This window comes from Microtus oregoni, unplaced genomic scaffold (genome assembly GCF_018167655.1).
Source record: "Microtus oregoni isolate MIOR12 unplaced genomic scaffold, Mior012 000070F_ref0000104, whole genome shotgun sequence".
NCBI lineage: Eukaryota > Metazoa > Chordata > Mammalia > Rodentia > Cricetidae > Microtus > Microtus oregoni.
The window spans coordinates 6,921,779-6,993,867 of record NW_024543977.1 but is presented as its reverse complement, the minus strand read 5'-3'; the positions used below and the strand labels follow the sequence as shown (position 1 = coordinate 6,993,867).

The window sequence follows — 72,089 nt, the reverse complement described above, 5'->3', positions numbered from 1 at the left end:
GAGACCACTTCCTAAATATAACTGCAGTAGCACAGACACTGAAAGAAATAATAAGTGGGACCTCCTGAAACTGAAAAGCTTCTGTAAAGCAAAGGACATGGTCAACAAGACAAAATGACAGCTTACAGAATGGGAAAAGATCTTCACTAACCCCACATCAGACAGAGGTCTGATCTCCAAAATATACAAAGAACTCAAGAAATTGGACACCAAAAAGAATCACATAATCCTCTTAAAAAAAAATAGAGTACAGACCAAAACAGAGAACTCTCAACAGAGGAATCTAAATGGCTGAAAGACACTTAAGGTAATGTTCAACATCCTTAGTCATCAGAGAAATGCAAATCAAAATAACTCTGAGATTTCATCTTATACCTGTAAGAATGGCCAAAATCAAAACACTGATGACAACTTATGCTGGAGAGGTTGTGGGGAAAAGGGAACACTCCTGCATTGCTGGTGGGAATGCAATCTGGTACAACCCCTTTGGATGTCAATGTGGTGATTCCTCAGAAAATTAGGAAACAACCTTCCTCAAGACCCAGTAATACCACTTTTGGGTATACACCCAAAGGATGCTCAATTGTGCCACAAGGACATGTGCTCAGCTATGTTCATAGCAGCTTTGTTTGTCATAGCCAGAACCTGGAGATGACCTAAATGCCCCTCCACCAAAGAATGGATAAGGAAAATGTGGTACATTTACACAATTGAATACTATACAGCAGAAAAAATAATGGCAGCTTTAATTTTGCAGGAAAATGGATGAAACTAGAAAACATTATTTTGAGTGAGGTAACTTAAATACAGAAAGACAATTATCACATGTACTCATTCATAGGTGGTTTTTAAACATAAAGCAAAGAAAACCAGCCTACAAACCACAATCTCAGAGAACTTAGACAACAATGCAGACACTAAGAGAGACTTACATAGATCTAATCTACATGGGAAGTAGAAAGTAGAAAAAGCCAAGATCTTCTGAGTAAATTGGGAACATGAGGACATTGGGGGAGAATAGTGAAACTGATATAGATATGAATAATTTGCTTTGGTATGGATTTTAAGGTCAATTTTGTTATATGTACATGTATTTCTGATATTGATTAAGGTATTGTGATTGTGTAGTTCATTTAAAATGTAGTGTATAATAGGAAATATAGGTTGCTAATGGATAACCATCGATAATGGTAAAGCTTGTAGTCATGTTGGTTAGATTTTCTAGATATATAGAGATATATTTCAGTTAGATAGGCATTCTTCATATCTTTCAAAGACTGCAGAATATGGCATTTAATGTTTTAATAACTTAGGGCTTTTCATGACAATGAGACATGTCTCCTCCTGGCAGCACCAATCTACTTCAAGAGGAAGATGGGCATCGAAGAGGCTCCTTATGGAGTTGGATAGCCATTTGGGCAAGAAACTACTCTAGCCTGGACTGTTCCATAGACTGGACACAAAGAACCCGCAGAGAGAGGACTGCTGAACTTGCCTAAAGGTGAGATGATCTTTCGGGGTTCCTGATCTATGAAAGAGTCTATGAGACATTCTGCAGGACACAGCAGATAGTGACTGAACTGCCTTTGAAATTTCCTGCTTCATGGAAATGTCTGCTGGATACTATGGGCCTGAAGGCTGAAGATGGATGCCCCAATGGTACAGAGGAACTTTGGGTGACTGCACGGGCAGCAAGATGTCTCTGTCATTTCTAGAGCTTTGGATTTCTTGTTTGTTTAGGTAATATTATATCCTTCTGGAGTCTTTGATGGAGTTGAAGAATGGTTATTATAGTTATAGTTTTCCTTAGTTATGATAAAAGATAAAGTAGATATAAATATTGTAACTGTAATTCTTGCTTGATAACTGTTTTGTTATATGTAATCTTACTATGTTAAAGTGAAAGCCTTTCTTTTTTGTTTAAACAGAAAAAGGAAAAATGATGGGGGAGAGTCTTCTGTTTTGTGTTAATTTCATTGGTTAAATAAAGAAACTGCCTAGGCCCATTTGATAGGCTAACCCTTAGGTGGGTGGAGTAAACAGAACAGAATGCTGGGAGAAAGAAGCCGAGTCAGGAGTCGCCATGATTCTCTGACCCAACACAGCCACAGGTTAAGATCTTCACTGGTAAGCCACCTCCTGGGCTACACAGATTATTAGAAATGGGTTAGATCAATATGTAAGAGCTAGCCAATAAGATGCTGGAATTAATGGGCCAAGCAGTGTTTAAAAGAATACAGTTTCCGTGTAATTATTTCGGGTAAAGCTAGCCATGTGGGGCGGCCAGGTGCCGGGGATGCAGCCCTGCCGCTCCAAATACAACAGAGTGGCGCCCAGATGTGATGGGCTAAATCCACTTAAAAACCTGAGAGAGCTTAATTTTAAACAGAGAAAAAACAGAGTTTAATGCAGAGTTTTGCTCTTTGTTGGTGGCATGCTGTAGAGAGATTTCCTGATTCAGCAACAGCAGCAGAAAAAAAGCTGCATCATTTTAAAGCGCGGCTTCTTGGGACTCTGCCGCCAGTGGAAACTCTGGCTTTAAAGCATTTCAATGGCTTTTATGGGACTGGATGTTTGTGTTCCCGCTTGGGATCGGAAAGGAGAGTGCTCTGAGACCATGCTGATGGCTCAGCGCTCCCCACCTGCTCCTGGGCAGATGGCAGAATCAGGCTTAGGCAGGTGGAAGAGCATTGTGGATTACTGTTGCCATACAGAGATGTGTTTTCAGACTGCACAGTACTCTGCGTGTCAGATTTGGCTGTAACTTGGATGAAAAGAGTTTCTGTGCCGCACGCTCAGTCTGAGAGTTAAAGTGCTGAGGGCGGCTCCTACCTGGCGGCCCCAGAGCTAGTAGAAAATGGTACATCCTCCATTTTGAAATTGGAGAGAAGTGGAGCCAACATCCAGAGCAGCCCTTCGCCCTGCAGCTCAGAGGCGCAACTAATTCAGTCACAAGTGGCTCCGCCATGTTGGACTGGTGGGGCAAGCCTGCAGTACCTGTTTTTGACCTAGGAATGTCACAGCTTAGATTCTTAAGTGCTTAGTGATTTAGAGGCTCAAAACAAAGTACTCCTGGATAGTAAAAAAAATTACAGATTCACAATAGGACAGATTCAGTCATAAAAGACCTTTATGGATCACAGTGTTGGATGAATGTACGTAAGCTTGGGAGAGAGAAGAAAAAGAATATAGAGAATAAAGTTAATGCCTTTAAAAAAAGAGTAAAGTCTTTAAGGAGACAGAATACAGATAGTTATAGATTAAGAGAAATAAAGAAAAATAAGCCACGTAAAAATGGAAAATTCACAGAGAGTCTGGATTCTTTGTATTATTGTGTTTTCTTTAAAATTTTTGACTGTGAAGGAGCTAAGTACAGAGAGACATTTCATTATATGGGCTGCCAAGTGGAACCAGAACAGATATCATGAGGGTATGACTTCAGAATTTGGGTCTAAGGATATGATGGTTTGGAGAGGGTCTTCTTTTGTTTTCACAGAGGATGTGACCCTGTGGATTGCGTCTATCCCAATATGGTATGATAGACCACACACTCCTGAATGGTTGCTGTGAGCACCCTCAAAAAATTACTTCACTCAACTGCCAACTGAGATAAACCTGGCACACAGGTTACACCCTAACGATCTGATTAACAGCGCCCCCATTCAGCAGGAAGCAGTTTGGAGAGATAAACCTGCTCCCATGTTCCCAAATATTGCTTATAAGAAACCAAAAACAATAACAACAAAAACCCGAATTCCTTGATGGGAATTTTCACCTATTTCACCTTTGCATTTTGTTACTCTGTTTCCTGAAATAAGTTGGGAGATGCTCAGATTCTTCCTTTTGCCTCACTTCCCTGGAACCCACCCACTCTGTCACTTAAGAAAATCAAGTCATGACTGCAGAGGTCTCCATAGTTTGCAGCTGACTTTTATAAGCTACACATTTCCCAAATAAAGCAATTTTTAAAATCCAGCAAAAACAAAACAACACATGCACACCTCAAACACATATATACATAAATAAATGTAAAAAAGAGGCACGAAACCCCTGGAGGCAGTAAGGTGTCTAGGAGGGTGAAGGCTCTGAGTTCTAGTCCCAGAATGCACATGGTGGAGGAGAGAGTCAACAACCCTGACTTCACAGAGCTGCAGCAGCAAGGGGGGTACACACAGTAAGTAAATAAATGAAAATAACTTGCTCCCTAAATGAGCACTTTTAGTGACACCACTTATAGAACTTATGACTTATGATTACAATGACCACCCCAGAACAGGCTTCCCTCAAGAGGAAGTGGCTCATACTCCTAAGCCACCACCTCTTGAGCACAGCAGGGCAATTAAGGGTGTTCATTGAATTCCAATGTCATTCAATACAGATGATTTACTAGCACTTAAGAGAGCCTATGGAGTAGCGTTCTCCAGAAAGGTTATATTTTGGTAGTAAACAGAGTCGCAGGCATAAGCTGTGGCCAGTTACAAATTGGGCAAGTTGGGTGTTGAACAAAGCTGAGTGGTGGGGTGCTTGCCTGACACAGGTCTTGAATTCCATTTTCAGTACTGCAAAAAGGAAAATAAAGCAGAAAGAATATTCACATTTATCTTCTGTCCCCTGACTTTCCATTAAAGTGATAGTAAATACAGACAAAAGTCCTAAGCCCACAAATGTAGGAAAAACATAACCAACAAGACAGTACCACCACTTTGAAGATATAATCTACCTAAATATTCTGGAGAATGCCAAATCCTAGGCTAGGAGAGTAGAAAGTTAAGACGTCAGTCTGTAATCTACATACAACACTGAACGTCTTAGGAATTGTAGACACCAGGAGGCATGGGGAAGGGTAGAGTGGAAAATAGGAAAGTTTTGTTGAAGTTTCTATAGAGACTTAGGAAATACAATCTCCCTCAACCAGAAATGCCAAGCGATTGCACCCTCCTACACAATTGAAGGAAGGAAACTTCCTATCTGGGTAGGCTGAGCCAGAGGGTGAGAACTAGGGAACCCCCGATACAGCTGAAGAGAAGACCGGCTTGCTTCCCTGAAAACTGAAAAACAAACTACAGACTGAATCCTGAGATCATCCAACTCTATTCAATAAAAAAACAAACAAACAAACAAAAACCCCAAAACTGACAGCAGAGTGTGTGTTAACCTAGCAATAAATTAGAGATCATCTCTATGGAAAACAACCAGTCCAAAAGAATGTCATTAGTGATGTTTAGATCAGAGCAATCTATAGATTCAGTGTAATCCCTATGGAAATACCAGGTTATTCCACAGAAAAAATACATATTTTAAAAAATTCTATGTTGGGCATGAAGCACAAAAGACCTTCAATGGTCACGGCATTCTTGAGCAGAAAGAACACACACAGCTAGGGAGTAGACATCCGCATAAAAACACTTGACTTCAAAATATATTACACAGTTATAGTGTCCAAAACACCCTGGTACTAGGAGCAAAACAAACACATGGGCCAATGGACTAGATTAGGTAACCCCCAAAGAAATCCAACACGTCCACACAACAGAGAATTTGGGAAAACTGAATACTTACATGCAGAAGAATGAAATGAAACCTTATCTCACAACATATACAAAAATAAAATCAAAATGGAATAAACATTTAAATGCAAAACTCAAACTGTGAACCTACCTGAAAATATATGAGAAAGAAATCCTCCACAACAGTGGCCAGAACAAGGATTCTGTGGCTACGATCCCAGAAGCACAGCAACAAAAGCAAGAATCGACTAATGAGGCTACGCCAGGCTAAGAATCTTCTGCCACAGAAAAAGGAACAATAAGCAGAAGAAGAGGAAGACTATAGGATGAGGGAACTTGTCTTAAAAGTACGTATCTAATGGGTCAGTTAAGATCCAAGTGATAAAGTCTTCAATAGCAAGAAAACAAATTTAACAATTTTAAATGGATTATGGATCTAAATAGTAGCCAATATGTAGATGAAAAATGTCCAACAATACCAATCATTACAAAAAATGCAAATCAAAACCACTATCAGATATTACCTCATACATGATACAATCGCTATTAAAAACACAAAATATAACTGTTGGTTATGATGTGGGAAAGAGAACCCTCACACACCGTTGGTAGGAATAAACAGTACAGTCATTATGGGAAAAAGCAGCTCCCTCAAAAAGTAAAATATGGAGTTACTGTGCAACCCAACTATCCCACTACTGGGCATGCATCCAAGCATGCAATCGGTAGGTATGTCCAAGAGGTACCTGTGCTTCCATGTTTATTGCAACATTATTAAGAATGGCTAAGACACAGAACCAATCTAAATGTTTAGGAATAAGTGAAAGGATAAAGAAAATATGATAACACACAATGAGCGGGCTAAGAATGTATCTCCATTGGCAGAGTTCTGGCCTAGCCTGCATGATGGCCTGATTTCGACCTCTACCATCACACAGAAACCAAGCATGACGGTGCACACCCAGAATCCCAGCAATGTTATGGTGAGGTGAGAGGCAAAGACAGGAGAATTGCTTGTCAAGCCAGCTGCACAGTAGCATTGACAGGTCCTTTACCTCCACACGTGAACCCACACTCAAACACATCACACACATCACTTATACATCAATAATAATAAATTAAAATTAAAATATGTAAATGTCATATCAGCTGCATTGCAAGTCAAAACCAGTCTGGGCTACATGATACTCCAGCTTGAAAAAAAAAGTGAAGTAAGATGGGTGCTGAAATACAAATGCCTCATGTTTTCAGTCACATGTAGGATCTAAAACAACTGATTCCTAGACATACAGAGTGACAGCCAGAGAATGTGTAGATAGCGAGAAGGAGTTGGAGATGCTGGTCAAAATATATTTAAAAATGCCATTGAAAAGGGAAGACTGGTTTCAAGACAAGACATCTATTGTAAACATGGCAGTTAACCATGTGGTATATTCTTAAACTATGTTAAGAGAGTACATACAGAGTGTTCCTATTGCAAGATGATAATTATGTGAGGTAATGCATATATTATTCCACAACACACACTTCAAAGTCTCACATCATATACTTCAAATGCAATCTTATGTGTTATGTTTAAAAATAACTTTGAAAGATTTATTTTTATTTATATGTTTATCTGACTATACCACGTGTGTTTAGGTGCTCTTTGAGGCCAGAGAATGGTGTAGAATCCCCTGGAGCCAAGGTTACCTGGCATGGGTGCTGGGAACCAAACTCTGCCCCCTACAGTAGCAGCAGGTGCTCTTAACTACTGAGCAATCTTTCCAGGCTCTAAAAATATTTTTGCAAAAAATAACTTTTAGAGTGCTGGGCATGGTGGCGTACACCTTTAATCCTAGCATTCCAGAGGCAGAGATAGGTGGATCTCTGTGAACTCAAGGCCGGCCTGGTCGACAGAGTGAGTTCAGGAGAGTTAGGGTTATGTAGAGAGACACTGTCTTAAAAATAACAACAATAAGGATAGCTTTTAGAGGTTGAAGAAATGGTTATTACTAACCTATCCTAGAAGCCCATTCTGAAAGCCATTTCACATAAAATATAAAACACATTTTCTTGGAGCAATACTGTTCTAGACACAGTTACAATAAACCCTCTCCATGGTACACAGACCTGCATGTGTTTGTGTACCATGTGTATGTGGTACCTGAGGAAGCCAGCAGAGGGAGTTGGCTCCCCTGGTACAGGAGTTGCAGATGGGCGTGAGACTCTGTGGGTGTCATAGAAATCAAACCTGGTCCCCTGGAAGAACAGTCAGGATTGTTAACTACTAAGCCATCTCTCATCTCTCCAGGCCCCTCTCCAACTCTTAAATTTTTAATTACTCTAGAATAAAGTCCTATCTAAGTACATTCGTTACACTTTGTTACACTTTGTAAACTTATTTCTCAAAGATAAAATTTAAGGTCCAAGTAGGAACATCTTGAAACAATAACTGTTTTATTGCATTTAATGATTTTATGGGCTAGGAATTTAGGCAGGCCTCAGCTGGTTGACTGTTCTGCTCTGAGTGTCAATTGAGATTACTTACTGGTATTCAACTAAGGGACAATGCTGCCCTGCAAGTCTGGTCCCCAGGTAGGAATGCCTGGAAGGCTGAGATCCTCTGAGACTATTGCCTGGAGTGCCTACTGACCTTGCTAGAGTGATGCTTTCTGGGGGTGGGGGAGGGGCAGTGGTGGATCTGATGCATCAGTCAGAACAAAAGAAGTATTCCAAAAATCAAAGTTGATACTGCAAGCCTTCTTCACAGTTAATTTCAGATATCACGAACATGAAGTGTTATACTTCTTTTATATTGAGCAAGGGTACAGGGCCAGTTTAGATCCTAGGAAAGAGGTCACACAAAGGTATGACTCTCTGGAGGCCTGGTTCATTGGAGGGCTATCACTGAAGACTAACAATCTGTGTAGATAAAGGTATCACATTTTCCTTAGTGTGTTATGTTGACAAGTCACAAACTCAAAGAAATGTCTATTTTGTTACAAATGTTTTCTTATGGGGAATGAGGGAGTCCTGAGTGAGTGTATAAGGAGAAGATAAAGTCCTGAGTTAGTGTGTAAGGAGAAGATGAAGTCCTGAGTGAGTGTGTAAGGAGAAGATGGTGTCCTGAGTGAGTGTGAAGAAGATGGAGTCCTGAGTGAGTGTGTAAGGAGATGAAGTCCTGAGTGAGTGTGTAAAAAGAAGATGGAGTCCTGAGTGAGTGCGAAGGAGAAGATGGAGTCCTGAGTGAGTGTGTTAGGAGAAGATGGAGTCCTGAGTGAGTGTGAAGGAGAAGATGGAGTCCTGAGTGCGAAGGAGAAGGTGGAGTCCTGAGTGAGTGTGTTAGGAGAAGATGGAGTCCTGAGTGAGTGTGAAGGAGAAGATGGAGTCCTGAGTGAGTGTGAAGGAGAAGGTGGAGTCCTGAGTGAGTGTGAAGGAGAAGATGGAGTCCTGAGTGAGTGTGAAGGAGAAGGTGGAGTCCTGAGTGAGTGTGTAAGGAGAAGGTGGAGTCCTGAGTGAGTGTGTAAGGAGAAGATGGAGTCCTGGGTGAGTGTGTAAGGAGAAGATGGAGTCCTGAGTGAGTGTGAAGGAGAAGATGGAGTCCTGAGTGAGTGTGAAGGAGAAGGTGGAGTCCTGAGTGAGTGTGAAGGAGAAGGTGGAGTCCTGAGTGAGTGTGTAAGGAGATGAAGTCCCGAGTGAGTGTGTAAGGAGAAGATGGTATCCTGAGTGAGTGTGTAAGGAGAAGGTGGAGTCCTGAGTGAGTGTGTAAGGAGAAGGTGGAGTCCTGAGTGAGTGTGTAAGGAGAAGATGGAATCCTGGGTGAGTGTGTAAGGAGAAGGTGGAGTCCTGAGTGAGTGTGTAAGGAGAAGATGGAGTCCTGAGTGAGTGTGAAGGAGAAGGTGGAGTCCTGAGTGAGTGTGAAGGAGAAGGTGGAGTCCTGAGTGAGTGTGGAGGAGAAGATGGAGTCCTGAGTGAGTGTGAAGGAGAAGGTGGAGTCCTGAGTGAGTGTGAAGGAGAAGATGGAGTCCTGAGTGAGTGTGTAAGGAGAAGGTGGAGTCCTGGGTGAATGTGCATTGCTGACAAAGACATCCATGCCTTAGATCAATAGGTCAGGTTCAGGGAACTGGCAAATCCTTCCTATGACCTGTGTGCCAATGCTGACAGAGTTTACAGAAGCAGCTTCCTCCTGGATCTTAAAGCCAGAAACTGCTCCGGTACAGAGACTTCCCCTCCTTCTCCTGCCGTCAAAGAAAGCAGGGCCTAACCAATCCCAGCCTTTCTGTATGTCTGTCTGTCCTTTCTTCATTCCCTATCACCCTAGTCAGGTTTCCAGGACCAAGCCATGAAGGACTGGACAATTCTATAATTGCCTTATTTATATATGGAAGAAAAACTGGGATTACCAAGTTTTAAAACATCAGTCTTTAGGGGATTGGAGAAGTGGTTCAGTGATGAGGAGCATAGCAGTTTGTTCTCAGTTCCCACATTAAGTGGCTCACAAAAACCTGTAACTCCAGCTCCAGGAATCCTATGCACTCAAGGTATATACTTATATAGACATATACAATACATGCAAATAAAAAAATTTATTTCCTCATGAAAGTACTCCATAGGCTTTTATTACCATAATTGTTTATTATCACAAACAGTTGGGGAAGCTCTTATTTTTACATAGCATTTTTCTCCTTCTTGGTTCTATGAGGACAGGAGGTGGGTGCTTCCTAACCCAAGTATGTATGGCAGGCCTGAAAGCTGAAGGCTCTTGCACGACACTTCTCTTTATGGCTTTTGTTTTTATTAGGCCTGAGCTTCCAAACACTGCTATGAAGGAGGAAGAAGCAAGAGTTGAAAGGCCATGGACATTGGTTGTTGGTCCTCTGCACACAGCAGCACCCAGAGGATTCCCTCCCAGGCCCATTCATCTTTCTTTGCTTCCCACATCTGGGAAGCCTTTTGAGTCACCTCTTGGGCATTCATTTCCATGGGTGGTGAGGAGACTTGAAGGGCAATGCTCTTAATCAATCATTGCTCAGATATTCTGAGTTGGAAAGCAGGGGAAACCAGAGGGAACCATGGAGTAGAAGCTGAGATTCAGATTCAGACTACCACACTTCTCTTTGGCACATAAAGAGATCAGGAAAGTGTGGTTCTAGCCTGGGATAGGGAAGAATGCTGATACTGGTCACCAAATCTAAAGAGTTGGGTAGTTAAGTATTTGTAGAAAGTAGAAACTCAACGCTTGGAGTTTATTTGAGGCTATGGCACAGTCTTTTTTTTTTTTTTTTTTTTTTTGTTCGAGACAGGGTTTCTCTATGGAACAACCCTAGCTCTGCTGCCTGAGTGCTGGGATTAAAGGCATGTGCCACTACTACCTGAAAGACCCTACAGACCCCTTCCTCAAAACCCGTAGCTAGCATGCTCCCGGGGGAACGCCCTGTTTGCTTTAAAAAAAAAATTCTCTGGATCAGCAGCCAGCCTGCTCCTGTAAGAACATCCCATGTGCCTGAGAGAGCAGGAGATAGAGATAGGAAGACTGCAAGGCAAGATGTCAATAAGATAGGATGTCAACAAAGCAGGTTAGCTATAAGATAGGAACAGGATGATTGTTGCCATGCTGAGAGAGGAAACCATTCATGCCCCCCCCGCCGCATTCCGATAACCACGCTTTTGCTTCTGTAAACTTGCTTTTTGCTCTTCCCTATAAAGAGCCTGCTCTCCAGCTGGCAGGTGCGCAAATCTTCCGAGAGATCTTGCTGCCCACAGGTACCTGTGTCGACTCAATAAACCTCTTGCGATTTGCATCCGTGCGGTCTAGGCCTGTTCCTTGGCGTTAGGGAGGTCTCCTCCCGAAAAGAGGTCCTCGTCGAGGGTCTTTCACTACCCAGCCAGTTTTTGTAAAAAATTTTTTTCATTTCTCTCACTGTATTGAGCTCCAGCTCATTTCCTTCTTTGCTCCGGTCTTTTTCCTTTATAAACGCCCAATTATCTCAGTACAAACCAGAGTTCAGTTCACTATGAGTTCTTTTCCAACTGCAATAGCATATGACTGATGAAACTCTACTTAGAGCTTGGCTTTAGGGTCTGGCTCTATTTACTTTTGATAAAAGGTTAATAGTCAAAGAAACCAATAAAGGTGTTAGATCTATTGTTGGCTTTCTTTTTTTGTTTGTCTATTTTATTTATAGATTTTTGTTTGTTTGTTTGTTTGAGGTACAGCATTTCTATCTATCTTGGGTGGCCTGGAACTCATCATGTATGCTAGGCTGGACTTGAACTTGCAATCTTTCTATTTCAGCCTCTCAAGCTCTGGTATGGCCTGCATTTGTCTACTTCTTTCCTTCAGGTGAGCTGAGAAAAGAAAAGGAGGAGGAGAAAAAGGAGGAAAAGAAGGGAGAGGAGAAAAAAGGAGGAGGAGGAGGAGGGAGGACGAGAAGGAGAAACAACTAACTAGAGATAGAAGATGAATACTGGTAGGAGCCAGGTACTGGAGAATTTGGATTGTAAATGAAAAACTTACTTTTTCGGCTGGGCAGTAGTGGCACACACCTTTAATCCCAGCACTTGGGAGGTAGAGGCAGACAAATCTCAGTTAGTTCAAGGCCAGTCTGGTCTACAACGTGAGTTTCAGGACAGTTACACAGAGAAACCCTGTCTTGAAAACCCCAAAAACAAAACAAAACAAAAACCAAACAAACAAACAAATTTAAAAAAGCCCTTACTTTTCAAGAGAAAAACTAATTTCTTTTGAAATTAGAGGTAAAGGAGATAGGATATAGATATGGTAAAGAAATCAGACGAAGAGTAAAAGGACTGAAGAGGCAAGAAAGTAAAAATCTCGGTAAACTGAATTATTAACAGACATAAAGGCACATTAAAAACAGCAGAAAAAGGTATCTCTTTCAAGGACTTGCTACATCCATACAACATTACAGCCAATTCCTCCCTACACTGACTGCATTTCTCACTGAAAAACTGTTCTCTAAAACCACAGACTACCAGAAACTGTGGTTCTAAATATCAGCAAAAAGAAAACCTTCCACTAATGTCTGGAGGACCACAGAAACAGCAAAGCAGTCTTGATTTGAAGAGCTTTAGAAAAAGGATATTCCCAAGACAACATTCCACATGGGTGGTAACTTTGTCATGTTCAAGGAAATGGAACCTTAACCACTATTATATAGCCCTGGGGTGGTACCTTTATCAGAGCTCTGCTTTGCTTAAAGCCTCTCAAAATACTGGACCATTTAAATTGTACCTAAATTCCACACTTCCAAGGTTTAATACTCCCATCTTTTTCTATATTTCTAAGATTCCCCACTGTCTCTCCTCTGTTGACAGAGGGTTTTTGTCCCACCCGGTCTTGCAGTCGTTCAGTCCCAAAGAAACACACAGAGGTCTACATTAATTATAAACTGGTTAGCCTATTAGCTCAGGCTTCTTATTGACTAATTCTTATGTCTTAAATTAGCCCATAATTCTTGTCTGTGTTAGCTGTGAGGCTTGGTACCTCTTATCACCGCCGCATTCTCATCTTGTTTCCTCTGTGTCTGGATGATGACTGCAGACTGAACCTTTCCTCTTCCCAGAATTCTCCTGTTCCGATAGCCCCACCTACACTTCCTGCCTGGCTACTGGCCAATGGGCATTTTATTAAAACAATACAAGTGACAGGGTACAAGACCATTGTCCTGCAGCACTCCTCCACTGCAGGAGACAATCAGGTTGACTCTATTGAACTCTGAATTTGTTTTCAGAGGTGCTAGAATGCTCCAGCAAATCCATGGGTCACTGGAGTTTTCCAAAGTTCCATGGTTCATTTTCCCAGCGAAGTCTGAAAACCATAAGAAAAGGTTTCTAATTATCCTTGAAGCATTTTCCCTTGCAGCACCTCAGAACCTTTTCCACTTAGAGTTTTGTGGTATTCTTCTTCTGAGAAGAGAATGCTAGTCATTTGTTTGTTTTTACAGTGCAAGGGGTCGAAGCTAGGGCCTTCTGCTTTCAAAGCAAGCACCATGCCTGACCTACAACTCAAGCCTCCGGAATATTTTTCTTAGATATGTAATTCACACATTTATTTAGGGCCTAGATCCTAGACCTTTAAAGGCACAATCTTAAGCAACCAGTTTTCATTCCTCTGTGTTGCATTTTCCGGGTGGTGGAAGTTCACCGAATATCTTTGGGATGTTGTGGTCCATCTGTGTGATGGTCAAGTCATGGGTAGCTGAAAGGGGTTCTTCTTCCATCCCACCCTTCTGTTCCATATCTCTTCGAAACTTTTTTCATTAAAGAAACTTCCCCTTTGTTATGTTTCTCCAACTCATACTGAAAGGGGCGCGTGTGGGACGGGGATGGGGGAGTACTGCTGCACTAGGGCCATGCCCCTCCCTTAATTCAAATTTCCCCGGTTAAGGCAAAGCAATCTAAAAAAACAAAACCAAAACAGTGGCCAAAATGAAAGCAAACTCTTTCTTTTAGAGATCTGGTGTCATACTAAATTAAACAACACCATTAAGTGGTAGAACCAAACTTCTCGAAAGAAAAAGACGGGTGGAGCTTCCTGAGTTTTAAAGAACCCCGTAGCGCACTCGGCTCCTCAACTCGCAGGAAAACTTGTTCAGGAGCCCAAACCGGCAACCGAGGTGGAGCGAGGTGGAGCCGAGGTGGCCTGCGGCCCGGCGCGGGCTATGATTGGTTACCCGGCCTCTCCCTGCGCCTGCGCAGTGCTCCTCCCGCCCGCCCAGCCTGCAGCCGGTCCGGGGTCTGCGGCCTTTGGAGGATTTGAGCGTCCGCTGCCCGAAAGCCGGCGAGTCGCCGGGATCGGCTAGTGGGCCGAGCGCTGGGCCCGGCTGCCCGTCCCAGGAAGGGAGGACGGCGCTGCTCTCCAGTTCTGCAGCCTGCGGAGGCCGCTGAGGGAGACCGAGGAGCGCCCAGACTGCGGGCGCCGCCGCCAATGGCCGCCATGATGGAGCGGAAGTGAGCTTCGGGCGCGGGCTGCCGGCGAGAGCGCTTCGGTCTCGCTGCCCGGCGCTGCCCGGGGCGCGCGGCGCTGCGGAGCCCGGCCCTCCCGGCCCTCGCGACCCCTGCCCCTCGGCTCCCGCCGCTTAGCCCGAGACTGAGCGGCGGGGAGTGGCTCCCGGCCTGCGGCCCGGGTTGCCAGAAAGATGGCGGACCCAGCGGAGTGCAACATCAAAGTGATGTGTCGCTTCAGACCTCTCAACGAGTCCGAGGTGAACCGTGGCGACAAGTATGTCGCTAAGTTCCAGGGAGAAGACACGGTGATGATCGCGGTGAGTGGCCCCTGTACCCACGTCGCGTGAGGTCGGGAAGGGCGGTGAGTTTTGGGACGTGGCCTGTCGCGAAGCCGGGAGGGAGCAGGGCAGTGCTCGCTCTTGCGAGGCAGATTTGCGGGTTCAGAAGGCCAGAGAAGATCGAACCTGTTCCGGCGACTCCGTGGTGGTTCGAGCGTCACCCCCAAATCCAGTTCTAAGCCCTGGAATCTGGGAGATGTCTTTTAGCCTGGATATTCCCCCAGCTGGGACTCTGGAGGCTATGTCTCGCGAGCTGGTTTAGGGCACATTTATGTGTGTGTGTGTGTGTGTGTGTGTGTGTGTGTGTGTGTGTGTGTGTGTTAGGATAGTCTCCTCCCTAGGGCTCTCTTGGAGGCTACGTCCCGGGAGCCAGTTGTCTTGTCTGTTTGCTTGTGTCTGTATGTTAGGATACTCTCCTCCTGGGACTCTAGAGTCTAGTTTAGGATGTATTCATTCGTGTGTGTCTGTGTGTGCTCATTGTTCCTGATGCTGTTGATGGTGTGCACTGCCTCCAAATTGAGAAGAAGTCAGAGTTCATCCAGATCACTGAGCTGTGGGCCCCACTGTACTCTACGGTAAATAATAGATACCTAGTTTTAAGTTTTAAGGAACTTGCTACTGGCGTTGAAATCTTAGGGGAGGAGAAACGGCAACTACAATATGCTTGCATCTCAAATGTTCACCCTCTTTTCATGTTAACAGTAATAAGTGGGAAATTAAGGCCTGTAAAAAGAAATAGTGGCTTTTCTTTGAAATTAGCAGTTATGTCTAATGCTATAGTACATATAAGTGGACTCAGACTGGGCCAAATAAGTATCAGAAAGATGTAGAATTTCACTCTTTACTGGGTTTTATGGAATAGCAAAGCGTTGTGAAGACTGTTTAAAGGGAGGAAATCACTATTATTAGATTCATATTAGTACAAATACAATCTATTTTGGAGAAAGTTGATCTTGGTAATCTGAGAAGTAGTAAATAATACTTCGTAGTGTAAAATGTGACTGAGTTGATGAGAATTTTTCCTATTCAGCATTGCAAGTTCTCTGGAGACAATATTCTGAATTAAAGATTAAAGGTAATTAAGATTTTGCCTGTATACAGAATAGTCAGCTAAACTAAAAAGAAAATTCATCTTAGTGATGAATGCCATGTGCATTAGGCATGCATTATTAGGATTCAGTTTTTAATGTCAGTTTTTACTCTCAATTGTTTCCTTGAGTGGGATTTTATATTTAGTCTATCGTTTAGACTACTTAATATAGAAATAGGACAGAGCGGTCACAGGAGACGAGCAATTGATGATTGAAAGCATTGGCCTGAAGATAGTACTGAAGTTAATGTTAATGTGTTAATGCACAGATTTCTAAAGTTCAGTTTCGGAAGTTGAATGTGTTAGTGCCACATCTTGGTAGGTATGGTCAGGAAAAGAAAACCACTAGGTCGCTACCAGCTTCTGCTGTGTGATGATTATCAGGCTGGTTCTTTGTTAAAAGTCCTCAAGATGCTTTTGCCATAAATGACATCATAGTAAGGAAGGGAAGTTAAGTGAAGGGATCCTCCTTTTCTTTAGGCGCCTGGGAGTGGGGGTGGGGTGTGTATTGTGCCTGCAGTCAGTAGAAACCTTCTATTAGTTATCAAACCTGGGGCTGCTTGTTCCTTAGGGTCTATGATTGATTATTCACTGTCAGCGGTGGTTTAGACAATTAAAGGTAGATGTATTTCATTTCCCACTTGTATTAAGATAGTCTTTATTCTCTGGGGGTTTGTGCATGTTTAAACAAATCTATAAATACCGCTAAGATTGTTTTGCTTAGAATGCCAAAATTTAGGATATACAATATGTCTTAAGTTATGGTGGCTTACCCACCTGTAGTCACAGAACATGTGAGTCTGAGACAAGAGAATCGTGAGCTCCTGTTTTGTTTTTAAAAGCCTGGGTGGTAATTTACACTCTTAATCTTAGCACTCCAAACACAGGAGGATCCCCATGAGGATGAATTTAGCCTGGGCTACATGTGAACAACCACCCCACCCCCAGGGAGAGAGGGGGAGTTGAGAGAGAAGTTAGAAAGTAATTTTCTAGTGTGGGCCAAATTTGGCATATAATACATAAAGAAACGAAAAATAGTCACCACTACAGAAAGTACATTTATTTTAGGTTCTTTCCTTTGGGAAAAGTTGTGCATAATTTCTGTTTCAAGGTTTCTGTAAATAATAATAACATGTTTAAGTGAACTTTGGGTACATGATGAGTAAAAAGTACATGGAAAAGTAAACTATAAAACCAAGGGAAAATTAAGGACACTGAAATTATTTAATATGTTTCATTCATTATGTTAGGAACTGATTTCTCACAAATACTAACTATATTAATATGCTGGGGTCTTTGTATTCAATTTTTTTGGTGAATTGTATTTTAAAAGCCTCTTTGGGAGTGCATAAGGAATTTAAGGAATGAAATGGACATCTCTATGTCAAAGAACCAGATTGAAAAAAGTTATAAAACATGATTTATTTTAATCATTTTATTGGATCTGAACCTGATAAAAAGATATATGGACTGTGTCTGCAGAGTTAAATGTCTTCTAATCATATTCCTTATATGGTATATTGTTCAGGCTACAAGAACAGAAGCCAGCCTACTGTAATTCATTGACATTAAAAGAGAATTAAAACTAATTAGATTATCTTGTCCGTTTCCTTGCTTACCTCAAGCAGAACACAACTTGCACTTACATCTCAATGCTGGTTTTATGTTTTAACCTTGAGAGAGGAAAGAGACATCCTTACTTACCATCATGTCAAAGGAAAATCCAGCACACACTGCAGTCTGAAAGATCACTGTTCAGAATTCCTATTGGTAGCATATCCCTTCTTTATGACCAAATTTGGTTTGATCTGTGCATCCTCACATGGCAGTCATTCAAAAAATCTAAGGTATGATGCAGTTCGGTTAAACTCACTCCTTGAATTTATCCCCTTGAAGGCTAAGTCAGGTATGGATGCTTCTTGTGATTTAGAGCTTGTAAAATAGAGTAATTTTGAAAACACAGAGGTATAGGTTGTGTAATATGTATAAGTCAAAAGAAGTGTACTTGAAAAAAAAACCCTTAAGACCTGATTTATGTTTCATTTGTTTAATTTATTCAAAAGGTAGAGATAGGTCTTCACTGTAAAATTTTCATTCACAAGGTCTTGATTTCTTCCAAGGAAGCCAGATTCAATTAGTAAATTCATAACTTTATCTTTTGCCTTGCATAGTAAAATTAATGATTTATTTTTCTTTCATTGGGGTGTATGTGAGTGCATATGCGTATGCATGTATGCATTCATGCAGGTACCCATGGAGGCCAGGAGAGGGCATTGAGTTGCCAGGGGGTAGTTACAGGCTATTGTAAGCTATGGATGTTGGGAACAGAAGTCAGGTTCTCTAGAACAATAATAGGAGATAACTCCTGAGCCATTTTCCAGTCTCAAAATTAATATCTTAGAACTGCAGTCCAAAAAGATTGTTTTGTCAAACAAGTAAATAGCAAACTATCTTTTTAACAAACCTGTGTATATGGGATTGAATGTTAATATGTCAGTAGCATCTTAGCAAAAGGATTACTTTTGTAAAGGGAGACTGCTTGTTTGTTTCCTGGCCGCCCAGACCCGAAATAATCACACAGAAACTATATTAATTAAAACACTGCTTGGCCTATTATTTTAGGCTTCTTAATAATTAACTCTTACATCTTAAATTAACCCATTTTTATTATTCTGTGTATCACCACAAGTCTGTAGCTTACCTGGTAAAGTTCTGGCATCTGTCCCCTTCATCAGGTACATGGCCTCTGTTTGGCTCCTCCCCCCACATCTCTTCCAGCCTGGCTATATTCTGCCCTATTATAGGCTGAAGCATGTTCTTTATTAACCAATGGTAATAAAACATATTCATAGCATACAGAAGGGAATCCTACATCACAGAATAATCAACATTGATGCCATTTTAAGTTGATTCTCAAATAAAGTCCAATTAGGAATGTTTCCAGTTGCTGAGGGAAAACAGCTGGGGCTTAAATAAGTAAACCTTTATTTTTCTCATAGAAATATTAGAAATAGGTTCATATTGCTGCTGCTTCCAAGACTCTATTATAGTCTCTCATGCTTAGTTACTTTTGATTATTGTAGTTGCATTTACAAGATGGATGCTACAGCTTCAGATTTTATTCCAAGAAGAAGAAAGCAGTTCCAACTGGGTGGTCCCTTTTATCAGGGAAGTAAGACTTTCTCAGGGGCCTCCTAGCAGATCACTATTTTATATGATTCGGAGCTGCATCATGTGACCACCATTTGCAAGCGGACTAGACTAGTAGAAAGTCACAGGGAAAAGAGAGGGTTTGGGATAGATAGCCCTGTAGATCAGGGCTTCTTGAACTTTTCCCACTTGCCTAAGAGAGTCTTGTGGTGCTTATGGTATGTGGGTATATAAAACAGATAAAGTATCAGACATGTACTGATAATCATAAAAATATTTTAAAGCATTCTTTTGATACTACTTATTAAAGATTAATACAGTTTTGCATGCTAATTAGATAGATGTGCTTGTTTACTTTTATATAAAAAATTAAGTCTGCAAGATATTGAGCATCTTCAGTGGTTGGAAAGAACCAATTCCTCCAAGATGTCCTGAATGTATGTGTGTAGTGATGCATACACACAAATAAATGTATTTCTTTTTTTTTTTAATTTTGTTTTTCTTTTTTTAATTTTTGAGATAGGGTTTCCTCTGTGTAGCTATGGAGCCTATCCTGGAACTCACTCTGTAGATCATACTGGCCTTGAACTCATAGAGAGCCGCCTGCCTCTCGAATGCTGGGATTACTGATGTGCACCACCACCACCTGACATATTTTAGTTTTTTGATTAAGAAAAATCAGAATATAAAATGCATGTACCTCAAGGAAAGGTAGTTGTGAACTCAGTGACAAAGGTCATATTAGTACCAGGGGTATGGGTCAGTGATAGAGCACTGACTTCAGAGGTCAGGTTAGTACCAGGGGTATGGGTCAGTGGTAGAGCACTGACTTCAGAGGTCAGGTTAGTACCAGGGGTATGGGTCAGTGACAGAGCACTGACTTCAGAGGTCAGGTTAGTACCAGGGGTATGGGTCAGTGGTAGAGCACTGACTTCAGAGGTCAGGTTAGTACCAGGGGTATGGGTCAGTGGTAGAGCACTGACTTCAGAGGTCAGGTTAGTACCAGGGGTATGGGTCAGTGATAGAGCACTGACTTCAGAGGTCAGGTTATAGGTTGGGAAAGAATAAGAAACAATCAAGTAGAGCAGAAAATTTGTCAGTGAGTCTAAGAAGATTTAGTTTAAAAATATTTTACTTATTTTTAGTTCATTGGTGTCAGTGTGAGGGTACCAGACTCCCTGGAACTGGAATTACAGATAGTCGTGAGCTGCTGTGGGTGCTGGGAATTGAGCCTGGGTCCTCTGGAAGAGCAGCCAGGGCTCTTAACTGCTGAGTATCTCTCCAGCTTTAGTTTTTAATTTAATTTTTAAAATGGGTTGAACACTAGTAGGAATAATATGGTTACTTAGGAGAACAGGTCTCTATAAAGATGAGAAAAGGAAGGACAGACTGTCTAGGTATATACCTGCCTGCTCCCTGGTTTTTCCTAAAGGATAAAAAGCTGGATCCCAAAGCATACAGCAGTATGACTCTAGGGAAAAAACAAATTTAACATTATAGAGTAGTTACTAGGCCTCCTACCTACCATGAGTACCAGGGGATGAAAGCATGTCATCAGGCTTGGCAGGCTCCTTTACCCAGAGTCATCTCACTGGCCCCATATTCCAATTCCTAAAAAAACTTTTAGGCCTCTGCCACTTTCTTAGACTATCAAAGTATTTCTCCAGGTGTGGTTCTATGGTCCTCAGCGTTCATATTACCTTCCATAAGAAGGTTTAAGGACTTTCAAAATATGATGTCATTTTCCCTGGGTTGACATTTGTATTTGATCTTTGCTCCTACTACTTCAGACTTTTGTTTCTCGAATGTTACAAGCTTCTTTTGACCCCAGGCTCTTGAAGCATCTTATTAGCAAAGCCTGTACCCCTTCCTCCCACCAACTCAGCTGGCATTATGGCTGATAGTGAAAAGCGGGCTAGTGAGTCAGATGTTCTCTGAATGTCTGACATTCTCCTGCTCTCTTTGTGTGCTCTCGGTATGTCAGTTGAGTACTGTAGTCACTTCATTGTGTCATGTGGACCCCACTGTTACTTAAGCTTCCACTGAAACAGAATCTGTCTTGGTCAGTATGGCATCTGCATTCCGTAACTATTTGTTAAATGAAAGAATGAAAAGCTGAATCAAAGCTAGTGAAAGAATTTTAATTGGCAGACCTATTTTAATTTTATTATTAACAACAATTTTTGTGCCTGTTTATATTTCTTATCTGCAAAGTAATATTAGTATTGAAAATGGAAGCCAGTCCTGGAGGTGAAGCCCGTAATGCAAACTGCTTGGGGAGTTTGAGCCAAGAGAATCTCATGTTCACGGTCAACTTGGACAATTTAGTGAAACCCTAAACAAAAATGCTTTTAAAGAGGCTGAGGAAAGCTGATGGGCTAGAACTCAGAAGTGGAGTTATGGATAGCAAGTGGAAGGGGCGTAGAAAAAGAAAATTGAATCTCAGTACTTGTCAGAATAGATCCTGGGGTACAACGAGAGCAAAAACAGATGTTCTTGTTTAGCGGAGCTAATTTTCTAATGCCCCTTACCCTCAAGGTGCATAATAGGTATACGATTTTTAAAGAATGTCATGGTGTCTTTGAGTTTTAAAATGTTCACTCATTTGTAATTTGTATAATACTTTTGCTTTTATTTTTCAGTCCAAACCTTATGCATTTGATCGTGTGTTCCAGTCAAGCACATCTCAAGAACAGGTGTACAATGATTGTGCAAAAAAAATTGTTAAAGGTAAACGTTTTAACTTGTCAAGTTCTATCCCAGCAATAAGTAAAATTTGGTTTGTGATCTTTCCCATTTCCCAACATTGCTTTTTCTTTTTCTTTCTTTTTTTTGTTTATTTTTTTTAATATTTATTTATTTATTTATTATGTATACAATATTCTGTCTGTATGCCTGAAGGCCAGAAGAGGGCGCCAGACCTCTTTACAGATGGTTGTAAGCCACCATGTGGATGCTGGGAATTGAACTCAGGACCTTTGGAAGAGCAGGCAATGCTCTTAACCACTGAGCCATCTCTCCAGCCCCATTATTTTTTTTTTAGTTGTTGAGAAAACAATTTCCGCCTCCTCCCCGTTTCCCATTTCCCTCCCCCTCCTCCCATACATTGCCCCTTTTACCTAAGTTAATTAGAAGAAAGTTACAGTAACAAAAATATGAATACCATTAGTTAACCTGTTGTGTTTTCAATTGCCACGTTCTCATATATTGCGCCTAGGGAAGACTGTTTCAGCGCATTCTTGAGAAGCGAGTTTCTTTTCACTATTCATGGGAGAATTTCCAAGGTAGTAGTGTAGAAATGGAACAGAGTAGCTAGATAATTTTCCAAACATTAAGAAATAGGTTTTTTATTCTTATTCCATTGTTCCTTCCTCAGAGGTTTATCTTATGGTCATTAGCAAAAAGTTTATTAGGGATTGCCAAGGGTTAAAAGGAAAGTGACAGCTAGCAGAGTGTTTTTCTAAGACCATAGAACTCTGAGAGCAGAGAGGGTCTGAATGATTAGCTGAAGTTCCTGCTTACTGTAAAAATGCCTTTTATCAAAGGGCTTTTACAATTAAATAGTTGTTTATGATTATTATATTTATTGACAGTTCTAAAAATGCTTAGTTTCAAGCAAATATCTTAAGATATTTACCAGACATATTGGAATTTAATATAAAAAGAAATTAATAAAGGCCAGGCATGGTGGCACAGGTCTTTAAATCCAGGACTTGAAGAACTGAGGTAGCCAAATCTCTATGAGCTCAAAGGTATCCTGATCTATATTGTAAATTCCAGGCCAGTCGAGTCTACACAGTGAGATTCTGTCTCAAAAAAGAAAAAAAAAGTAAATGAGTTAGGATTAAACAGCAGAGTTATCTTAATAACAAGAGAAAGCTGAGTTTAGAGATAAAAGCAGTTTTATAAATGTGATGGGGAAAACTACGGGCATTCTTTTCACAATAATTACATATGGTATATTGAGTGTCAGAGCCAAAATCATCACAAAGAGTGAGGAATGGGGAGGTGGTTTTAGGATCAGACAATGAAATGGATGGATTCGGGCATGTAGAATCATTGCTAGGCAGCGTTAAGGGCCCATTTGAATTTAGCTTCCAGAAGAATTGACTTTACCCATTTGGAGTTTTAGCAGACAAGGACAAAACGGGAGAGAAGAAAGTCAAGAGCAGTGAGGGTATTGTCACTGTAACCTTTCTATTGGCATACCATGGAAGCTAGGGAAGTTATAGTATGAGGGACCATGAAAGACAGTGAGAAAAGATGGTAGAATTAATGGACAAACTGGGTATGCTTGTAATCTCAGCCCTTGGGTGGAAGAGGCAGGAGGATTACCACAACCTGGGCTATCTAGGGAGTTCCAGACCATCCTATGGCTGCATATTAAGACCCTGTGTCTAAAAGTCATAACAAACTGATAAAAGGGGTAGTAGGTTATAGATTCCAGAAGACAAAAGGATTCTTGGACTCCTTCAGTCAGGTGTTAATAGAGGGTAAATATTTAAAATTAAGGTTATAGTGTTGATGTGGTTAGCTAGTAATGAAAGGTCGGAGTCTCATTCTAAAACTGGCGATCATATTAAGTATCTGAGAGGGCAGTTAGTGTCTCAGTCAGATCATATACTGTATGGACTTTAAATCCAACAAGAATTAGAGTGGGAGTAGTATTGGTGAGAGGCAGTGAACTGGGTGCTGAAATGTTTGTAAAATGAGGAAAGATTAATTTGTTTTATAACTGCAACAGAGAGGAACAATGGTATTATACTGTGTTATAGCATCAATAATTTCCCCAAGAGTGTATAATGGACTATAATTATATTGTGTTCTTTGTGACCTACTTGGTATATGTATTTTATGTGGAGGTCACAGGTTAACCTCAGATATTTTCTTAATTGCTATTTTGCTTCTTAAAACAGATTTTTATTTTTAGTGTGTGCTTCTGTATGTCTGTCCATCCATGGATCTATTTCTGTTTGTCTGTGTGAATGTATGCCATGGGTGTACAGGTGCTCATGGAGGCCAGCAGAGGTTATTGGATTCCATCTTCCTTTAGTATGACTAAAGCAAACAGTAAAATGGTGTTAGTGCAGAGTCTTGATCACAAGAGTATTCACCATAGAACTCATTTTTTTCCTGTACATTATATTGAAAAATATTGGCAGTAAAATTATTATAAAAAGCAAAGTCTGGAGTAGATTTGAAGATATGAAAAATTATTACAGTCAACCTCAGGTTGAAAGTCTTTGAAAAATAAGATTATGCCATACCAAACGTATATAACCTACCTACCCTGTTCATTATTCCTTAAACAATACAGTGTAACAACTATGTAGCATTGGCTAACATTTAGTAGATAATTAGATGATTTAAGTAAATGAGAGGGTATAAATAGGTTATATGCAAACATGTCATCTTGTGTAAGAGACTTGAGTACCTGTGTTTTGTGTTTTGGTAGGTCCTCAGAAATCCTAAAACTAGTTCCTCTTGATACTGTTCCTAACTGATAAAAATGCAATTGCTGTTGCCATATTTGAATACTTACATATAATCTTAGCATTTGCTGCCTTTTCCACACTCCAAAGAACATAGACAATAATGAGTGCTTAGTAGATATTTGAACATTACATTACAGTCTCTGTAATTATATAAAATTTTAAAAACTGTGCTTTAAGTCTCAGATGTGTTTGTTACATGTATGCATTTATTGCCCCAGTGTTAAACAACTATATATAGTCTGGCAAATGTATTATGTAGATAGACATTTACTTACAAATATTTACTTAGTTCTAATTGCGAGGTAGCAGAAAAGTTTAGATCATATTGTGAAAGGACATTTTTACTTTAGTTGTTTTAAAATATTTTAATTCTATTTTATATGTTTGGGTGTCCTGCCTTCATGTATGACTGTGCCACACTTGTGTGCCTGGGGTCTGCAGAAGCCAGAAAAGACATTGGATCCCCTGGAGCTAGTTATACTTTTGAGCCTCTATATGGGTACTGAGAATTGAACCCAAGTCTTGGAAAAGCTTTTAACTGCTACGCTATCTCTCCAGCTTCAGAAAGGATCTTTTTAAAAGATCTATTAAAACATTGAATTGTATGTTTAGGTATGTGATTGGTTGAAAGATCTTGAGTAAGGGAGTTTGACATAGGCCTATTGAGAGTTATGTATAAAGTAAGTTAGAATGGGTCTGATACTGTTTGCCCTGCTTCTAAAGAATTGCATAGGTGTTACTATCCCATATGTTGTAAATGTGACTCAAGAAATGATTTTATTCCCCTTAAAAAAAAAAAGAACTTTGGGAAATGTAATATAGTTCAGGGTGCTTGTCTGCCATACACAAAACTCTAGGTTCAGTTCCCAGTGCCACTAAATAAATAAATTAACCAGAACAGAGCGCTGGTGCAAAATCAAAAGAGCATTGAAGGCGTAGTTCAGCGCTTGCCTGCCATGCACAAGACTCTTGGTTCAGTCCCTGATATTATAAAAATAAAACAACAAAAAGAATAACAAAAAAGTAAAAGGTTTTCAAACTTCAATATTTGGAGTTTATTAAATATCTTGTCTGGAAACTAAGTAATAATGCCTTTTTCCCCACTACCCCCTCTGTCCATAGGGTCCTCCAGAATGGCCTCGTAATGATCTGTCCTGTCCCTTTAAGAGATAAGCCCCACCCACTCCCCCCTCTGCTGAGGCAGGCAGATATTCCTTCCTGCTTGCAGCTTGAGTGTCTTCTTTTTTTCCATCTACCTCTCGAAGAGACAGCTTCCTTCTCTACCTTTTCCCCCACCCTACATTTCTGCTCTTCTCCCCTTCTCTCTTTTCCCTCCATAACCCACTAAATAAACATCCAACCTCACCCTGCATGACGTGCCTATCCATGTCTCAGCTGCCTGGCTCCCTGCCCAGGCCCTGCAGCGTGGTCTTTTGCACAGCCCCTACCTGGGACTGGCTGCTCTGGGGCCTGCTGCCTGTCCCCAGTCCTGCAGCATTGTCTCATGGCTCACTGCCTGCTGCAGCCACTCGGGATCCGCAGCATTTTATTTTTACCTTTACAGCCTCTGTGCTGAGATCTTTGGACTGGAAGCTTGAAATAGGACCCATCACAACAGGCTTAATGTCTTCTTTTTTAAGTTAATGGTGTTTCTGAATGTGTACAGTGTTGGAACTTGGTTTGTTTGTTTGGTTGGTTCTCTTTTCCAAAATGATGAGTACAAACAGCTAGGGGCTTTGAGAATGTTCACTAGTAGAGTGCTAGCCTAGCCTGGGCAAGACCAATCGCCTCAGCTGCTCCTTTTACTACTGTCCATTTTTAGTAGACCATGCCCACCCCTCCCCCAAAGGGTCTCTACTAGCCCTGACTGTCCTGGAACTCATTATGTAGACAAGGCTGGCCTCAAGTTCACAAATATGTCTTCCTCGGCTTCCTAAGCACCAGGAATAAAGGTGTGCACCACCTTGGCTGGCGAGTCTTTTATTTTTACTTCTTATAGAACACAGTTTTATACACCCCCCTCCCCCTTTGGGCACCAAAAATCAACGAAAATTCCTGAAGATTTGACATCAAAAGGTCACCCTGAACCAGGCAGTGGTAGCACACAGCTTTAATCCCAGCAGAGGCAGAGATAGGTGCATACTCTGAGTTCGAGGCCACCTGGCCTACAAAGTGAGTTCCAGGACAACTAGGGCTGTTAAACAGAGAAACCCTGTCTTGAAAAACAGAAAAAAAAAACAAAAAACTTTCCCTCTAACCCCCACTTAAGATCCTTGCATGTTAATGATCCTGGGATACCCAAGGTCTTTAATAATTTCTTAGCAAAATTGATTTTGAGTTAGTGTCTTCATTATTATATTGCTGTGAAGAGACACTATGACCGTAGCAAGTCTGTAGTAAGACGTTTCTTTGTATCACCAATTCCCAAATAGTGACACTGAGACTTAATTTAATTATGAAAGCTTGGCCCGTAGTTCAGGCTTTTTCCTAACTAGCTCATATAACTTAAATTTAACCCATTTACATTAATCTATGTTTTATATGTGGCGTTACCTCTCTTCCATCTTGCACATCCTGTTTCCTCTAGGTGTCTCCTGGTGTCTCTCTCCTGCCTAGATTCATCTCCTCTTCTGTCTCTGCCCAGAAGTCCTGCCTGACCTCTTCCTGCCTAGCTATTGGCCATTCAACTCTTTATTAAACCAATCAGAAGGCACCTTGGCAAAGACACATCTTCACAGTATACAAAAATATTTTTCCACAGCATAACTCAGAAAAGAAAGCATTTAATTGGAGGTCTGCTTACAGTATCAGAGGGTTAATCCATTATCATTGTAGTGGGGAAATGTAGCTACTCACATAGATGGCATGGTGCTAGAGAAGTAGCTAAGAACTACATCCTGATCTGTAGGCAGGCAGAGTGACCTTGTACCTGGCTTGGACTTTTGAAACTTGAAAGTGAACTCTTAGTGACACAGTTCTTCCAACAAGACCACATCTCCTCCTGATCCTTACGGACCTTAGCTCGTCTATTGGGGACTAAGCATGCAAATATATGAGCCTGTGGGGGCCAATCTCATTCACATCAGAATTGTGTAATACTCACGGGTGGGTTTGTGAGATTCACGAGCAATTAATTAAGCCTGTTTGTAAAGCTAATTCATACATGTATATTAATTGACAGGGTTTTTGTCTTTTTGGTTTTCCGAGACAGGGTTTCTATGTAGCTCCGGCTGTCTTTGTAGGCCAGGCTGGTCTCTTAACTCACAGAGATCTGCCTCCTGAGCATTGGGATTAAAGGTGTGTACTACCATTGCTGGTCAGTTTTTGTCTTTTAAGACAATAAGACTTTGGAATATAAGTGTAATGAAATGAGCTTTATGTTGGAAAGTTGATCTTAAGCAGTGGATCTTCAAATTTGTTTCTTAATTGGTCACAGAAAATAATCAAGGCCTGAAAGCAATTGCTTGTATGGATCATTACAGAAAGCTACTATTAAATATACCTTAACTTTTAAATATTTATTATTACAATTTTTTAAAGATTTATTTATTATGTATACAGTGTTCTGCCTTCATGCCAGAAGAGGGCACCATAGTCTCATTGTAGATGGTTGTAAACCACCATATGGTTGCTGAGAATTGAAGTCAGGGCCTCTGAAGAGCAGCCAGAGCTCTTAACCACTGGGCCATCTCTCCAGCTCCTATTTTTATTATTTTAAAGTCTCTGTGTGTGCTGTTGTGCACACACTAGTGAGTGCAGATTCCCCTGGAGGCCAAAATCTTTAGATTGCCTGGAAAAAGAGTTAGAAGTGGTTCTAAGCCACCCCATGTGGATGTTGGGAACTGAATTTGGGTCCTGTGGAAGAACAGGAAGCTCCCTTGACAACTGAATTATCTGTCTTAATTAGGGTTACTGTTGTTGTCATGAAACACCATGACCAAAAGCAACTTGGAGGAAAATAGGGTTTATTTCACTCACAGTTTTAGATACCAGTTCATCATCAAAAGCAGTGAGGAGGAACCTAGAGGCAGGAGCTCATGCATAGGTCATGGGGGTATTGCTTACCGCCTTACTTTTCATGGCTTGCTTAGCCTTCTTCCCACCCCCCTTCCCTCGCCCTCAAGACAGTAACAGTCCTGGCTGTCCTGGAACTCACTTTGTAGATCAGTCTGGCCTTGAATACACAGACATTAGCCTGTCTCTGTCCCCCACCCCCACCCCAGAGCTGAGATTACAAGCATGCACCACCAGTGCCTGACTGCTCAACCTACTTTCTAATAGAACCCAGATCCACCAGCCCAGAGGTAGCCTCACCCACAATGGGCTGGTTCCTTCCATATCAATCACTAAGAAAAGAAAATTACCTACTGCCAGGCGATAGTGGTACACAGCCTTTAATCCCAGCACTCGGGAGGCAGAGGCAGGCAGATCTCTTGAGTTCGAGGCCAGCCTGGTCTACAGAGCAAGTTCCAGGACAGGCTCCAAAGCTATAGAGACCCTGTCCAAAAAAAAAAAAAAAAAAAAATCCAAAATAAATAAAAATGTCATACAGGCCTGCCTATAGCCAGATCGTATGGAGGCATTTTCCTAGTTGAGGTTCCCTTCTCTAAGATGACTCTAGCTTATGTCAAGTTGACATAAACTAGCCATCTCTCCGTGCATTCTTTTGATGACTTTACACATTAAACTTTAATCACTTTTTAAGTACTTTATTTAATGTCCCGGAAATACAAGGTCTTTTGTTTTTTCACAGATGTTCTTGAGGGCTACAATGGAACAATATTTGCATATGGGCAAACATCATCTGGGAAGACACACACAATGGAGGTAACATTTCATAGTCTTTGCTTGAATATAGTTTGCAGCATAGATAACTCATCCATTTTGATTTCTTGCAGTTAATTCATCATGCTTAAATGTTTTTATTTACTGTTTATTGTCTTTTCTCATACAAATGATTCAGAAGTGTTGGATTCTAATGAGCTCCTGAGCTTGATAGTAACCTGTACCTATATTTTGTATTATGAAGTCTTTTACTGGTTAGTGTAACTACAAGATAAGGAACATTTTAGAATTAAACATTTGTTTTTCTACCTTGTGGGAAAATTTAGATGATTATAAGTGACTAATGTCTCCTGAATATCTGCTATACTTTTCTAATAAGATTATCCCCTCCCTTCTCAGTTCTGCTCTTTAATACTAGATATGACTGTCCTTTTCTGACTTTGTTCCTAGAAAATAGCCTGAGATCCCTGCTGCAGGCCATCTGGGTTTATCATTTATCTGAATGTACTGTATAAAGTAAATGACAACTTATTTTTGTAATTTTCACAAAATAATAGAAATAAAGACATTCCTAGTATTTGCATAAATTTGATTTAGTGTAGAAAATAATGTGTATTTATATGGAAAGAAATTAAAATCTTCTGTTTATTTTACAAATGCAGATGATCTAAATCTAGTACTTAAAGAACTTAGTTGGTGGCTAAGTGGTGGTGGCCCGTGCCTTTAGTCTTAGCACTCGAAGGCAGAGACAGACAGATCTCTGAGTTTGAGGCAAATGTGGTCTACAGAGCAAAATCCAGGACAGCCAGGGGTATACAGAGAAATCCGGCCTCATAAAAATAAAAAGAAAGAACTTAGTTGGTTTGTGGTTATACGTATTATATGTAATAGCTGAAATTCTTAATTATTTATAGAACAACTTCTACCAAACGAAAAAGCCAGACATAGTTCTTATCTGATTAATTATATATTATTAGAGAGTCAAAGGTTTTGTTTTTCATTTATCTCATAAAATTTGTTAAAAATTCTGCTTTTCTTTTCATGCAGGGTAAACTACATGATCCAGAGGGCATGGGTATTATTCCAAGAATAGTGCAAGATATTTTTAATTATATTTACTCGATGGATGAAAATTTGGAGTTTCATATTAAGGTAAATTCCAATGGGAAAAGTTATTTTCCATAATAGCTGCTTTCTTAAAGTCAATTTCAAAAAGTTGTTGTAGGAGATAAGGTTGAAGGATCATTAGAATTAGCAAGCTGATTCTAGTTCATATGCCATTAGATGACTGCCTGGGTTAGCTAAATCTGTTCTTAGCTTCTCTCCCTGTAAGATTCCCATCACACCTAACTGTTCTGTCTGTTGTGGGCGATTTGTAACAGAAATGGGCTTCTCGTTCTTCCAGCAGCCCTGCAGCACACTTTCCTGTTAGCGTGTGCTCTGCTGCTGGTGTGGTGTCCTAGTCTGTACATCAGTCCTTAGACTGCATCGCTTATAAAGTGAGCACACTGTTGTAGTTTTGGTGAACTGAGGTTTTCTTTGTTTGTGCTTTAGGTTTCATATTTTGAAATATATCTGGATAAGATAAGGGACCTTTTAGATGGTAAGTTAAATTATTGCTCTAATAATTTTAGTACCTATTGCTCTTCTAGTAATAGATGTTCTTAGTAACATGGATGAAACTTCATGAAGTGACATGCTGTACATAAGATAACTTACAGCATATGGGTACTTAAATTTTTTTAAATTTGTTTAAATTTTTTATTTTAAAGGCAATTTTTAAATTTATTTTTAAAGGCAAGTGAAGTTTATTAAGAAGTAAAGGAATAGCTCTTTGTAGCTAGGAGGGAACCTGAACATGAGCTGCCATCATATGGGCAATTCTTAAGTGGTAATGAGAACTTTAAACTAAAAGTTGTAGGCTTAAACCAAATGTTAGTCTCAGTTGTTAGATGCATTGTTCTTCCCTCAGGCCTAATGTTCTTCTTTATAAAATGTGGGTGGTAGAAGTCTGAATGGATCTCAATTCTATATTGCTACTTTAGTTTCCAGATACTCTCCTAGTATGTTAACAAGGCCTTGCTTTTTTATAGTAATACATTTATAATATGCACAGTACATATTTTCTAAGTTTTCCTCCTGTTGAACTGTAAGGGAAGCCTTGCACTTACATTAGTTATTTCATAGCTGATAGTAGAGGTTAGGCGATCTTGCTAATACAGCCTTTCTGTTTCAGTTTCAAAGACCAACCTTTCAGTCCATGAAGACAAAAACCGTGTTCCTTATGTAAAGGTACTTATAGAAGGAATGATTACTATAGAAAGCCCAGCAAGAGGTTTTTAAAAGGATACTAACAATACATTTTAAATTATTCCCTAGGGGTGCACAGAGCGTTTTGTGTGTAGTCCAGATGAAGTGATGGATACCATAGATGAAGGGAAATCCAACAGACATGTAGCAGTCACAAGTAAGTGGAATATTCATTAGTACCAGCTAGGGCATGTCAGTCTTACATTCTTTCAATGAGGATAATGCAATCTATTAATTTCACGATATTTCTAATATAAAATAATGCATATGGGAAATCATTAGTGAAAGAACTGTATTTATAGTTGCTTGCTAATTTTGTTGCAGATATGAATGAACATAGCTCTAGAAGTCACAGTATATTTCTGATTAATGTAAAACAAGAGAATACACAAACGGAACAGAAACTGAGTGGAAAGCTTTATCTGGTTGATTTAGCTGGCAGTGAAAAGGTAAACCCTCTCTTGAAATTCTGATAGATTCTTAGGCATTTCTGTAAACTTTACTTTAAATCGAAATTATATGCTACCTATTATTGTATCCTGAGAACTTGTGAAATTGGACTTGGTTATCTGAGAATTGTAACTGTTGATACCAGTGCTATGTGATAACTGAATAATCTGTTTCTAAGTTACTGTCATTGACTATATTTGATTCAGTCAGTAGATACACTGTTTGAATTAAGATGTATGTCCTTATTGACAAATTGTTAACATGCCCTTGCAACTTTATTTTCTATCCCTGTCTGCAACCTTTCTGGTTTGGTTTTACAGTTGTCCCTTGGTATCATGGGGGATTGGTTTAGGACCCCTCAGACTACCCTCATTAATATACCAACATCCACAGGTGCTCAGGTCGCTTATAAAATCATACAGTGTTTGCATAGACCCTACACACATTCTTTTATATATTTGTACTCTAGATTACTACTAATATCTATTGTAGTATAAAGACCACATAAATGGATGTTAAACTATATTGTTTAGAGACTGTTGACCAGAGACCAAGTTTATATATATTCAATACAAATGCAGTTTGTTTTGGAATGTTTCTTATCTTTGACTAGTTGAGTTCATGGGTGTAGTTGTTTTTATTACTCTTTGTTCTTTGGGGGCCTGCCACCCAGCTCCTAAACAAATATAGGAGGTTTAGCCAGGCGGTAGTGGTGCACGCCTTTAATCCCAGCACTCGGGAGGCAGAGGCAGGCGGATCTCTGGGAGTTCGAGGCCAGCCTGGTCTAGAAGAGCTAGTTCCAGGACAGGAACCAAAAAGCTACGGAGAAACCCTGTCTCAAAAATCAAAAATAAAAAAAATAATAAAATTAAAAGAAAAACCCTCAAATATAGGAGGCTTATTCTTACTTGTGAATGCCTGGCCTTAGCTTGGCTTATTTCTAGCCAGCTTTTCTTAAATTATCCCATTTATCTTTTGCCTCTGTACTTTTACCTTTCTCTATTCTGTTTGTCTTTTCTTTCCTTTCTTATTCTGTGTCTGGCTGGGTGGCTGGATGACTGGCCCCTGGCATCCTCCTTTTCTCCCTCCCTCCCTTGTTCTATTCCTATTTATTCTCTCTGCCTGGCAGCTCTGCCTATTTCTCTCTTCTACCTAGCTACTGGCTGTTCAGCTCTTTATTAGACCAGTTAGCTGTTTTAGACAGGCTTCACAGAGCTTCACAGAGGTAAACAAATGCATCATAACAGAATGCAACACTTGTTTGCATTATTATACAAATATTCAACAACACAAACAAATATAACACATTTTCAACTAATAGTCCACAACACATGGATATAGGAGGGTCAGCTGTACCAACGGGGAATTTTGCTTTATTATTATGGTACTATATGATTCTAATTTTAGTCTACAAAAAAAATGACTATAGTGTCCTTGTTTTTTTTAATTGTTTGTGTACTTGTTTTTTAAATCACAGGTTAGCTTATGTAGTATTTTAGAACTGTGTTTTTTTTATTTTTACCAGTTATGACGTCTTTTAAACTTAGTTGATTTTCAGTTTCTTGTAGCACAATTAATAAAAACAAGAGACAGATATTAGGGTTCAGGCTGAAGATCAGAAAAACAAAGTGGCCAGCCACTGACTCTTACCCCTACCTCAGACTAATCCTGCTTTCCCAAACGCTCAAACTGAGACTGAGAATGAGACCGGTCTCCTCCTCTTATCTTCCTCTCTGGTGCTGGGATAAAAGAAGTGTGCCACCACTGCCCGGCCTCTATTGCTGACTAGTTTTGCACTCTGATTTTCAGGCAAGCTTTATTTATTAAAATACAAATAATATACCACTATAGTTTCTTATTTCCTCATGTAGCAAAGAGATTAACAATGAAAACTACAAATTTAAATGTAAATTTGTTACTGTCAAAAGCACACTAAAAACATTTAATATTTCTTTAATCACATTATTATTATACAATTAGTTGTTCGCCAAGGTTCTTGGAATAGTAAGTGTGCAAGGAATATTAGTTCCTCAGTATGAATACCATTTTTCCTCTGTAATTTTATACTGCTGTTTATTGATGACTTTTTAGAAAATTGGAAGAAAATTACCTTACATTAATATAAATTTGCTTTATTATTGTGTAATCTTTTTCATAGGTTAGTAAAACTGGAGCTGAAGGTGCTGTGCTAGATGAAGCTAAGAACATCAACAAATCACTTTCAGCACTTGGAAATGTCATTTCTGCTTTGGCAGAGGGCAGTGTGAGTATACATGCCTGTTAGCTCCCTGTTCTGAGACTATACATGTGCAGAAATGTCAATCTGAATAAGTGTGTATGCTGTCTTCTGAGCTTAGTATGTGAATCCTAGCTCCTCTCTTAAAATCAAATAGTTAAAATAAATAAGCCAGCCAGGCCTGGGAAAGCACATCTGATCACAGCGCAGAAGTGAGGTAATTTATAGTTACAGAACTTAACCCCAGCACTTGGGAGGCAGACAGAGCTGTACACAGAGAAACCCTGTCTTAAAACACCACAAAAATAAATAATAATAATAATAATATTAATAATAATAATAAAATAAAAAAGGGGGGAGAGAGAGAAAGAAAAGTTATAGAACAATTTCTATTGTACAAAAACTCACTGGTTTTGTGTTTTCTTGGTTTCTGTTTGTAGACCTACGTTCCATATCGAGATAGTAAAATGACCAGAATTCTTCAAGACTCATTAGGTGGCAACTGCAGGACCACTATTGTCATCTGCTGCTCTCCATCATCATACAATGAGTCTGAAACAAAATCAACACTCCTCTTTGGTCAAAGGTTTGTTGTTAAATACAAAATCTAAGGCCAGGCAGTGGTCGCACACACCTTTCATTCCAGCATTCAGGAGGTAGAAGCAGGCAGGTCTTAGTGAGTTTAAGGCCAGTCAGGGCTATGAAAACATACTCTTTCTCCAAAAAAAAAGAAAAGTCTAAAGATACTTGTGCATAAAGGTTATTATGTCAGATAGCTACTACTCAAATCCAAATCTATACATTTTTATCAGACAGCTAGATCCTGTACTTTTCAAGCAAGATATAGGTAATATGTATTAGATCCCTTATTTTAGACTGATGAGCTTTGACTTTTCATAAATATTAAAATTAATTTTGAAATTTAGTCACATTTTTGTGGGAGTCTAATTTCCCATTGATGAAAGTAAACATTTGAACCAGATGATAATGTAAAAGCTTGTCTATTTATGAGCCTGTATTAAGTTCGCTGACATACCTAACAGACTCAAAGTAATGTACATGAAATGGCTACTATAGGAAAATCAATGACATTATTTTAGAGCTGCAATAATAAGAAGTACCTTTTCTTAGTTTTGATTGTTTGTGTGTTTGTTTTTGTTTAATGTTACCAAAGACTTCGGGCTGACAAGTTAATTTGGGTTGTCAATAGATAATACTCTTATATGATATCTTTTGTTGTTTATTCTAAGAACAAATAGATAATCTTGGACAAATTGTTACTTAGCTATACATAGGATGTCAACTAACAATCCTTTGAGTCATACCCTCTTTTTTGTAATTACTATTCTTTCTTAATTATTTCCATAATTGCGTCTCTTAGGGCCAAAACAATTAAGAACACAGTCTGTGTCAATGTGGAGTTAACTGCAGAGCAGTGGAAAAAGAAGTATGAAAAAGAAAAGGAAAAAAATAAGACTCTACGAAACACCATTCAGTGGCTCGAAAATGAACTCAACCGATGGCGTAATGGTAATAATTTAAAGATTTGTCATTTAGATTTTCTCACTTGGGGCTATTTTACATACTTGAGATTTTTATAGGAATGTTAAACGAAAATAAAACCTATTTTCAGTTTTTAAGCAGGTTTCCATCTTCAAGTAAAGATCACAATCTGTCATTAAATGTTTACTTAACAATAGCCGCTACAGTATCGTAAGGTGCCTAGGTTAGAAAGGAGTCAGTAACAGGCAAGATTTGATGGATTTCAAATAAGCGAGTAAGATGAGTGTGATCAGATGTCCAGATCTTAGAGACAGAGCTTTGTGGTACATGCGTAGCACTTGGGAAGCAGACCTCAATGACTTTTTAAGATTGGTCCTGCCTAGCCTATGTAACAGTGCCTTGTATAAAATATGTATACATACTTACACACACACACACACATTACATTTATATATATTTATATATGAAACCTAGCTGGGAGTGGTAGCACACGATTTTAGTCCCAGCTTTTGTGAGACAGGGTCTGGTCAACATGACAAGACTACCAATCTCAAAAACAAACAGAAACCTCAAGAACAGAGCAGAAAGAAAAGTTGCTAAGAGCTGCTGACATTGAGTAAAAGGAGGAACAGAGAAGACTTGTGAAATGGGACTTGCTACCCATCACTTTGCAAAAACGTTAATCTCAACAGGTGAAAAATAGAACTTGATAGAGTTTAATAATAAGCAAAGTTTCAATAAATCTCTTAGATTTCTTTTGTCTCTGTATTCCTTACCCAAGATAGGGAGAAAGCAAAGGAAATAAGTGTACATTAGACCCCCTCTACATTATATCTCACACAGATGCCTACAGTCCCATCCCAGTGCCAGTTGGGAATTTATAGCCTTGGGCTTTAAGTCTGCTAAATGGACTCCTGTCTCCAACATCAGCAATCTCAACATCAGCTCTCAGCAGCAGACAGGCCTCATTGGTGCACCACTGCAGAAGCCCCGGGCTTTTGAACCATATGTAATATTCTGTCCATCATCTCTGGATGGGCTGTTGCTGGTCTTTCTTGAACAAATATAATCTGCAAAAGCTAGAATAAGTAGTTAGTTCTTCAAATGCTGACATATATGATAAGGATCATTCAGGAAAACATGGCACTGCAGAGATAGAACAGAAAGTGCCGGTGGTTGACCCTGAAGAAATAGAGATGAGCGAATCGTCTGATAATTCAGAGTAGCTGTTGTAACCAAGCTATGAAAATTGCAAAGTGTAGAAAGACAGTTGAAGGAAGTGAAAACATTGACTAGAACGAGAAATTAAAGTACATTTTAAAGTTGAAACAGCTCTGTGCTAAACGTGGCAGTGGAGAGCACCGACAGCAGACTACGTCAGACGAGCAGAGGGAGAAGAGTGTGTGCGAGCTTTAGATGTGCAGATTTGTAGTAACCATTTCATTGTCTTATTTTAGGGGAGACAGTGCCTATTGATGAGCAGTTTGACAAAGAGAAAGCCAATTTGGAGGCTTTCACAGCAGATAAAGATATTACTATTACCAATGATAAACCAGCAGCTGCAATTGGAGTAGCTGGCAGTTTTACAGATGCTGAAAGAAGGAAGTGTGAAGAAGAAATCGCTAAATTGTATAAACAACTTGATGACAAGGTACATTTCATATACCTTGTTTTATGTTTTCTGTTTTGTTTTAGAATGCTGTTGATCAGTATTTTTATTTAATTTCAGTTTGTGGTCTACATCTTCCTTTATTTCTCTTAGCTTTTAGAAAGCCATGATATTGCCAGGTGTGATGGAACATGCTGAAATTCTTGCACTTGGGAGGTGGAGGCAGGAAGACCAAGAATATGCTAGCCTTGATTATATAGTGATTTTGAAGTTAACCTGGTTGTATGAGACCCACAGTGATTGTAGGGGGTTGGGGAATCATGTTAACGGAAAACTTAAAAGCTGACTTCAAGGGCTTGGGGATATAGTTAAGTCGTAAAATGTTTGCATTGCATGGGGCTTTGGATTCCGTTAGCAACACCAGGGAAAGAAAATACAATATCAGTTCTGTGTAGAAATTGTATATAAACAAACTGCTCCATATGATGAGGGCATACCTATAATACTAGCATACAAGAAGCTAAGGCAGGAGAATCACCAGTTTGAGGCCAGCTGGAGATACCCTATTTTAAAAACAAACAACAGTAACAAAAAATCAGAACATGGCTCCTTGGTAGAGTGCATGCTACTTGCCTAGAATGATCTGGACATCCTACCTACCCCTTAAAAACAGACAAAATGTAATAGGATAATTTGGCATTGGGTCACTGAAGAATCATAATAAAGCAACCATTTAAAATTAGGGATCTGAAGACCTTCATAAGAGATCATGGAAGAGAAGAGAGGAAAGGACAAAGAATAGAGGGTTGTTATCTTCCCTGCTTACATCACTTAGCAAAAAGACAGGCATAAACACAGTGGAAATAGAACATAGTTTGGTTTGATTTGATTTGGTTTGTGGTTTATGTTTTGTGTATGTGTGTTTTGTTTTGGTTGGTTGGTTGGTTGGTTGGTTTTGCGAAACAGGTTTCCCTGCGCAACTCTGGCTCCTGAAACTTACTCTGTAGATCAGGCAGGCTGGCCTCAAACTCAGAGATCCACCTATCTCCACCTCCCAAGTGCTGGGATTAAAAGCATGTATCACCACCACCCAATGGTTTTGGGTTTTGAAGAGACTACATAACCATTATTTTCAGTAGTAACTTAAATAATAACTAATTTTTTAGCCTTTAAAGTTATTCCATAAACTTTGGACCTTTTCTTGGTTGTACAGCAAATGGCACATTATTAATGAAGAAAAGCCTTCCCTTTTCAATTTTCCTTAGGAATTTAATTCAGGTGGTGGTGGCGCACACCTTTAATCCCAGCACTTGGATTTGGGAGGCAGAGGCAGGCGGGTCTCTCTGAGTTTAAGGTCAACCTGGTCTATAGGGAGAGTTCCAGGACAGCCAGGGCTACACACAGAAATCTGATCTCAAAAAACAAAACATATTCTGTGGACTGTTTCAGAGGAGTTAGTGTTGGATTTTTTTTTTTTTTTTCGAGACAGGGTTTCTCTGTGGTTTTGGAGCCTGTCCTGGAACTAGCTCTTGTAGACCAGACTGGTCTCGAACTCACAGAGATCCGCCTGCCTCTGCCTCCCGAGTGCTGGACGAGTTAGTGTTGGGAGACAAGCCACATTATAGTCCACTTTGCTAACGGGATCCTTTACATTTTTAGGATGAAGAGATTAATCAACAAAGTCAACTGGTGGAGAAATTGAAGACGCAAATGTTGGATCAGGAAGAGGTGGGTTAAGTGCTCTCAGAATGGCTTTAGTGTTTATCATCTGAAGATAAAGGAATCTAAGGAGCTCAGATTGTGTTAAGTATTATACTTTTAAAGTTGTTGAGTGTGTACATGCTTAATTGTCAATGTACTATGAGATTAATCATTGCTTATATTGAATGAAGCAGAGACTGATTTCCTCCTTTAAATGCTTTTTGTTGCTTGGTTTTGAAGTTTGAGTTTCCTCTTATGGAAGGGAGAAGACAGCTTCTACAAAATGTTTATTTTTGCCAGCTGTAGTGATTTATAATCATCATAAGCCTATAATCTCAGAAGTAGGGGTACTATGGCAGGGGATTTCCAAATTTAAGGCCAGCAAAGACTTCATAGTGAGCCCCTTTCTCAGAAACAACAGTAGTGAAATTTTGGACCACCGTATGTCTTTGAGCTTTTTAACTAGACTTCTCTCATGGCTTGCTCAGCCTGATTTCTTACAGCACCCAGAGCCCCCAGCCCTGAGTTGGTACCAGCTCCTCTGGGACAGGTCCCTCTCACATCAATCAAGAAAATTCACCGTAGCCTTGCTCACAGGCCTGTCTGGTAGGGACATTTTCTCAGTTGAGGTTCCCTCTTCTGAAATGAATCTAACTTGCATCAAATTGTCATAGCCAGCATGGGCTGAAGAGATGGCTCAGCGATTAAAAGCTCTGACTGCTCTTCCAAAGCACCTGTGTTCGATTCCCAGCACCCACATGGCAGCTCCCAACTGTCTGTAATTCCAGTTCTAGGGGATCTGACACCCTCACACAAACATGCAGGCAGAACACCCAGTGTACATTAAATAAAAAATAAATAAATCATTTTTTTTAAAGCCAACATGCTGGACAGTGGTGGCACATGCCTTAAATCCCAGTACTTAGGAGGCAGAAGCAAGTGGGTTGATCACTTACTTTCAGTCCAGCCTGGTCTACAGAGCAAGTTTCAGGACAGCCAAGGCTACACAGAGAAACCCTCTCTCAAAAAACAAACAACTAGCCAGTATAATAGGTATAAAACCAAACATTTACATATAATAAATCATAAAGAAATTTATTTTAGAACAGTTCTTTGGTATGCATTTATTCTTGCTATTAAAAATGAAAGCAGATTTGAATACTAATGAATGCCTCACCTTTTGTTTCTGTTTTCTGAGATAGGGTTTCTTTGTATAACAGCTCTGACTGTCCTGGAACTTGATTTGTAGATCAAATTGGCCTCAGATTCACAGAGATTGGCCTGCCTCTGCCTCCCAAGCTCTGGTATTAAAGGTGTGCCCCACCACCGCCCAACCGCATGCCAGTTTTTAAAATCAAATATTCTAGCCTGGTAGTAGAACTGCACGCCTGTAATCCCAGCACTCGGGAGGCAGAGACAGGTAGATCTCTTGAGTTCAAGGCCAGCCTGATCTATAGATAGAATTCAGAGACATGGAGGACTACACAGAGAACCCCTATCTTGAAAAGCCGTAATAATAATAAATTCTAAAACATTACCACCATAAGTTTGATATTTACATATTGGGAGAATAATAGTCTAAAATAATACCACCATAAAATTAGATATTTATATTTTGGGAGATGATGGTAGAAAAATATTGTCTTTATTTTCCATAAATAAATCACCTTATTTCTATAAGAGCAGAAACCTTTATATGCACAATAAAAACACTGTCGTTAATAACATACAGTCTTGGGACCTGAGCCCAGATATCTAGAGTTCTTTGATCATACAGGCTTGGGGATGGTTACATATTACATGTTCATATCTTAGACTGTCAAGTTACATGCTGTAAAATGGAGGTGGTGTGTGTGTGTGTGTGTGTGTGTGCCAGAAACACCTGATTTAGTTCTTGATTAGTTTTGATTTCCTTTTGGACATTGATCAGAAACTTTTACTGGTGATACATTTTTCTTAGCTCTATGCCAGGTTGTTACTCAGAATTTAAAAGCTAAGACTAAACCATTGTTATGAAAGATAGTTTCTGAACACATTGACTTAGTCATTGTATTAATTAGGGTTCTCTAGAGGAACAGAACATTGAAGGGGATTTATCAGAATGCATTACTCTAGAATGTAGTTCAGCTAGTTTAACAGCAGCTGTCTACCAACAGAATATCCAAGAATCTATTAGTTGTTCGGTCCACAAGGCTGGATGTCTCAGCTGGTCTTCAACATATAACAGAATTGCAAAGAAGTGGTCTCCAATGCCTGCTTTGAAGGGGTGGACTTAGCAACCAGAGTGAGAGTAAGAACTTCCTTCCCAGATTAAAAGTGGACTGTCCACCTTGAAAGAGCTGGACTAGAAATGGGCCTTCCTACTTCAAATGATTTAAATTTGAAAAAAAAAAATCCTTCACAGGTATACCCAGCCATTTATTTGGGTTTTAATTAATTCCAGATATAATCAATTTGACAACCAAGAATAGCCATCACAGTTGTTAGTAATTGTGTAATTTTCAATGTGACTCTTTTTGGAAATGTGAATGTCACATGAATAAAACATACTTTTACTCCTTCATGCTGTCTTCCTACACCCAGTCTGTGCCATCTTTCATCTTATTTCTCATGATTTAGTCTGGATCCTTATTTCACCCAATACAGTGGAGATAATTGAAAAATAGTCCCTATTTAAGGTGTTTTGAGAAGCTGAAGGAATAGAATTGACTATAAACTCCAGTAGACTGAATATCTGTCATCAGGAAAATCAGTTTATCTTTATGGAGTATTAAGACACAGTCTTGCTTTTTAGCCTGGAACTCCACATTGAGCCCATGCCTGGTGTCTTCTTATTTACTTCAGCCATAGCAGTGGTCTTGGAGGGACGCTGTTAGCATTTGGGATTTGATAATTTTTTACTCTTCTGTTCTTTGTACTGTGTGGGACATTTAGCATTCATTATTCCTGTTTTCTAATGCTATCAATAGCCATTATTAACATTCCCATGTGTTTCCAAATGTTTTTGCTGAAAAGTAACTGACCTGGATGATCCTTTTTCTTCTCTCCAGTTCAAGCTTTAATATGCTGAAATATTTCTGAGGCATAACTTAGAAGCCACCCTTAGTTCCCTAAAGCAGATCTAAGTTCTTGAGAGATGATTTACTTTGATTTCATGTGTATATCTGAGTGCCTGCATATATGCATGTGTAGCGTGTGTGTGCCTGGTGCCCTTAGAAAACAGAAGGCATTTGATTCCCTGACATTGGAGTTAGAGTTAATTTTGTTCTTCCTGATATGGGTGGGTGCTAGATTCTGAGTTCAGATCTTACGGAAGAACAGCAAGTGCTCTTCAGTGTGAGCCATGTCTCCAGCTCCAGATCTAAATGTTTAAAGAACAAATCATTTTGGACTTGGACTTGGGGTTTTAAACATGGTACTCACAAGTCTAGAATCCTCTTCCTTTTAATTTTTTAAAATTTATTTACATGACTAAAGTCTACTTCTTAGCTTCTCCATGAATACCATCCAGGAAGATATTCCTTTTCTATGGTCTGCTGTCTCTTCTATGCTTTAAACTCTGCCTTGTATTGCCCTTATTTTCCTGGACTTCAGTTTAGTAGATTTCTCAAAGACAGAGTGTTCTTTTCTCCCTTTCTGTACTCCACAAAGTGTAGCCGAGTACCTGCACATGTAGGTCTTCTATGTATCAGCATCTTTGATATTGCTACTTTTCATCTCTCATTTTTGTAAATCTTTAAGGAAATGAATCTTGTCTCACGAGTTTGTTAAAATTCTGTTTTACTCTTTCATACAGCTTCTGGCATCAACCAGAAGGGATCAAGACAACATGCAAGCTGAACTGAATCGCCTACAAGCAGAAAATGATGCCTCCAAAGAGGAAGTCAAGGAAGTTTTACAAGCCTTAGAGGAACTGGCTGTTAACTATGATCAGAAGTCTCAGGAAGTTGAAGACAAAACCAAGGAATATGAATTGCTTAGTGATGAATTGAATCAGAAATCTGTAAGATAAGTTTGGTTTTATTTATACTTAAGTATAAGTTATGTTAAATGAAAAGTTATTTTAGTAAGCTATTCCTATATATTCCTAAGATATTGGTAATATCAGCTCTCAAGACAGTCAGGTCTCACCCTAACTTGTTACATAGAAACCCTAGGAGGTAGAGCAACAGGGTTATAATTTTCATTCCTAAAAGTATTTGATACATAATTTAATTGTTAATTTAAATGATGTTGGCTATTTCTAATGTTAGGAAAAAATAACACACATTTTACTAAAACTATCGATGATCAAACTCAAATTAAGAAATATGCATATGACGGTGGTGGTGCACGCCTTTAATCCCAGTACTTGGGAGGCAGAGGCAGGCGGATCTCTGTGAGTTCAAGACCACCCTGGTCTACAAGAGCTAGTTCCAGGACAGGATCCAAAACCACAGAGAAACCCTGTCTCGAAAAAAAAAAAAAAAGAAATATGCATATGAGAAAATAGTAAATGTAACCAGATGTTGTGGCATGTGTCTTTAATTATAGCACTAGGGAAGAGAGACAGAGAGATAGCTGCAAACTTCAGGACAGCCTGAGCTATACAGTGATCACCTGTCTCAGCAAAGCCAAGAGAGAGGAAGGGAGGGAGGAAGTGCCATCTAATTGAGTTATTCAGAGTGTTATGCGTACATTATTTTGAATAATTATTGTTTTGCTCACTGGAATACTAACTGTTTGCACATGGAGCAGTAGCCTTTGCAGCACAAGGAATAGGACGTCAAGGTTATGTAGCAGATAGAGATTTATGTGGGTTGCTTACTTCCTGGAGTGACATCAGAAATAGCAAATAGCTATTATTATTTCAACAACACTGATCCTATGTTCCAGATGTTAATATGTGACTTTCTGCTTAGAAATCAATACCTAGATGTATTCAGTATTGGTGTCTGCCGTATCTTTCCTACCTGTGCTCTCGTGTCTGAAAGAAACTAGTCAGTACTAAGAAATAAAGCCTTTACAAAGACTTACTGCTCCTGAAATGTTATCAAATAGCACCTTTAAAAGATTTGCCTTTTGTGAGTTGCTATGAAATAGTGCCTTGAAAGGCTAAAGTGATGGCTCAGTGTTTTAAAGCATTTGTTGCTCTTTCAGGACCAGGTTTGATTCCTGGCACCCACATAGTGGCACACAAACCACCAACACTCATACACATTAAAGTAAATCTAAAAAGACATAGAGCTTATAAATAAAGGTTTACTGCTTCAGATGTTCGTTTTCTATTTTCAATCTCCAAAGTTAACAGTTAGATTTTCATAGTTTGTTGCCAAGGATATCTAAGAGTGTTGTAATTCTTCCCCAGTTGAATTATTTTAGCAAACCTAAATGCTATTTAGCAAAACAACAGGTGAATCTTAGAGGTAGTAAGTTGGCCTTTGTCCACTGATTTTGGTATTTAATACTGTTGTATTTGTAGCATGGATGTGGAACTGAAATCTCCAGATGTTGTTGCTTATATGTTCAAGCAGTATTGTGTTTAGATAGTAAAGAAAATACCTGGGAGTTTGATTTTTGGTAGAAACAGTATATACTAAATTATGAAACATGGATTAGAGCTAGTATACTGTAAACTGGGAGAGGTGTTCTGCTGATAACTAGAAACTAAAGGAAATGACCAACCAGTAGAAGAAACAGGCAGTTGAATGATGGCACCTGTACTCAAATATTGACTTAAAGTCAGCAAATTGCATTAAACATGCTACATTTGATATTTGATGTATCATTTTAACATGGGCCAAATTGGATTATACTCTTTAAAATGTGATGATTTTGTAGCTGATAACCAGATACTATTTTAAATGTACAGTTAGAGTAATTAAAGTCAATAGCATTGATTCATCCCTAGCTCCTAGGTAATTGCTTATATCATAGTAGTAAGAATAATTATGATTAGGTAAATTATTTTTAGTGGGCATGTACAAAGTAAATAAAGGAAGCATACTAACTGCATAGAAAGCTGTAGCATGAATAATAAAAACCCAGGGACAGATTGGGGTTCAACCTGAAGATCAGAGAAGCGAAGCAGCCAAGCCACTGGAGAGCTCTTACCTCTATGAAGTCTTCACATTGAAAAAGAGCAAGTTCCTGTCTCATCCTGTTTTATATTCCTCTCTAGTGCTGGGATTAAAGGCATGCACCCACCTCCTGACCTCTATGGCTAACTAGTGTGGCTGCTGGGATTAAAGCTGTGTGCCACCACTACCTGGCCTGCATGGCTATTTTGCTTTCTGATCTTCAGGCAAGCTTTATTTATTAAAACACAAATGAAATATCACTACAGAAAGCAGTTTTCCAAAACCAGGGAATAGCGTTCTAAACATTAATGTGCTCAGACTAATTTTAAAAGATAAACAAAAATGTAGTAGTAGATGATAGTAGTACCTAGTTAATATGAAGTTCCCCACTTCTATATTAAAAAAATCCAACCTGAGGAACTTAGTGAATTGATAACACTTTATACCAGCTTTTATTGAGATATATGAATAGAACGTGCCTGCTTTACATAGTATGAAGTCTTATTTTTTAAGCTTGAGATAGAAGCTGTCATTATTCATTATAGATCAAGAATCTCAAAGCAAGAAATAAACGTTTTTGTAAGGACTATAATGACTATTTGAAGAGCCTCATCTATACTGTTTTCATTCTGGCAGGCAACTTTAGCAAGTATTGATGCTGAGCTTCAGAAACTGAAGGAAATGACCAACCACCAGAAGAAACGAGCAGCTGAAATGATGGCATCATTACTAAAAGACCTCGCAGAAATAGGAATTGCTGTAGGAAATAATGATGTGAAGGTAATGCGGTTATTGACTATTCCATGTAATTTCTGTGGCTTACTGTGTTGTGTGTGCATTATTGTGCAGGTGAAGATGCACATGTTTTCAGGTGTGTGGCAAGGTCAGGGGTCAATCTTGGGTATTGTTCCTCAGCACCCATTCACTCTAGAGTTTTCTTTTCCTTTGTATCTTACCTTGTTTTTTGAAATAAGTCTCCCAATGAGACCTGGAATTTCCTACAGGGACCCTTATCTACCTTCCTCCCAAGTACTGGGAATACAACTATGTACCCACTACACCTGGCTGTTTTTTGTTTTGAATGTTGGTATTTTTAATGTGGATTTTAAAAAAATGCTCAGGCTTTTGTGTTTTACTGACTATGCTGTATCCTCAGTTCTGCTATTTGTTTTTTCACAAAGTTCTTGTTACACCTGCTAACCTCATAAACATGTGTGTTAGGTGGTATTAACTACAATTTTGTTTGTTTTTTTTTATTTGTGTGTGTGAATTTTTACCATGTGTGTACGTACATCTGTCTCTGGAGAGCAGAAGATACCTTGGAGTAGAGTTAATAGACTGTTGTGACACCCCATTGGGTGCTGGCAACCCAGTTCAGCTCCTAGAGGAGCCACAACAAGCACTGTGAACACTGAGACATCTCTCCAGCCCGTAACTGATTTAAATAGATGAAACAAGAGGAGTAGACCCAGGGCACAGAAATAGAATATTCACTAAGCACCTCATTGGGCCATATTGGATTCTTTTCTCAAATGTGTAAAGGTGGTTCTTCTCCTCCTCCTCCTCCTCCTCCTCCTCTTCTTCGTGGTGTTCGTGATGTTTGATTGAGACAGATTCTCATTTGGTACAGTTTGGAAAGCAGGCTGTTCTTGAATTTACAGCGATCTGACTGCCTCTGCCTCTCTAGTTACGGGATTGAGGTATTTGCTACCACATGATCCTAGCTTTAACTTACTTCTTGTTTTTCTCACAGCAGCCAGAGGGAACTGGTATGATAGATGAAGAGTTCACTGTTGCAAGGCTCTACATTAGCAAAATGAAATCGGAAGTGAAAACCATGGTGAAGCGCTGCAAACAGCTAGAAAGCACACAGACTGAGAGCAACAAGAAAATGGAAGAAAATGAGAAGGAGTTAGCAGCATGCCAGCTTCGCATCTCCCAAGTATGTGTTACAGAATGTTTTTCATGTCTCTAAAAAGCTAATGTATAAATTTTATTATAATGGTTTTCAGAACCATAAGCTTCTGTGTATTTTCAGTAACAAAAGGCCTAGTTTTCTTAGTAGTGTTTCTTAGTGTAGTTGAATGATTTAACAGGTACATCCTAAATACAGAAATTAGCTAGAGACATGTGACTGACTGACAAAATGAGTGAGCAGGACTGCAGGGACCAGTGTTCTGTCTTTGGCTGCTGAATAATGGCAGGCACTATGTTAGGAACTGTTCACAGAGGATTGGTAATAGCACTGTCTCGGGCTTCAGTTGGTACACACTGTATAGATAATGTCTGATTCCCCCACTTCATATCAGTATTTTTCTCCCAAAAGCACGAAGCTAAAATCAAGTCACTGACTGAATACCTTCAAAATGTAGAACAAAAGAAGAGACAGCTGGAGGAATCTGTCGATTCTCTTGGTGAAGAACTGGTCCAACTTCGAGCACAAGGTATTGACTTTACATGGCTATGCTCATCTTCCTATAATATAACTGTTGTGCACATACACTGAAAGAAAATAGTAAGAATGTAGAAAATTGGAATAGTAAATAAATTATACACTTCAGTGTGGCTTTGAAATATTTTTTAAATTAAGGAATATCGCCCTCCAGACACATACATACAGATGAACACATCCATGTGAACATGTGACCCAAACACACATGTTGAGAAAAAAAATCATATTGAGTATAAATAGCAATTCAAGGGATTTCCCACAAAGTTCTTGTGTGTATGTATGTGTATATATGTAAATCCTAACATACAACATTTAGAAACTATTTCATTTCCCGTTATAATATCAATTCAGTGGCAGTAACAAAATAACCTAGTGTTATTGAACTTGGAGAGTTTGGCCGAGTTCTTTTTATGAAACATACTTCTTCTATGGTTTCTATTAAGGAATCCCAAGACTCACTTTGGGCCTCTTTTTTTCCCTCATTCTCTTGTACCCAAACAGAGAAAGTCCATGAGATGGAAAAGGAGCACTTAAACAAGGTTCAGACTGCGAATGAAGTCAAGGCAAGTGTGATGCTCTAGTGGGTCCTAGTGTTTTTAATCCATCATCATTATTAATCTTAGTCTAACTCTAATATACCTCTCCCCTTCCAAACTAATCTTAGCAAGCTGTTGAACAGCAGATCCAGAGTCACAGAGAAACTCACCAGAAACAAATCAGTAGTTTGAGAGATGAAGTGGAGGCGAAGGAAAAGCTAATCACCGATCTCCAAGAGTAAGTGTTGCACTTTTCTCTGAGATGGTAGAGACTAATTTAGAAAGGTTTCAGATGGGGAGCTAGCAGGTACTAATGGACAAAGACATTCTCACTAGAAACCTGCTGTTTTCAGTAAAATTAGAATTTTTCCCACATTTTTTAGTAAAACTTCCCAAGTTACAGATCAGTTTAAAAAATTTTTTTATATCTTTTGATCTGACTATTTTATAAAAGAGGAACAAAGGAGAAAGGGGTGCCAGCTTGAACTCATTAGTGTAGGTAATTGCTAGCATCTAAAAAGAGTTTGGAAAAAGCATCCTGGAAAACTATGATGATGTTGTTTTGTTTCTAAATAGTCATTTTTTTTGTAATCTAGAAGCCATTTCTTTTCTTCCCATGTTTCCTGTCTTCCATGCTCCCATGCTCTCCTGTATATATGTGTGTACATATATGTTATATATATATAACATTTTATATATATTTGAGAAATCTGTAATAATTTGGTTAAGAAACAAAAGATGAAACGGAATTTTGGGAGATCGTTGTTGTTACTAATACCTTTTGGAAGTGAAGATAAAAGTTTGGGGAGCAGAATAAAGTGATTTCAGGTGGTCATATGGGAAATACCCTGTGACTAAAAGTGTCCCAGCCCCTCTTTCCTACCTGTAGAGAAGTCCTGCCAATTGGCAAATGACATAGAGCAATTTAGAGTTCAAAGCCAGGATGGTGGCAGATACCTCTAATCCTAGGCAGAGGCAGGAAGATTCTGAGTTCCTGGGCAAGAATATGTAATAAGGTCCTATTTCAGAAAGCATATTTCATAAAAAGGACATTATTTTGGCCTTTTTAAAAAGAGGTGTTTTTTTTTCCTGTTGTTGTTGGTGGTTGGTTGGTTTGTTTTGTTTTTTTTTTTCCCATCTCTCTTCATGTGTATGAGTAGCCTACCCCGATTTATGCATGTGGATTCACCATGTGAATGCCTGGTACCCACAGAAGTCAAAAGAGAGTGACAGATCCCACAGAACTGGAGCCACAGGCTGTCTCGAGTCAATATGTAGGTCTTCTGAAGGAAGACAAGTGCTTCTACCCCCAAAGTTACATTTTGATGCTGACATTCAGAAAATTTTGAGGTTGATCTTATATATTCTTCTGTCAGCCAAAACCAGAAGATGGTGTTGGAGCAGGAACGCCTCAGAGTCGAGCATGAGAGGCTGAAAGCCACAGACCAAGAGAAGAGCAGGAAGCTGCATGAGCTCACGTGAGTGTCACTTGGATTCAAGCTTAGAAATACACGGGCATGGCTGCCTTCTACCTTGCTTTGATTTGTGACATGCTCTTATTCTGTAGTGAAAGCAAGGTCTCACATAGACACAGTCCTGTTTCTCAGACTGCCTCTTATTTCCTTGGTGTCTTCAGGACTATCATTAAAACATCTTAAAATCTGATGATAAATAATTTAGAAAATTATAGAATATATTTCTAACATTTTGCCAAATTTGGCTTTTCATAAAAAGGACATTATTTTGGCCTTTTTAAAAAGAGGTGTTTTTTTTTTTCCTGTTGTTGGTGGTGGTTGGTTGGTTTGTTTTTTTTTTTTTTTTTCCATCTCTCTTCATGTGTATGAGTAGCCTACCCCGATTTATGCATGTGGATTCACCATGTGAATGCCTGGTACCCACAGAAGTCAAAAGAGAGTGACAGATCCCACAGAACTGGAGCCCAGGCTGTCTCGAGTCAATATGTAGGTCTTCTGAAGGAAGACAAGTGCTTCTACTGCCAAGCCATCTTTCTAGCCCCTAACCTTAATTTTTTGAACAGAGATTTTTTTCTCCTATACTTTCTCTCATTCGCTGTGAGTTACTTTTCCCCGGAGTCTGAGTAGGTAGGTTGATGATAGTCTTCCACAAGTCTTGAATTTTTTTCCCCCCGAGACAGGGTTTCTGTAGCTTTGGAGCCTGTCCTGGAGCTAGCTCTTGTAGATCAGGCTGGCCTCAAACTCAGAGATCCATCTGCACCTGCCTCCCAAGTGCTGGGATTAAAGGGATGCGCCAACACCACCCAGCAACAAGTATTGAATTTTAAGAAATCATTTGCAAATGAACTATGGTAGTTAGGATAATCACACTGTAGATCAGTTCAGCGTGGGTTGCCTAAAGGTTCTACTGAGGGCTGGGAATGTACCAGGCCTGCACTAAGTCCCAGCACTACAGTGCAGGGGGCATTGTGCTGAGTTTCATCTGTAATTTTGTGTAATATAAAATATTTTAGTCTCAGACAAATTTTAGTATCAACAATTTCTACTTAATGAGTATTATTTTGGATGAATTAGCAGTATACTATATATAGCATATTTTAAAATAAAAATTTTAGCCATGCCTTATATGAACTCTGTCACATACTATTTGATCTCCTCCATTGCTGTATGAGGTCTGTTTCTCCCTGATAAACTATATATTGAAAAAGAGACTGAAATATTCACATAGATTTACGTGGAAGATACAGCATAGCCGAGTGGTGATGAAGCACAGCTTTAATCCCAGCACTAAGGAGGCAGAGTGAGGTGGATCTCTGACAAGGCCAACCTGGTCTACAGAGTGAGTTCCAGGACAGCCAGGGCTGTTACACAGAGATACCCTATCTCAAAAAGAAAGAAAGAAAGAAAGATACAGCGTGGACAACACAAACTGTTGTTTAAATATGAGCATCTTTCTATTTTAACTTAATAAAGTTTGATTTAATTTTTGCTAGATGAAACTGATTTTGGAATCAAAGTTGAAAAATGTACCTGATTTGCTTCGATTTAGGGTTATGCAAGACAGACGAGAGCAAGCGAGACAAGACTTGAAGGGTTTGGAGGAGACAGTGGTAAGAAAATGTGAAAATACGTAGGACTAGAGAATACGCTTTGGATTTTTCTGATTTAATTGTTGTGAATGTAAGACCAATATCTTTATTCTTAATTCAAGGCAAAAGAACTGCAGACTTTACACAACCTGCGCAAGCTTTTTGTTCAGGACCTGGCTACCAGGGTGAAAAAGGTGACAGTGCTGAGGGCTGCTTGTACAGATGTGCTTGCTGTGTGTGATGCTTTCTTAAGTGTTTGGGCACGCCTTCATGAGTGAGTCTGTTATGTCCGTGTTGGTGTGGAGGAACCTTGGGTATTTTGATCTCTCCCTTCATCTGTTTTGTCACCTCCTCCTCTCAGAGCGCTGAGGTGGACTCTGATGACACTGGCGGCAGCGCTGCACAGAAGCAGAAAATCTCCTTCCTAGAGAACAATCTGGAACAGCTTACCAAAGTGCACAAACAGGTAACAGAGCACGTGTCATGTGGCACCTTTGCAAAACCATAAATGTGGGAGTAGGAAACATTTTAACCTTCCAGGGCCTGAACCACTGTGCTCTGTGCTGCTCTGTTGTTTGATTGAACAGAGACGAGGAACTTGCTGGGAAGCTAACATTTTTACTTTTTAAATTTTGAGCCTTGTCTCATTATGTAGTTAAGCAATCTTCCTGTCTCTGCTTCCCAAGTGCTATAATTATAGGTATGGACTGCATGCCCAAGTGAGAAGTTAATGTTTTTATCAACCCTGGTTCAAGTCCTATGAAAAGTATGAAATATCTTTATTTTCTCTGTAGGACTTCAAGATTGAAATTTCTTGTTTATTTATTGGATAGGCTACATTTTGTAGTTAAAGCATGGTCTTTCTCTTTGTTGATCTTTTTGCCAATTGAGCAATTCATATTTTTACAGGAATGTATGTTTATTTTGCCAACTTTAAAAAATATAATTTTGTTATTGCAAAATTAATTATTGCACCAGTATAAAGACTTTTTAGCTTTATTTGTGTGTTTACTTAGGTTTTTCATGTGCATATAAAGCAAGCTGGAGACTTGGCTTAAGTTAATAGTGTTTGCCTAAGATATAAAAAAATCCTAGGTTTAGTACCCACCACTCCCATAAAAACTGGACATGGTGGTGCATACCTGTAATCCCAGCTGGGGCGTAGAGACTGAGGATCAAGGTCATCCTCATGTATAGGAGGCCATGTGGGATCCATGACACTGTCTCTGCCCCATAAAAAATAGTGAAATGAACAGGGCTGGGGTGTTAGGTTTGTTGGTAGAGTGCTTGCCTAGTGTGCTGGACTCCCTGAGTTCTGTCCTCAGCACCATAGAAAAGCTAGTGTGGTGATGGTGCCTCTAATCCCAGCTCTCACTAGAGTCAGGATCAGAAGTTTACAGTCATCTGCTACCCAGTGAGTTTGAAACTATTCTAGGCTACTGTCTCAAGTAAGTAAAGGAGTGTGTGCTTTATGAGGTATATGTCTGGTGTGTATGTATTTTTACATAGTGCTGCCAAAGTGGGAAATTTTTATATGGCACTGTCTAAATGGAAAAGCTCAACAGAAAATGTAGTTTTATTCTAAATTGAGTTATGAAATGTTCATTTTCTTAAATCATCTTGTTAAAAACTATCCGTATTTTCTTTGTATACCTTTAGTTGGTACGTGATAATGCAGATCTTCGCTGTGAACTTCCTAAGTTAGAGAAACGACTTAGAGCTACTGCCGAGAGAGTGAAAGCTTTGGAGTCTGCCCTGAAAGAAGCCAAAGAAAATGCATCTCGCGACCGCAAACGCTATCAGCAAGAAGTAGATCGGATAAAGGAAGCAGTCAGGTCAAAGAATATGGCCAGAAGAGGGCACTCTGCACAGATTGGTTAGTAGAATACACAAAATCAACTTTTACATGATGCCCAAGTAGCTTGTCCTTCAGCTTGAAAACATTTTCTCCTTTATGTTTTGTTATGATGGTGTTTCCTGTCTTTATTTTCCAAATTACTAAAAAGTGATAGTGTTGGGAAGGAAGATAGGAACTAAGGGATAGCCACATTCACTGGACAGATAACTAAGTGGCTGTCTAGGTAAACACCAGGAAAGCAGAAGGATGGCAGCCACACTTAGTTACTCCTGTTTCAGATTAACTATAATTAGTTACAGGTGCTGAAAAAACTTGTAAGAGCATGCAGGCAAAAGCACTTCTGTGCGAGCCTGGCGGCTTGAGCTCGAGCCCTAACCCCACAGTGGAAAGAGAACTGACCTCTGAAAATTACCCACCCGCCAGTTCTAGGCCAGCTTAGTGCACTGGAGAGTTTTCCTGGACAACTGCAGCCTGTGGAAAGAATGTGTGTCAAAAGTTAGCAAGTAATCAATAAATATTTTGAAAGATTGTTAGAGGCAAGATATTATATTATTTCTGAAGAATGAGAAATAACCAAGAGATCAAGAAACAAAACTATAAAAGGAATTAATACATGGAAGCACTGGGGAATGGGTAGAAACCTACGTAATCACCACAGTCACTGTTAAACCGTGTTCTAACCCATCTTCTTACAGCAAAACCCATCCGTCCTGGACAGCATCCGGCAGCCTCTCCAACTCACCCTGCTGCAGTTCGTGGAGGAGGCACAGTTGTTCAGAACAACCAGCCAGTGGCATTGCGAGGTGGTGGAGGCAAGCAGGTGTAAACCTTGACGCATCGCAGGTGTGGGCTCATGCCTGGCTTTTGAGTTGTAACTGTGTGTGGAAATTCTGAGCTGCTGGTTTAGGATTAGAGCTTCACAATAGGACCAGGAATTGTTTTTGTTTTTTAAATGTGTGTGGTTTTATGAAAGTAGCTTGGCATAGATTTCTTGTAGTCTCCGTCATGATTCAGATAATCTGTATCTTCAGTTTTGTGTTGTTTTTAAAACTCACATTGGGTAAAGAAAACTAGCCTACAAATCACAATCCCAGAGAACCTTGACAACAATGAGGACCCTAAGAGAGACATTCATAGATCTAATCTACACGGGAAGTAGAAAAAGACAAGATCTCCTGAGTCAATTGGTGGCATGGGGAACTTCGGACAGGGTAGAAGGGGAGGGGAGAGGCAGGGAAGGGAGTAGAGAAAAATGTAGCGCTCAATAAAAATTTATAAAAAAAACTCAAGTTGGATCATTTATAATAGTTCTTTGTATCCTACCGAATGGTTATGCCCAGATTTATGTCTCCTTTACTAGAAATTTTAGACAATCACATCCATTTTGTTCCAAAATTGAAACTTATATAAATGAACTTAGAAATATGAAGTGTCTTTTATACTATTTCACCCTTTAGATTACTCTCAGAAGATTCCTAAAACTAGAATTCCAAGGTGTGAACATTTTTTAAGGCTTTTACAGTTGCTTTCTAGAAGGGCAACCTAAAATTGTATCTTAATAAAAAATTAGCTTTGGTTGCACCATTGCCAGCATTGAATATTGGTAGTCTGTAAGCTTCTAATTTGATAGGCCCCAAATAGCATCCCATTAGTTTGTTGAATGAGGGTGGATTTTATGTGCATACTTTCCTCCATTTATGTTTCCTTTTAAACAAGTTACCTCTTTATGTCCCTTTTCATTCACCTTTTGTGAGTCTTTTCTTTCCTGTTTTTAAATTTTTAGTTTTATATGTATGAATATTTTGCCTATATATATGACTGTGTACCGCATGCATACAATGCCCTGGGGGCTCAGAAAGGTGTTGGATCCTTTGGGAGTAAAGTTATAGACAGTTGTGATCCACCATGTTGGTGCTGGAAATTAAATCCTGATCTTCTGGAAGAGGGTACTGCTTTTAAGCACTGAGTTATTCCTCCAGCCCCTGTGAGTTGATTTTTCTAATGGGTTTTTGAGTTTTCTTTCTTTTTTCTTTTTCTTTTCTTCCCCACTTGTTTGATGTACATGTATGTATCTCCATCTGTGTGTGGGCACAACTGTGGAAACTAGAGGACAACTTGGAAATTCTGTTCTCCTTCCATCTCTCCACTCACACACACAATGTGTGAGTCCCAGGGATCAAATGCAGGCTTGTCATTTGTTCCCTGCAGGAAAATAAAAGATGTTATATGAATGTTTTCTTTATACACTAGATATATGTGCTTGAGGGCTTTCTTTATATGTGTGTGTTTATATATAGTTACTCAGTTAGTTGAGGACTTTTCTTTATATAGTATAATTCTAAAATTTAAAGTTCCAGAAATGACATATTAGACCTGTTCCCGTGTGGTACTTGATAGCTTTCTCTTTAACTTAGTGATGCACTCAGCTCTTTGTTGTGTATCATGTTCATTTGTAAATAGTCATGCTGCCAGAAGTCTGACTTTAACTACAGAAGTCCTACAGTAAATGCTGAAATTTTCTGGGCATGGTGGCACACACCTTTAATCTCAGCGCTCTGGAGATAGAGGCAGGTGGGTCTTTTTGATTTTGTATACAGCCCAGTATACAAAGTGAGTTCTAGAACAGCTATCAGAAAGAAACCCGGTCTCAAACTCCATGTCCAAATGCACGCTGAAAATTTAAAGTACTAGATAATTATGAAATCGTAAACTTACTGCTTCTGAGAAATGCTAAGGCTGGTTTATTTTAGTTTTGCTTAGTTTTGTTTGACACTTTGCATAATGCTGTCTCTAACTTTTTAATAGAGATTAAAACAACAATATCTAGTGTAAGATTTAGGTGAGAGATTAAGAGGGTGGGGCAGAAGTGTCGATCTGCCTTGCTGCCTTTGTGAACTTGAGCCTAGTAACTTTTTAAAGTTAATTTTTTCTGGACTGGGGAGATAACTCAGTCTTCCAGCTGAGTGCCTGCCACAGAAGCAAAAAGACCTTGGCATCCATGTAAAAGCTAGACACGGAAGTGCACATCTGTAAATCCAGTTTGGAGGAGGGGAGTCTCTAGAATTTACTGGGCAGCCAGGCAGTGGTGGCGCACGCCTTTAATCCCAGCACTCGGGAGGCAGAGGCAGGCGGATCTCTGTGAGTTCGAGACCAGCCTGGTCTACAAGAGCTAGTTCCAGGACAGGCTCCAAAACCACAGAGAAACCCTGTCTTGAAAAACCAAAAAAAAAAAAAGAAAGAATTTACTGGGCAGTAGTAGTAAATCAGAATTCTAGGTTAAGTGAGATGTCCTGTGTCAAAAAAATACATTGGTGAAGCAAATTGCACACCAGGACAGACAACACACACACATGAAAATTGACTCATTCTCCTTTTTAGTCCCTTTGAAGTTCACTGTAAAAAGTAAGTTACAGATTCATGAAAAATAAGTGTTTGGGTTTTTTGCGCAGTTGTAATTAACAATCACATCCAACAAAATTAATATGTGTAATATTATCTAATATCCAAATTTGAATTTTTCTCTTGGCGTGCTGGGGACTTAATCGAGGATTTGTACCTGCTGGTCAAGGGCTATACCATTGATCTGTACCCCTCAGCCCTTCTGTTTCTTGTTAATATCCTATATAGCTATTCTTCTAAATAAGGGTATGATTGAGGACTTTGTATTTTTTCCCTTAGTTTTCTTTTAATCTAGAACATATCTATACCTTTTTAATAGCAGTGATTTACTAAAGACACTCGCCTCTTATCATGAATGTATGCTACCTTATGGATGCATTTAATGTGTGTGGTTATCCCTTTATTCACTGTGTATGGATATAGATTGATATAGCATAAGATTTTTGTTTGTTTCCTTTTTGTGTTTTTGTTGTTGTCGTTTTGGGGTTTGTTTGTTTGTTTTTGTTTTTTGAGTCAGAGTCTTACTATATACTTTGGCTTGTCTAGAATTTGCTATTAGACCAGGCTGGCCTTGAACTTACAGATGTCCACCCGCCTTTGCCTCCCAGCTCCTGGGATTAACCTTTTGTGCCACCATGCCAATAGTTGAAGCATTTTTGATTGAGCTATACTGTAGTGACACAGTAGGAGACAGAGTAGTTGATGTTTCTACACTGAGAGGTGCCTCCCAACTCCACTTTAATAACTGATTTCAAGCCCTTTTATTAATAAGATGGAAACAGTTCTTGAGAATTATGAGTTAAGATCTCATCATGTAGCACCAAGCTTTTACTGCATAGAGACTGCACCTTCTGCCTTCCTAGAGGATGGAAGTGTAAAGCTCAGCATTTATATCTTCAGATGTTTGTGTTAATTCATAGGCAAACCCTGAACTCCTACGTCATTTGCATAGATTAGACCATGGTCTCTGTTAAATACGTACAGCTTATCTCTATAGTGATGGCAGTTTAGAACATAAAGGAGATAGCTCAGCTGAGTGGGTTCTTAAGTCTTGAAGTGTATTTATGAAGTATAATTGTTTATAGGTTTGTTGAATTGCTGGATCAAAGGAGAGTCATCTTTTTATTTCATCTTTAAAATTTTATTTATTTATTTAGGTTTTTCAGGACAAGGTTCCTCAGACTGTCCTGGAACTCACTCTGTAGATCAGGCTGGCTTTGAAATCACAGAGATCCACTTGCCTCTTCCATGCACTAGGATTAAAGGTGTGAGTGACCACCACCTGGATTATTTTTATTAATATTTTTTAATTATGTGTATATGTGTAGTGCCCACAGAAGCCAGTGTTATCAATCCCTTTGGACTGGAATTGCAGGTGGCTTTGGACACCAACTTAGTGCTGGGACCTGAACTGATGCCCTTTGCAAAAGCAACATGCATTCTTGTGCTGATCATCCTTCCAGCCTTTTAATTTCTTATACCAGTGCATCTTCAGCTGATAAGCTGTTGAAGTGTTAAATATCCAGTTTTTTCATTGTTGAGAAAAACATGTATTTAGGGCAGTGGTGATAGTTATTAGTAGTGTTTAATATGTGTGTTTCCAGTTTTACATAGTCAGTCTTCTGTCCCATAGCACTGTGAACAGGTTTTCACTAATTTCAGGTACTTGAGGATAATTGTGTATTTGTGAGGGGAGGGGATATGTCTGCAGACCCTCAAGTAACACAGCATATATGTGGAAATCAGGTCAACACTGGGAGTCAGTCCTGGTCTTCCACATTGTTTGAGACAGGCCCTTCTGCACACTCTAACTATCCTGACAGCTTCCAGACCTTCTCTTGTCTCCTGCCCTTCTTGCAGATACACAGGCATTCCTTCCTACTCCATGTGAGTTCTGAGAATCCAAACTCAAGTGAGCACTTTACCCACTGAAGTATCTCCCCAGTCCTTATGTTTATTTAAGCCACATGTATTTGTAAACTAACTGCTGCTAATTAGTGGTACTTGATTTAAGAATGTCATGTTTACTAGTTAAAAAAAAAAAAAGATTGTCAAGCCTGCTTTCCCCCACTTTTCCATGCTCCAACCCCAACTCATGGTAAGGCCTCCTGCCTCAGACTCCCAAATAACTAGGGTTGCAGGTTTGAGCCACCATGCCCAGCTCTATTTTCTTTATTAAAATGATCCATATATCAGCCCACCTATAGCTTTATTACTGGTGATGAAAAAAATGATGGGATGACCTTGTAAATACTGTCCTGCTCATAAATAGTTCAAGTTAGGAGATAAAGAAATGGAGCTGGAGAATAACACATCAGTTAGGAGCACTTACTGCTCTTGCTTAGAACCTGAATTCCTTTCCCATTACCTATGTAGTGGCTTATAATCATGCCTAGTTCCAGTTCCAGGGGATCCCTCATCTGAACGCCATGTGCACCAGTCAGTCATGTGGTGCCCATGCAGGCAAGACACTTATGCGTGTAAAATCTAATTAAAAAGTACTTTTAAAAGAAATTAAATCATTCCTGTTTTCATCCTTCATTATTATCTGTTTGAGTTTTATAAAAACTAAAATTTTCTCTGCTTTCTCCCATTTCAGGTGTTGAAAATAATTGAAGTTTGAAGAGGACATAAAATCAGTCTTTCAATAACTATAACCTCTATCCCCTTGGGATTGTAGAAATTTAATTTTTAATGTGTAAATTATTCCTAACTTGTACAGCTGTTTCCTATCCACTCTTGTAAACTCTGCTGCTTCTCAACACTGGAGTGCAATGTTGATGTCCTAGAGGGGAAATGACAGCTTACAACTGCAGCCCTATTTATTACAGTCTGTCTTTCATGTTCACTGTGCCAGTGACTACATTACTGGACTGTGCTCTTTGCGATTGCCTTTCTGTGTGTGTTTAATCCTGGTTTACGTTACCTCGCTGCTATTGCTTTTCATTTTTCTTTTCCTACTAAAACATCTTTTTTAAGGAAATATCGCATATTTAGATTAAATATCTTAAATCTTACCACTTAGAACACTACACGCCACAAAATTTATCAGATCAGTGAGTACTGTATTTTAAAAATCCCTTGAGCAGGGTACGGTGGCATACATGTTTAATCCCAGGCAGAAGCAGGTGGATATCTGCCAGTTTGAGGCCATCCTGGACAGCCAGGGCTATGTAGAGAGATCCTGTCTCAAATAACGAAGACAAAAAAAATTTTACTCATTTACAAATAAATATTCCTTGAAATGAAGTCAGGGCTTGTGTTGCTGGTATAGTCTCCTTGCCTCTGAACACATTGAGCACTGAGACCTCTGATTGTTTAGCCAGGAGTTGAAGACTGAACAGGCTCCGAGACTGTAAACTCATGAAATTCCTGTTGCATATTACTTTAAATAGAAGTATTTTACATATCAAAAGCAAGTTTCATTTTAAGGATGAGTTTGGAAATGACTGTATTCCTTTCAACTTCTGCACTTAAACATAGCTTAATGGGACAGTAGTGCCCGTGCTTCTCTGTTAACCTGCCTGCTCGAGCAAGAATTGGACAGATGCTAATGTATCTTTAATATTAGGAAATAAATGGATTAAGACATTATAGAATTAAACAATTTTGAATTGTTAAATAATTACTTTGGCTGATATAAATTCATAGGCTTTAAAAAATTGAGGAAAATTGTGACCAGGACAGATAAACCGTAAACTTAAAATAGATAGTTTATCTGCTCTGGAATCTCGAAGGTTTTCACCTGCTCCACCAAGTCATGTACTATAATTTGTTTAGTTAGAGATCATAAATTGTTTGCAGATCACTAATTCCCAAAAAAAGTCATATTGTTGGCCATAGTGCATAATTTTGTAATTAGAACTGTGTATACCTATTTTTGCCACTCATTTTTCAGATGATTAAACTCAATCAAGTTTATTTGAAGGATCTATAAAAGTAACAGGGAAAGATTTCAATATCTGCTTCCTCAGTGCTGGCATTACTGCAGCCTTGTTAGCAGACCCACAGGAAATGGGGTGTCTGAGGTGATTTGGTTCACAGAGAAGCTTTGGAAGTCCTGTCTTAGAGTCTGGCTGTCAGAATCTTTGGAAAAGTTTTATATACAGATATTTGTATTATTAAAATTGGAGCCATAGTCAGAAGACTCAGAACATAATTGGCTTATTTTTCTATTTCTTAACTATTGTAATTTTCACTTTTATAATAATTTTGATTTGAAAAATAAACTTATTTATTTTTTTAACAGTCAAAATCTTTGCTGTTGTAGTCTGCAGCCTTTAATGATTGTGTTGCTTTTATGATCAAAAGAAACACTCCACAGATTGAAGTGAAATCTTGATGCAGCGAAGTGTAAGGCGTGGTTAGTAAGATGCATGGATCCTGTGGTCATCACTGTTCCACATCAGCTGCATTCAAAAGGACAGTCTTTCCGAATGAAAATTTGCTTTGGCAGTTTTCATAATTGGAAAAAATTCTCTTTTGTCTGAATACAGTAGTTTTAAATAAATGTATCATGGGTATTGGTGCTGTGTAACACAAAATGAATTGTAACTAGCATGTTGTTAAGAAGACACATTGTTAGGCTTTTTAAACTTTAACATTTCTTTTCTATTTATAATTTCAAACTTTCATAAAGTATATTAAGAATTTTATAAATTTCTTTTCAGTGAATTGAACTGCTCTTTTTTGCTATGATAGATCATTAAATACAGCATTCACTCAAAATGGACATTTTTTTAATCATCTAGAATATTGAAAATATTTTAATTTGCAGTGTTTTTTTTGTGACTGGATATATTAATGTTCCTGAGTGGTATTGGTAATTGGTTCAGAAGAGAGACTCAGTGAAATAAAAGTAGTATTTATTCACGGTGATCAATTAAATTATTTGCCTAACTTAATGAAACTAACTATGCATAACTGAATTCCTTTACAACTCTCAGTTTGATTTGAGGTAAGAAGAGAGTCTGAGTCTACCTGTGGAATATGTTGGTTTATTTTCACTGCTTAGTTACATTCAAATATAATTGGTTTGAGAAAATGCCATATAATTTTAAGTTAACCTGCATGCTGTAAATGTGTTTAAATAAAGGAAAAATTTTTTGAAATGTAATGACACTTTTGAACCTTACTTAATGAAGTATTAGCTTGATTTTATATAACTGAATGGTTTGCCCTGTCAGAATTGTGTGTGTGCGTATGCGTGCGTGTGCTTGTGTGTGTGTCTGCACGCATGTGTGTTTGTAATGTGTTGTTGCTTCTCAGACTATAATAGATAGGTCAGAGATTAAGACCTGGAAATCATCAGTCTTGTTTTTGTTATTTAGTGTTAGTTTCATCTTTCTACTCATTTGTATATGTTTTAGCAGTGAGTGATTACTACTAAATTCAAGTGGGATTGACTTTTATTTTGGTTTGTATCTTTTAAAATTACTGTGGAAAGTTTTAATCATATACCAGTGTATTATTTATGTCTGGGTGCTCTATCTGCATGTTCCTCTGCTCTCCAGAAGATGGCATTGGATCCTATTACAGATGGTTGTGAGCTACCATGTGGTGACTGGGCGTTGAACTCAGGACCTCTGAAAGAGCAGCCAGTGCTCTTAACCAATGAGCCCTCGTCTATAGTATTTTAAAGGTATTTATTGATGCTTTTAATTGTCTACTTCTTAAAAATAAAAATAACCTAAGGCATATAGCAAATGCAGGTATGGTGGAACATGCCTTTAATGATCCCGGAAGCAGAGCCAAGAGGATCTTGGGTTCAAGGCCAGCCTGGGCTGTATACCTTATCTTAACAAGAATACAGACACACCAGATACCATTATCGCACAGAAATAATTTTTGAACCAAGTTCTTAGTTTTTGTAAAAAATGTGTTTGCACCAGAATCCAGTTAAGTAAGGGCCATCTATTGCATCTATTATTTTTCTCTTGAAATTAGCTTACGAAGACAGCAGGTAGGCTGCCATAGTTTCCCCAGTAGTGCCCTTTCAATCCTTGAGTATTTACACTACTCTGTTGTTTGTATTTTTGTACATTTGTTTTAGATCCACTGGGATGCAGGTATTTTGTTTTATTAGAGGGGGACTTACCTCACCAGTAGAACTACCAGTATAGTTTATAGTCTCTTACCGGTTATCAGGCACTTAATAATGCCATGGATGTTCCAGTTCAGTAGGAGTTACTGAATGGCAGCACTGTAATCCTATCATTCCTTTTGTTAGCTTCAGTAGAATAACTTGCCATCTTCCTGATTGGTTACCCGAAGATTGGTTTGCATAAGAAAGAGAAAATAAATATCTGATTTTCTTCCTAGTTTCTGTTAGCTTCACAACATCTCTTGCTTCTCTTCATCATTAGTGATGACCAGGTGGTTGTTCATTTTCCCCTCTTTGTATATACACATGTGAATGTACATATGGAGGCTTGAGGCAAACCCCAGGTGTCCTCAATTGCTCTCCACCATTCTTTTTGAGTCAGGGTTCAAATTGAACTTGAAGCTCACCAATTCAGCTAGACTAGCTAGTCAGCAATTTCCATCTCCCCAGTTGCCAAGCAGTGTAGGTGAAGTACCTGTCCCACCAACCCACTTCCAAATTACTAAACAGCCTTAATATTAGTTATAAATGCTCGCCAAATAGCTCAGACTTGTTACTAGCTAACTCTTACGTTAGCCAATGTTTCTTAACTGTGCTTTGCCATGTGGCTCCTCTATACCTTTTCTCAGTACAGTATGCCATCTTGCTTCTCTCTGCATCTCTGGTGACTGTCTAGCTCCATCCTTCTTTCTCCCAGCATTCTCAGTTTGACTCTCCCACCTAACATCCTGTTCAGCTATTGGCTGGTTAGTTTCTTTATTAAACCAATCCAAGAGACAAATCTTCACAGTGTACAGGTGGATTTCTCCCTTTTTGTCTAACTAAAAAGGAAGGTTTTAACTTTAACATAGTAAAATTATGCACAAATACAGTTATCAAGTAAGAATTACAATATCTAGCTGGGCGATGGTGGCGCACGCCTTTAATCCCAGCACTCGGGAGGCAGAGGCAGGCAGATCTCTGTGAGTTCGAGACCAGCCTGGTCTACAGAGCTAGTTCCAGGACAGGCTCCAAAGCCACAGAGAAACCCTGTCTCGAAAAAAAAAAAAAAAAAAAAAAAAGACAATATCTAGTTCATTTGTTTTTGGCAGAACTAGAGAAAATATTCTATTATCTATTTTATCTTTGTGACTCTAAAGTTTTATACCTAATTTAGCGTATAACTAAGGAAAATTTTAACTATGACTGCCTAGTCTTCAGTTCCATCAAAGATCCCAAAGGGATGAAATGTTACCTAATGACAGGGACATCTGGCTGTCTGGATGGTCACTCAAAGTTCTTTTGTAACAGTGGGGTATCCATCTTTGGTCTACAGGCCTAGTATATCTGACAGACTTTTCTGAGAAAAAGGGAATTCTGAAGGATGTCCTAACTTGTCTTTACAAGGTTTGACAGTTGCTTTTTTTGCACCCTACTGATCCAATTGGACAGTATACTGTCAACAATTGAGGCAAGGGGAGTTTTTTTGCCGTAAAGAAAGTAAACTCCATACAGAGTTTCTTTGATGCCCATCATCCTTGAAGTAAATTGGTGCTGTCAGGAGCATATATGTCTCACTGTCAAGAAAAGCCTTATATTATTAAAACATGTTAAATGCATGTTCTGTAGACCTTTGAACTGTTTGAATACCATTTGTCAACCTAAGTATATCTGTGTATGGACCTTGAAAACATACAAAAATGACTATAACTTTGACTATTATAGATGATTATTAATCTGTATTTCTTAATTATACATTATATTTTTAAGTGAGTTGCATAAGCACAATATCCCAAACGAGTAAAAACATAGTATAGTAAAAATAACTTTAAATTTGTATCAATAAAACAAAATCCATACCAATTTAAAATATTTAAGACTAGTAATTGCTTTTTTAGTTTAAAAGGAGATTCAATAATCTACCCTTTTATCCTGTCATTTCTGTATCCCCTTTTTTCTTTTCAGAAAGAGATCCTTGAGTTTAATCTCCTTTGTTCAGTTTTTTTCCCTGACCATTGCCAATAACAACTTGTAACTAACCCCCCTTAGATGTTAATAAATATCCATAACCCATCTTTTGGGAATGTGGGTGTCTTTCTCTAGACTGCTTCCTATTTGGAAGTGCTGGTAATCTTTGGGGGGAACTTTGAGAAAATCAGGATAATTGTTAAGTCTTGACTGGAATGTTCTGTGAGGCTGGATCATTTCAGCCAGAGCCTTCAAACTGTTCTGGATGCTGGATCACCTGTGTCATCCGTTTTCATTGGTATCTGGTCACCTTGCTCTGAAAATACATAAACATACATGCTTTAATACAATTATAGATTGCATTGTACACAAGTCGGCCAAAGATGATCTTTTGTTATATTTTGATCAGATAAAAAATATACATCACATGTCTTATAGTTCTTTCTTGATCAAACCTGATTAACTTGGAACAAATCCATAGCTTTTATTTTCTGTGGAAATAAAAGCAGAAACTTTTTCAAAGTAACTTTTTTTTTGCTTTCATTTTGAAGTCAAGGCATCTTAAAAATATATAGGTTGGTTTAATCCAGCAGCTTTTGTAATCAGATGTCTCTTATCAGCTATTGCTCCTTCCTCAGCAGTCAAAAAATTCAAAGACAATGCAATAACATAGAGTATCCAGACTCTGCCTATTTTCCATTTTTATGAGCTTTTTTATATATTACTTTGCTCCCTTTTAAAGGACTTTATTATTTTAAAACTTTCTTTAAAGATTATTTATTTATTCCTTTACTATGTTTATGGTGTCCTGCCTGCATGGATGCCTGCATGCCAGAAGTGGGCACTAGATCTCATAGATGTTTGTGAGCCACCATATGGTTGCTGGGACTTGAACTCAGGACCTCTGAAAGAGCAGCCAGTGCTCTTACCTCTGAGTCATCTCTCCAGGCTAAATATCTATGACTGTATACTCTTCTCTCTCCCAAGCCTATGTATATTCGTATGTTTTTTACACACTGTAACCCATTCAGGGGCTTTTTTTGCTGAGCATCTATATTGCTTTCTGATCACATGAGATAAATCTTAAACTGCTATGTCAGCCTCCACTGTATCTTGGCTTAGTATGTGGCAGTAGTGCATGGTGGTTGGCTCTTCCCCCAGGCAGCTGCCAAGAGACACCTCTGTAGTACTGCCCACGTGAGAGACTGCAGGACCCCACCAAGCTGCTTAGCTTATGGTGTGCTGGCAGGGCTTAGGCTAGCCGCTCAAGTCCACAGGCAACAGTTGGGAGATCCCTCCACACCACAGCCGCCATGAAAGACAAGACTAGGAAGCTGTGTCTTACTCCGTTGCTGTGTCTAGATCCCTTTCCCAGGCTTTATCGGGTTTAATGTGATTGTAGGTGCTGAATGTTTAGGCACCATTTGTAGATAGAATTTTCCTTTCCCTCCAATCTGCTTCCAAATTACCACACAGCCTTAATATTAATTATAAATGCTCACCCAATAGCTCAGGCTTGGCAATTCTTGTGGTGCAGGCAATAAAAACGTGCATTGTTCATTGAGAGCTAAGTTTTACTTTGGCTACAGAGAATTTATAGTTTTGTATTAAATCGCTAGTGTAAAGAAATTTCCATAAAGCAGGAGCTGAGAGATCACTCAGGAGTGAGGACTTGAGTTCATCCCCAATAGCCACAGAACAACAGCTGGATTTGATGGGGCATGCTGTAGTTCAGTCCTGGGGAGTCAAAACACTGATCCCTGGGGCTCACTTGCCAGGCCAGCCTAGCCTGAATGATGAGTTCCAGGCCAAAAAGAGGCCCTTGTCTCAAAAAACAAGTGGGTGATATCTGAGGAATGCTACCCAGGGTTGACCTTCGGCCTATAAATTCATGTGCACACAATTTGCATGAAGTAGCAGAGTACTGCAGGATTTAATTTTGTTGTACAACTCTTCTCATTAACGATCAGGACCTTTATCTTTGTAGAACTCTGGGTTATAGGGGAGGGGCCACTATGTTCCCATGGTCACAGGGGTGTGGAGTAGGGTGGTAAATGGTGTCTTGGTGCTTCCTTCTGTTCATAGAACTGTTCTTTTGAAAACAGAGAACTCAGAAGTGCTCAGATAAGTGTGTACTATGCTCTAAAGGATAGTGCCTCATTCTTAAAGATTTTGTTTATAAAATGACCCTTCAGTTAACACCATTATCAGACTACTCTTATGCTGCCAGGCCAGCAGTTGAGGCCTCTGAAGTGTGTGGTCTGATCTATGGACAGTTAACAATGGGCCCATACTCTACTTCTTTATGAAATGAGAATTCTGGTCTTACAATGATCAAACTGCTCTAACTTCTCTCAATACTGCTTAAGATCCAGAAGCAGAAAAGACACATCTCTGGCTTTTCCAGAGTGGTAGACTTACTATAGTCAGCTTACCACCAAACTGCTAGATAGATGGTCTCTTCAAGGATGTCTAAGCCCATTGCTAACAGGTGGAACATGACAGTAAAGCGGTGTTTGGCTCAGACTTCCTAAGTTGGTGTCTTTGTTTTAGGAGCAGGTTTGGTTTTGATAGAGCCCACTATTAGCACTCCATTGATGTTGAAATTCCTACTGTGTAGGAATGCGTCTTCCTGATAGGCATCGCACTGTCATGGAGAGTTCTTGATGGCTTCACGCCAGCCTACACCTCTGTTCTCATCTAGCATATCATTTGAAGTTTGAATGGGAAGAGCTCCTTTCCATAGGCTCATTCCCCAGCAGCGCTGTTAATAGGAAAGTTACAGTCTTTCGAAGCCACAGCCTTGATGGAGGAAGTACACTTCAGGGGATAGCTGTGTCCAACTTCCTGTTCTGTCTGTTTCATGACTGGATGCATTCTGCCAGTTGAACTCATACTTCTGCCACCACGCCTTCGTCCCCATGATGACTGTGTCCCCTCTGGAACTAAAAGCCAAAAATAAAGTTGGTTTTGTCAAGCAACAGAATAAAACCAATCCATCATTTTAAGGCACACCATTTGCTCTTCCCTGTGAATGCACATACAAATTGGTATTTTCTGAGCATTTTGCCCTGTTGGATGACAGGTGGAATTTCCCTTGTGATTAGGGTTTGTTTTCAGTCTGTTCCTCTCCATATTCTTCCTTTTCCTAGGTCTGAGTGAGCTCTGTCATTGGGCACGTCTACCAGGGACATTCATTTCTTCTAGCTTTATCTAAGAAGTACTCCCCTTTCAGTTTCGAGGGGTAACTGGATCTCTGTTGTCTTAGTTTTTGAGAAAGTGTCTTCTAATAGGTAGGCTGGCTTCAATGTGATTCTCCTGCCTCTGCCTCCCAAGGTCTAGAACTGCAGGCCCACAACACTATACCTGACCAGATCTGTGGGTTTGTATTGTTAATTTTAGGAAACATTGGTTGTTACTGCTTCAGATACTCCTTTGCTGCCATTACATTGCTGCCTTTGTAATGAACTTTAGTTACTATTCAGTCTTTGTCCCCAACATCTTCCGACTCTGTTTTCCGTGTCGCTCACATTTACTATACCAACTCTGTATCCATCATAAGTTTTCAGTTCTGTTGTTTAGCAGCAGTCTCGTGTAGCCCAAGCTACCTCAGATTCCTTCAGAAGCCAAAGATAGCCTTTAACTTCCAATCTTCCTGTCTTCATCTCCTAGCGTTGGGATTACAGGTGTGAGTCACCACACTCCATTTGTGCAGTGCTGACCAAACACTCAACCAACTGAGCTACACCCCCAACCCCATAAGTTATTCTAAATTGGTAATTATAGATCCGAAATCTATACTGATATCTGAATATGTTCTGATTCTTTTCTGTATCTGTTCCAACAAGAAATGTCTTAGAATCTTTTGTCAAAAGCTGGACATGATGTACTGGTTTAAAATTCAGTACTGACTCCTAGAGTCATTCATGTAACTCTGTTGGCCAGCAGTCTGTACTCCTGTGTCTCTAGTTTAGGGACCAGTACTTTGTCCATGTCTCTTGAGGAGATCACTTACCTACCGTGCTCAAGGGCCTAGGCGCCATCTTCAGCACTGTTGAAGTAGGTGACAGCCGGTCCAGAATGGGAGTGATGTCTTCCAAACTCCTGATCTGTTAGACTGGAAATCAGGCGTCTCCCCAAGTCACTATCATTATAGACTACACATGGGACACTGCAGTCCACATTTGACCTGACTATTCACTGAAGTAGTATGGTAGGTGTGAAGTAGTGATAGATGATGTGGGTATCTGGGGACCAGCACTGGGATTTTGTTTGTACCTGTGATCTTGTTCATGCTCAATCTGAATGCACCACTGACCTTGTAATATTCTGGCTTTGGTAAAATCCATCTCTTGGTGGAATTTCTAAGTAGACTATCACTGTGGGTTTTGCGTTCAGGTCTCCATCTCTGCTAGACCCAGCATCATACCAGCACTTGTTTTTCCAAGAGTATAAAACTTACTATAGAGTTTACAGTCCTACTGCAGAGGTTTGGGACTTTGGCCTTCAGGCATCGCCACTAATTGCCTTTGGGCCTCTTGTCCTAGCACTGGTATCTCCAGTGTTAGTCATAGTACATGCGATGGGTCTGCTTGCAACTAAGCTGCATCTCCTGTGCAGCCCTTTCCTAGGCTGGATCACACTAAAGCCTAGCAAGTTTGTGTCCCCTGGGGTATTAATTACTCATGCATTCCTGTAAACACAATACCTTAGAAACAACATAATGAAGGAAAGTTTATTTGGACTTACAGTTATTTTGGGTTGTTACGGCAGCAGGGGCATGTGGCTTCAAAGTAGCACCACCACATAGCTGGGGATCACATACTTAAAACAAGAGCCTTGAGGGGCATACTGCAGACTCAGACCAGAGAATCTCAACCCTCATAAGGTATTCAAGCCGACATCAAGACCATCATTTTGACAGATCCAACACTGTGTGTTCAAAGGTCAGTCTGCTAAGATGCAAATGCTTGATGTATTGTGCAGATGTGTGTATTCCACAGCACGTGTGTGGATCAGAGGAGAATTCTCAGAAATGAGTTCTCTCCAGCTACTTGTGGGATCCAGAGGCTGAACCCCTGTCATCAGCCTACATGTGAGTACCTCTACACTCTGAACCATCTTACAAGTCCTCAAAACAAACCCTCAACTGCCAGACTCTAAATAGAACTACTTCCAATATACAATGGAAGGGGTAAGCATTCCCATTCTCTAAGGGAAGAACAGATAGTAAGATTGGATCTAGAACAAGGCTGAAACCCCATTCCATTCTCCGTAACCTGTCCAGCTTGCAGGTTCTGTGATAGCATGGCGTGAGCTTGAATTCACTTCCCTTACACTCCTGTCACTTGTTCCACTCAGTGCCTGCAGCTTTCCTCAGCACACATTCTATGTTAGCATCTCCAATATCTTGGGGTCTCACAACTTCATACATAGCCCACTTGGAGGGCTTCCAGAAGTTAATTCACCTCTGCACCCAGGCAGCAGAAGCAGGCAGGTCCTGTGAGTTCAAGGCCAGTCTGGTCTGCAGAGTAAATTCCAGGACAGCCAGAGCTACTACAGGTACACACACACACACCCTGTCTTTAAAAAGAAGAAAAGAAATTCAACAAAAGATAGGACTTGAGGCTAGGGAGATGGCTCAGCAATTAAGAGCACTAACTGCTCTTTCAGATAACTGAAATTAAGTTCCCAGCATCTGTATCAGGCTACTCACAACCATCTCTAACTTCAGCTTGAGACCTCTACAAGGCACCTGCACCTACATGCACTTGGACACATGCAAACTACCTACACATAGTTTAAAACAGTAAAAGTCTTTTTGAGAGGATTTGCCAAGGTGACTGCATATAGGACAGTCATTCCTGGATAGGGCAGGCTGCCAGCGCTGTTTCTAAGAAAAAATGGGACAAATTAATTGATGTATTGCATTTTGATAGGAGAGTTAATACAATTAGTGTTGAGAAAATGGTACATAAGGCACAAAAAAAGACCCACTGATTCAGAAAAGCACAGAGATTTCCATATAACCCATATAAGCGTATAGTATAAGGCTATATGCTTAGCATATGCAAGACACTGACTTTGATTCCAGACAAGAAAGGAAATGTCACCATACTATATTATATGGCTCAGCAGTGATTAGCAGTTCATCAGATTAACAAATTCATAATTGAGAGGGAGAGAGGTGGGGGGTACTGATTCTGAGAGTTCGATTTCCATCTTACATAGTGAAGAACAGATGATGCCTAAGAGTGGATAACTGAAAATATCAGTGGTTTGGAGATTCAAGTCTAGAGAGTGGTTGCTTGCTTCTGGGAAGGAGAGAAGTGAAATGGGCAGGGAGCTGCGGCTATGAAGCAGGTTTCCTAGAGCCAACTGACTTGCCCAAGTGTAGTTGGTCACCTGTGCTTCTAGTTTCCTGACAGCATCAATCCCTTTTCTCCTTGCTATGATAAAATGCCTGGTGAAAGCTACTCATAGAAGGAAGAGTGTCTGCAACTCATAGATAAGGGTTCAGTCCCTTGTGTCTGGGAAATCGTGGCAGCAGGAGAGGGGCCACCTGGTCACACTGTGCCCTCACGAATGCCACTGCTCATTTGTGAAACAATGAGTTGTCATTTGAAAACCTCAAGGTGACCCCTAGGTTTGTTATTGCTCTCTGATTCTGAGATATTGAATGATCACGTCTGAAATTATTAATGTAGCATGTGAAGGAAGGGTTGGGTTTTCTTTAATGAAGGCTTCATAATCAGATTGGATAGGAACAAGCTCACAAGGTCTCAGACTTTGTGAGGTTTGCTATTGCTAGCCACGGCCATGCTAAAGTAACTTGTTTTTCTAGATTCTTGCCCTACTGACCCCAGTAATGGAGGCCACGAAAGATGCTTATCCATTACCTGACGTTCTGAAACTCCATTCACCTAGTTTGGCTCCCTACTCCCAGCAACTACCAATCATGGGCCAAATAGGGAAAAACTGTAGTCCCCTTTCTCTTTCCTTATAATCACCCCAAGCTGTGAGTAGGACCCCTGGAGCATCCTTCTGCTGGTCTTGCCCCTGCTATTGAGCCCCTTCTCTGCCTTTCCTTCTTAGTGGTTTTACAGTTACTGTTATCTTTCTTGACCCAATGATATGGAGAAATGATGAACCTGTATGGGTGAATCAGTGGCCTCTAACACAAGAAAAATTACAAGCTGCCCAGCAGTTAGTGCAGGAACAGCTGGATAATGGACATATTTCACCATGGAACTCTCCAATTTTTGTTATTAAAAAGAAATCAGGAAAGTGGAGATTAATTCAGGATTTAAGGGAGGTTAATGCAACCATGCAGCCAATGGGGGCATTACAGCCAGGGCTGCCATCTCCTACAGGGATACCAAAGGGTACATATAAAATTATCTTAGACTTAAAAGATTGTTTTTATACCATTCCTTTGGCACCACAAGATGGTCTAAAGATTTGCTTTTAGTATTCAGTTAATTTCAGAGAGCCAATGAGGAGATATCAATGGAATGTCTTAACCTCAGGGCATGAAAAATAGTG

At 39.5% G+C, this 72,089-nt stretch overlaps 1 protein-coding gene across 2 annotated transcripts; it reads left to right on the top strand.

Annotated features, from left to right (window-relative positions):
- The first annotated feature begins 14,221 nt into the window (after window positions 1-14,221).
- Kif5b (kinesin family member 5B) lies at window positions 14,222-61,610 on the top strand. 2 transcript variants are annotated; one of them, XM_041641492.1, is made up of 26 exons: window positions 14,222-14,776; window positions 21,680-21,767; window positions 29,286-29,359; window positions 30,365-30,469; window positions 30,872-30,920; window positions 31,554-31,609; window positions 31,697-31,784; window positions 31,952-32,076; window positions 34,236-34,340; window positions 34,754-34,899; window positions 35,695-35,843; window positions 37,274-37,467; window positions 39,085-39,153; window positions 42,923-43,129; window positions 45,822-45,965; window positions 46,942-47,127; window positions 47,512-47,629; window positions 48,139-48,200; window positions 48,302-48,411; window positions 49,550-49,651; window positions 51,198-51,258; window positions 51,360-51,431; window positions 51,599-51,703; window positions 52,897-53,113; window positions 53,791-53,938; window positions 59,094-61,610. In XM_041641492.1, exons 1-25 carry the CDS (start codon window positions 14,651-14,653, stop codon window positions 53,919-53,921), a joined length of 2,889 nt encoding a protein of 962 aa, XP_041497426.1. In that variant the 5' UTR covers window positions 14,222-14,650; the 3' UTR covers window positions 53,922-53,938; window positions 59,094-61,610. The 2 variants fall into 2 exon arrangements, with proteins under 2 accessions (XP_041497426.1, XP_041497425.1); XM_041641491.1 differs by having other exon boundaries at window positions 46,939-47,127.
- Window positions 61,611-72,089: the final 10,479 nt, after the last annotated feature.

Excerpts from the sequence above, each read along its gene's own strand:
- Kif5b (XM_041641491.1), top strand. The coding sequence starts at position 14,651 with ATGGCGGACCCAGCGGAGTGCAACATCAAAGTGATGTGTCGCTTCAGA. Across the intron at positions 30,921-31,553 it reads GATAAGGGACCTTTTAGATG|TTTCAAAGACCAACCTTTCA; the intron begins GTAAGTTAAATT and ends TTTCTGTTTCAG. Across the intron at positions 47,630-48,138 it reads GGTCCAACTTCGAGCACAAG|AGAAAGTCCATGAGATGGAA; the intron begins GTATTGACTTTA and ends GTACCCAAACAG.